This window comes from Lissotriton helveticus, chromosome 10, assembly GCF_964261635.1.
Source record: "Lissotriton helveticus chromosome 10, aLisHel1.1, whole genome shotgun sequence".
NCBI classification, from domain to species: Eukaryota; Metazoa; Chordata; class Amphibia; order Caudata; family Salamandridae; genus Lissotriton; species Lissotriton helveticus.
Window position 1 is genome coordinate 636,215,776 of NC_136071.1, and position 72,089 is coordinate 636,287,864.

General features: G+C 44.3%; 1 protein-coding gene across 1 annotated transcript; it reads right to left on the reverse strand.

Moving 5' to 3' along the window:
* Window positions 1-4,792: 4,792 nt before the first annotated feature.
* TNFRSF17 (TNF receptor superfamily member 17) lies at window positions 4,793-44,839 on the reverse strand. The gene is made up of 3 exons (XM_078664342.1): window positions 44,668-44,839; window positions 43,292-43,459; window positions 4,793-5,810 (listed from the first exon to the last, which is right to left on the reverse strand). Exons 1-3 carry the CDS (start codon window positions 44,783-44,785, stop codon window positions 5,557-5,559), a joined length of 540 nt encoding a protein of 179 aa, XP_078520468.1. The 5' UTR covers window positions 44,786-44,839; the 3' UTR covers window positions 4,793-5,556.
* Between the last annotated feature and the right edge of the window lie 27,250 nt (window positions 44,840-72,089).

Sequence of the window (72,089 nt, forward strand, 5' to 3'; positions counted from 1 at the left end):
CAGGGACACGCATCTATTCACCTGCACAAGCACACTCTTGCCCTAGCCTCACTATAAGACGAGACCTACCCCCCTTCCCCCACCGTCCCTTCATAGTCCATGAAGACCCTTTCTTGCTGCAAGGAAAATTAACAACTACTCCATCAATAGTAGGTTGTGTGTAGCATTGTACTTTAAAGGAACAAAAGGACCATGCACGAGTGGCAAGGTACAGGTTGTGCCAAATACTTTTGTGCTATTCCAGGTAACCTGTCTTATTTTTGTAGTGAAATGAATCAGCTGTTAATAATCTCGTTCCACTTCTCATCACTTCTCATCTTATTATCAAACCCAAGCTGGAAGTAAAAACTGAAAAGGTCATTTGAAGCCTTTAACAATTGCTCAGAAGTTACAGCAAGAGCAATGGACATCAGTGGCCTGACCTGCAAACCTCTAGCAGAGTTGACGCATAAACAACGCCATCCAATACCCAAAGTCTTTTCCCTCAGAACTTTGGTCCATGCAATGGGGAAGAGGGATAAAAATGAGGAGTGCTTGCTATATCAAGTTAGCTTAACATTTGACACAAATGTAGAAAGTATCTAACACTTCGTCCAATCACCATGGAAGGCCAGCAACTCAATGCCAAGAAGGCACTAAAGCCTGGCTCTTTTCTGGCAAAAAGAAAATCCAGGCTAAACTTTGAGTCACAATACAAAGGATTCAACGCCATCACTGAGTTAAGACAACTGTCAGTAGACAGTAGCCAGCTTCCCTTCTTGGATAAAAATATTACCACTGTTGCATGTTCCACCGTTTCTCCACCATCATAAACCCAGCAGTACCAACGAGTATGAATGAAGACGCTTCAGATGACAGTGGGCTGCATCAAAGCATATGAGGCGTTGTAGATATGCTAAGGGAGAACAGAACACTGAACACAGGGCTTGACTTACGAAGTAGTTTAGTAGCAGGACCTAATTTAGTAATGGCATTCCCTGCCTTAAGACATTATTAGATCGTTTTATATTTTTGTAATGTGAAATTACCAATAAAAATATTTAAAAAATAAATAAAAAAAAGACATTATTAAATCTTTCTTAAGTAAGAGAGAACCTTTTTAACAGTCTTATTTATGGGTGTTTAAGTCAGGAAAGATAGACAATAAACAGTCTTATGCAAGAGCAAAATCCATCGAAAAACAGGAACTCTTACTGGGCGTAAATTTTCGGACAGTCTTAAATCTGGATTTCGTATTTGTAATTCGGGTCAACGGATCATGCGTCAGTATAACAACATAAAAAGAGAAATAAGGAAGCATTTCACTTTATTTACTAACATATTTACACGGACACAGTGTGGATAAGCACGCTTCCTGTTATCGTTACAAAATACGGAAACAGGTTGAAAAGCAGTGATTAAATAAATAGACATCGAAGTACAGACACCAGCTAATCTGAAGAGGAAATGGGACAGTTAACACTTTAAAAAATATGTCTTCCCTGTTGTCTACAAACGTTTGCATAAAAGCGAAGGTATGTAATGCGTACTATCATTTCAATGTGCCATAGTTTTGGCTCAAACATTCAAAAAAATAATTCTGTTACGACTAATGTTATGTTTTCTCATGCGCCACTGCAAAATGTTTGTGCTATGGCAATAAGGATCCTTTCCATTCGGATTTCTGTGTAACCCATATGCAAATATTGATATACGTTTACAGGCTTGTTGGAAGCTTTTAGTGGGAGCAGGACACAAATGTGATGCGGGGCCCTTCTCTGACTTTAAGGCGCCATCTAGTGGCAGCTACGGTAATCTGCCTCATCAAGAATATATCACAAAAGAGGCTAAGCTTTTAGTGACATAAATAGATTTATCAGTGGCAGCGCGAGGCCTTGAAGAGAGCAGGGCCTCGAGCATAAGGCCCTCCCTGCTCCCTTCCCTCGTGATAGCCCTGGAGACGTAAAGTGTTGGTGACTGGAGCTTTAAGTGAAGCTGCATGTAGTCTACACTGTAAACGTCTTTGTGTTGTGTGTGGAAAAGGAAAGATGCCTCCTAAAAGAAGCAAAGGAAGCTAAGATGGCGTACAACCCTGCTCACTTGCTCTAAACATTAATTGTCTCACCTTTTATGCTAACTCCAGCATGATACACCGAAAATCACAAAGGCTTAAGTTGTCTAAGTTGAGGCACAAATTCAGGGAAAATTTGTATGACTGTACTTGGCATGTGAACTGGGGACTACAACTCATAAAATAAGCAAAACTTTGGACATAGGTTCATCTGCATAGGGAAATTGATTGTAAGAGTATCCCATACAGAAAGCTACAGAGTCAGAGGTAAGTCCAACCTTACTGATCGCATAGGCAATGTGAACAACCATGGAATCATGATCCTTCCAATGTGTACTATTATAGATTTACTTTTTTTCATGGAATGGGTGCCTGCTTACCTTGGACCCTTAAACATTAACTACCTCATCAGTAGGTATGTCTTGGTATTTACCCAGCAGGGAAGTAAAGGAGAACTGTGCATGGTAACATCATTGAATTACACATCTGGGAAACCGCAGATCATGGCGTGTGGGCCAGGCAAACTTAACATCCACAAGCTCATCACTAAGGGCCAGTCCCTCTGCAGTGTAAGTGATTTTAGCTATCTGGGAGTCATTTTTTAATTCTTCGGGTTCCTGGCTGTCCTAGCTGAACAGCTAATTTCTTAAACTCTAAAGAGCAGCAGGAGCAATTTTTAATCGTTTCAGAAAGCTTTATTCGGTTTGCATAGTACAACCATGAAAGTGACAAAAAAGTATACATGCATTTACACAGAATCATAAAATACAAATTTATTAATAATTTACAGATGGCATATTTATCCAATCATACATTTCAATTGTATCCCAGCAATAAATAGCACTAGAGGGGAACATTTTTGGCAAATAATAAAAGAGAATATAAATTACATATAAACTAAAACGATGTGATAACAATTTTTAATCAAATCCTGAGGGGAAAGGGACAATCTCCCCTCTTTTAAATGTAAGTAATGGCCAGTCTGTTTTGGTAGCCACGTTTGAGACGGGGATTTGGGCCCATCATCATAACATCTCTCTCCAAGCCGAGGAAAATCTCATATGCTAGAGGTTTTTTAACTTCCGCTGTCTAGCTCCTGCTATATCGTCCACAAGGAGCTAAACCAGCATTACATCGCAGATAGGGTGCATTTGGCTCTTTTGCTATTATGGATTAGCGGATGGGTTAACCCTCAGGAGAAACTTTGCAGAGACATCATTCTGGATTGTCTCAGTTTGGATAAGGGGTATACTGTCCCGCAGCTGAACTATATCTCAAAAACATCTCATTGATTGGGTCTGGCTTTCTTATTCACAATCTCTAGGAGTATCAAAAAGGATAAATTACAGGTCAAGCTCCTTTTTCTAGAATTTAGTGAAGAAGGAAGAGTGATAATTTGATTAACAAAAATCTCAGTGTTGAATTTCTAAAGGTCCTTTGCTGAGCCTGCTTTAGGTGGAGGGCATGATACTAGGTCGGTCTTAGGTGCCAATTTAGGGCAGGTTGCATGGTAGCGACGTTACGGTACATTGGAGGGGTGGTGAGTCACATACCGGCGGATCCACCCCTCGGGGAGGGAGAACGGTACACGGGTGACTGATAGTGGGGCGTGGAAGCAATGAAGGAGATTCAACAGAGGATGCTTGGAGGGCAAGTGAAGGTGAGAATGGGGAGAGGAAGGAGGTTACCGGGTGAATGGGGAAGAGTCAAACAGGTGAGATGGTTTTGAGAAGGATGAATGGAGAATGAGTCGGTATGGGGATGGGAAAGTATATTTATTGCATTTATGTACTGTTTAATAAAGTTTAAATGGTTGCAACCTTGTCCTAATAAAATTGCCTTTTAGGCTTCAAGTAACAGCGTGGAATGTAGTTGTTGCTTGAAAAGATATGGTAAGATCTAGAAAATCCATTGAGGGGTTATTCTTTTAGCTTGTTTGCTTTCACCAACAACTATTCTAACACTGTAAACTCCCCGCCTGCTAGAGCTTTAGCTTTGTTGCCCTTCTTCGTGTCAGTAATCTCACTGCTACACAACTATCTTAGTTATAGTTTTACACAAAGTGTCCCTGATTAATTTCCCCAATTTTTATCATGTATATTTCATGATTGCTGCTTTATGTTTGATAGTTGCCTTAGGCATATGTTCCCTAATACCACCTGTTCTTATTGTGCTGCTGTTCGGCTTGCCCCGGCTGGTAATGCCGTTTTAATAGGAAATGCCGATATTGCTTTTTTAGTTTAACTGTATCTTATGTTGCGCATATTTTTCTATTTTATCTGTTGCGTTATTTTATTTTACGTCAGATCGTATGTTTATCTGTGCTTGCTTTATCTTTTATGGCCATGTATGGCTGAATAAAGATTTCTTAAAGTAAAGAATAACACATTCTGTTTCACATATTTACAATTGCATTTGACGTCTTTGCATTTCAGTCAAAGGGAAATTAAATGATTTGCTCACCAATTAACTATTTTCAATTAAGTGTGAAGGCTGGATTTGAACCCAGGACCCAGGTTCAAAATCAGTTGCTTAGCTGATAGACAACTCCTTTTGGTCAAACATCTCTGTGCTCAGCATTTGCTATGAAATCTGATAGAAGTGTTCTCCATTTTTAAGACCGGTGTTAGCCAAGAGCTTTTGATTTTACTAAATCATATGTCAAATTTACCTATAGGGACTTTCGGTCAGCCCTCTTCACCCATTGCTCTGTTATTGTGTCATGCACATTTTTCTTCCACCCACAACAGCGTACAGCATGAGACAATGGGTCAGCCCACTTCATCCAATGGCTAACGTCTCTGTGAGTGATAGCTTACTGCTCTTTCACAAGAAGCACATACACGCACTAAGCAGTTCCCTTAAATGCCAAGGATTACTAATATAATGTCTGTTTTTTTAGACCAAATCATATTTTGAGGTTAAATGTTTTTATAGATTGAAAAGGGCATGGCAGCTTCCCCAGCAATAATATTTTGTAAAAAAACATAACAAAATAAGCAAAATGCCAGCGGCCAGTCACACACCTATTGGCTATGCCAATGCTTGTTTAAGTCAATGAAGTGACCACTAGCACAAGATGACCGGAAAAGGAAATTGGTATTGTGAGTGGGTAATCTCAAACACATTTGAGAGAAAAATAAGAGCTCAGAACCAGCACAAAATATTTGATCATGCCAAAGTACATTTCTTCCATTGTATCAAATGCCTACTTTAATGCGCCTACAGGCTTGTTCGTGCACTGAGATATTCTCTCATTGGGTGGGTTTCACACCTTCTGTTCAGGTTTTACATTTTAATGATCCTTCAAAAGCATTAGGTATGGCATCAATGGACATGGAGAATTTTTCATAAAGTAGGCCCTCTTGGAAACTGATCTTTACTTAACACGTAGCGGAGGTATACTTTGGTGAATGGCGCTATCCACCATTAGTCGCTTAAGTGTTGAAGCGTGATTTCCCCTTCCCCACAAATGTGTCACCCACTGCCTTTGCCATCTAATTTCCTTAGTCATATGTTTTTGTGGTGACCAGAAGAGTAGCCCCTTCTTCTGTGGCTGGTAAAGGGAAGAGAACATCAGAGGCTGTCTGGAGTTTCAACAAGCCACACACTTCACAAGTGCAGTCCTTCACTTCTGCTTCACTCGTTTCTGGTCGATTTTCCGTTTCATCTGTCTTCGTGAGAAGGTTTTCTACGGCCTCTCCTCTCGCACGATTCTCAGTGCCATTTTGAGATGCAACATTTGGGTCTGCCCCAGAATCTGCAAAAAAACACAAATTGGAATGTTTAGCTAACCACGCATTAATCGATCGAGTAATTGAAAATGGACTGAACAGGATTATATCAGATAGGTGTACATAACAACAACTACTCCTCAGATACCCCTCAAGATACCATGCAATCCAAACTCTGTTTAGGTTAAAGATTAAAATAGTCACATGTTCCTATTTTCCGTATTGTCACTCTCCTCACCTGTACAGATTTTACTTTAAGATAGGTTTTTATTACCACAAACAGGAATGTAATAGTTGTTTCAATATTCGCACCCTAAAGAGAACTACCTTCCCCTCAAAGGTATGGATGATGTTTATCACTAATGTGGGGCAATTTCCTTGAAATGTATTACTGGTATACTCTAAACGTGAAACAAGTAACTTGCTGTATAATATATGCCCTTAGCCGCTCAAGTATTTCTATTTAGTTATTTTGTATGCCTGTTTCCCCATACTTGTCATTAAGGTTCTTTTTTATAAATCTAAAAGATGAAATATGTGAATCCAATCATTGACAACACAAAATATTTGTGAGACTCGCTCATTCATTCCTTTTTTTCTGAATTCCATCAAATTGAGGCAGCCCATAATACCTTGGTACTTTAACAAAAAACATAAAAAGCCCTCAGTGAGGAAAAGAAAAACGAAGAATCAATAAGACAACTTTGTTAATCCATATACAATACTTATATCGAAGGCTCCCGGTTTTCTGTTTTTACGGATTTTTACACATAATTACAGACAGAAAACAAAGTGTTTCCTGTCTGTATATATTTTTAAAAGCGGAAAAATGCAGAAAAGTGTGCTTCTGGTGGGTGACTCTCCATGCTGTTTTTCGTGATTTCTAGGACAACAGCTGAGCAGATAGGCAGAATCGAAAGTTAAAAATAGGTTGAGCTTTCCCTAAATGCAGGTTTATGGAAATATATATTTGTATTTGTATTATAAGGCCCAAATTTACCTGAAGGTGTAGTGTTTTGCTATATTTGGCTGCTTAATTCGCTAAAAAAACGACAAGCAGTAAAGTGTGAGTGCATGTTTATCAGTTAAATAAATGTGGAAATATACCATTTTATGACCCATATATTCGCAAAACACAAAATAAATACGGATAAATATAAAATAATAAGACGAGTGAAATATAAATATGGATAAATACAGACAGAAATGTTAAAAAAATAGATACCATAAAACCGGGAGCCCTACGGTTATATCCAGATTCAACCACGTATGTCTCACTAGTTTAGTCCTAAAGTTGAATATTCTTAAGCCTTATTACCCTCTCTGGGGCTATTGACTGCTGTTAATTGCTTTCCAAGTAATTAAGATGGGGGCTCTAACCTCTTCAAATACAAGTAAATAAACACACCACCACTTCTTTTGTCTAATAAATGGCAATGCCACTGAATCTGAATTGCTGGTGGGTACTTCCTCAATTCGATGAATCGGAACTGGAGAAAATCAGGCTGGGGACTCGTAGCTGACGAATCCTTATTCCAGAGAAATGTTAAAACATTGAAAAGTCATTTCCGAGAAAACAAATGATTACAGGGGAAAATATATAACTCGAGCCCTGACTCTCTTTATATCTTTCTATATGTTCTCGCCATATGGGTAAGGTGTTTACAGTCAATGTAGTCTGTTTTCTATGTCTAGTGAGACACGGTTCACAGCAGCACCGAAAAGTTATTTAATAACAGAAAAGTAAACCGGGCTCAAATTGATATATAGGAACTTGATGGTGGCAAAACAAGCTGCAAATAAGTATTTTTTTCAACTAGAAGAGCTTTCACCAGGTTGAATTAATTAGGTGAAAGAATGTTCTTTATGGTGAAAATTGTGAGGAACCCGTACGTTGGACAGAAACAGGTGGTCTGTAGTGGTTTCACCACTTTTGTTTTCTTGTCCATGTACCTACAACAAATGCAAGTACAAAGTAAACAACAGTTTTTTCTGAGCTTTCTAAGTGCTCTGATTGGATGAAACAATTCAACATCGCAGTATTCTAATTTATACATGCCAGAAATAATTTGATTATTCTTAATGTGAAACAGATATTCCCTCAGTCAAACATGTACAGCTTCCTTTCGTGGCTTATGGAAACAACATTTTTGGTGTTTCTTCAGATAAAATGAGAGCGTTTCCCCCTACTTTCTATGTCTTAGCTAGTTACCACACCAACACTTGCACTTCTATCATTAATACTTTTTAATAGTGTGCATCAGCTTGCGCCTGCTCCTCCAGCAAAACTATGGCAGTTGCAACACGAAATACCCCCACAAAATCTTGTTTTGTTCCATTGTACATTGGAATGGGTAATCAATATTGCCCAAAGCCATCACTGGCCGCGTGAGTATGGAATTCTGATCACATTAATAAGCTCTGCATGATTTTTCGAATCTCCCAGTTTAAGGTTTGCCACGTTAAATTCAACTTTCCTTGAGTAGTTATAATCATCGCTTCTGTTTTCATAGATTCTTTAGATCAGCACTTTTAGTTAACATATATTATTATTATTAGGGAGTTTTGTAAAGCGCCTGGTTTACGCCCAAGGCGTGTCCCCGCGCTGTGGTGGGTAGGGTGACCGTGTAGCAGCCCAACAGTAGTTAGCGTTTGAAGAGATGAGTCTTAAGTTTTCGCCTAAACAGGGTTTCCGAAAACTCCATGCGAAGTTCCATTGGCAGATCATTCCACCGCTTAGCGGCCAGGTATCTGAATGATCTACCCCCCATGCGTGTTTTCTTTATTTTGGGGATTTTCAGAAGACCTGTGCAAGACGAGCGCAAGCGCATATAGTGACGCATCAAGTTAAAAACACAGTCCCTTCAACAAAGGTTGCAGTAAAAAACTTTAAATACACAAACGGTGGTGGGAGGACTGCTTGCAATTTGTCTAACCACTGCCAATCACTCAGGGTGGCATTCCAACACGTCCTTCTTTTGCTCACCATGCCACCACAGTTTGGACCAAGTTATGTGCAAATCAGTGTTGGCCCTGCTCCGATAGGAACAGTCCAGCCCCCCAAACTGTTTGGTATCCGCCCTACATAGGCATGGGTATTCTGGGAATTTGACCCCTTGCTCTCTAAGCCACAGAAACCAAGCTACAGCCGACTACAGAACCCCAATCAGGTGGAAACCAGTCTTGGGTTACTTGTGTTATGGTACAGATAAGACCTGGCTTGCCAGTTCTGGCTAGACTGTTCCCACTGGAGCAGGGCTAAGACTGATTTGCTCATGGCTGGATCGAATCTGAGGTGGCATGATGGGAAAAAGAATGATGGGTGGAATGCTACCCCGACATGTTGCCAGGGGCTAGACTTATTGCATCCCAGTCACCCTCCTGGATGTTCACTGAAAAACTTTAGACATTAGAGAGACTCAATGGAGCCAAAGTAGAATGTTATGAAATAAAAGTAGCCTTCGTGGGGTTCGCAAATATTACTATGAGGAGCAGTGGCAATGGCTTTGCTTTATTTAGACTTCTCCTGTCAAGGTGGTGACAGAAAGTTAAGAGGGAGAACGAAAGATATACAGAATCAGAAATGCTCTATGAGGAAACATGAATTTAAACAAGATGGCACCTGGCTTATAATACTATGAACATTGATTAATCCAGATCCTCTGGCTGTATCACAGTTTCTTTGATTCTTCTTTGGTCCAAGTTGTGTGTCATCAGTGTGTTGGTAAATGCTGATGCTGTTACCTGTGAGTATTGTCCCACTGGGCTCAATTAGAGGCTGAAAATGACTGATAAGGTAGAACCCTGGGGGACTCTGCAGGTGCTAGGGATCTTACGGTACCAGGACATGTCCATGTGACCAAACTGATTTCAGTTAGATATGTATTAGGAGGACCAGTGAAGACTGTTGCCAGTGAATCTCAATCGAAACTTCAGGATGTGGATGAGGTTGGGATGGTTGATGGACCTAAAGGCAGCTTAATGGTCTGGAATATCAGGAGGAAGGGCTCTTCTTTCTAATCAAGAGGACATCTTCTGGGATCTGTAAGGGAGCTGTTGCTGCACTGGTGTGTGATCTGAAGCCAGATTCATATGGGTATGGTCACCACACATTCTATCAAAGCTCCATTCATTCAACCATTCTTGCAGTCATGAAGCCCTGAAGAAGGACATTGGCTAAGCCTGAAACATGCAAAGTCGGTGGGATGCACAGTGATTTTTCTTTGTTGCTTGTCAAGACTATGATGTCTCTTATTCTAGAATTAACTGACATTAAAGATATGAACTTTTAAAACTGTGGGGAGGTAGAACTCTGGGGTTCTGTTAGACCCAAGAATCACTCCTCAGTGGTATGGTATCAGAATATCATGGCCTACATATTGTGTGACAGAAATATTTCGTCTTAAATATTGTTTACAAAATTGCTACCCCCAGGGGCGTTTGTTAAGTTCTACGCCTATTGGAGATATATTCATTCTAGTGATATTTAGGTAATGACATTTCTGTCATACAATATTTTTGGTATCAATATTGGGACATAAAGCCCTTTAAAGCACCTCACTCTGAATTGAAATGTGTTTTTTATAGTAACCCTTCGTTAGTGACTGGCATCCAAAGAAGTTGATGGACTGTTGCATGACCACAGAGTTGGTCTCAAGAACCACCCATCAAAGAGGGGTGGGTAAAACATTCTTCTTTACAGGCGCAAGACTTAAAGGAGTCAGTCCAAGTTGTAGTCCTCTCCAGGTTGAACTGTGGTAATCTGCGGTTCTCGCTGTCATTCAAAATGAAATGCACCTCATCCCCTCAAAAGTACACTTTACTCTTCTGCTTGATATGACCACTTTACTCTTGTTGTACTTGCAGGGTTAATAGACAAACGATAATTCTCCCATTAACCCACTTCCTGACTAAGAATCTCAGTCAGGAGGTTCTCCTCAGCTTTGAACTCCGACTTTCTCTTACTCAAGATTATTTTCTTCAACAAACTATTTACTCTGAATCACTCTTCCTCTCTCTGCGCTCCCCCAAAGCTTTTTACTCCATTCCCTCTTCTAGCTGCATCAATTTATTTATTTTGCTCTTCAAAAAAAGAGCTAAAGCAACTGCCTCTTATACATACGTTTCTTCCTTCCTGCCTTTTTGTGCATAACGAGCATGACGTATTTCACTGCGTTACTCTGTGGCTGCTGTAACACCTATCCTTGCCACTATTACAGTTTTATATGTTGTGCTGTTTACCTTTGCTTTTCAGTGTGCTATACCTGCCTCACTACTGCTCGTCTATGGTACACGTGCTCAATGTGCAATGTAAATACATGTAATTAGACCATTTACAGTAATATATATATATATATATATTCACTGAAAAAAACATAGGTTTCACACCAGTTATAGTTAGGAATTAGCATTTAAAAAAACCTATTAAATTCACTGAAAAAACCATAGGTTTGACATCAGTTATAGTTAGCTGGAAATTTTACTGACATAAAACCATTGAAATTCCCACGTTATAGTTAGTTGGACTCACTATAAATTGCGCGCGTGCAATGCTCTGCTGATGACGTCACATATTACATCACTCATGACATGGTCAGTGACATCACTCATGACCTCACTGATGACACCATCCTTGTGACAGAGTGACAGACCTCCTTTCAGTGTAATGTAACCCTTGAAACACATATTCAAAAATAGAAAATATAATTTACAAAAAAATGGAGATACCCATACCAGTTACAACAACCAATTCAATAATTCCACCATCTATATACACATTCACTCATTCACCAACAGTTCTATATAGTCACTCATACATATACTCAGTCATCATATGTAGTGATACACCTATACATCCTGTTACACACCGACAGTCATCCAAAAGTTACTCACACACATACTCACACATGCAAATAAACTATTGAACATCCATTTATTTGCATATACAGCTATACACACACTACCACCTTACTTCTAAGGAAACTTACACATACTTACTATCTAAAACAATCACTTATAGAAACACATATTTATTTAAACAGGAACTCTTACAATCTCTCACTCTCACATATACTCACTTATATACATCAATACTCACATATACTAGATTGAAACATATGTAGTTACTGATAAAGACACTAGTGAGACAGTCATTCACTCACTAACTTGTTTTTGCCACCTCTGTGTCTCGATCCTACAGAGACACAAGATGGCGGCCGCTCCGGACTGTTTGGAATGTTGACAGACACCCGAGAGCCAATCGGCTTTCCGCTCGCGTAGCGCGCTGGTACGCGCCCCAGTGCGCGTACCGGGGGGCGCTTATAGATATATATATTTTTTTAACCTAAATTACTCAGAATCCACTGGAGCAGATATCTTGAGACATAGCAAAGGCACATCGGGCTACCAGTCCCTACAATTTTGCCAAGTTTGGTGGAAATCCATTCAGCCGTTCGGGCTAAAAGTGAGTCCAACCGCCCTACGGAAATTAACATGGGGAAAACACGTTTTGGGACCCCCCTTTTATCTCGACCCCCGCTTGACAAATCCCCCCCAAACTTTCAGGGAAGGAGCAGACCGGAGCGGACCATCTTCTTTGAGAAATTCGCGAAGATTCGTCCACCGGTGCCAAAGTTATTCCCAATAGAATGTTGCGGATTTCCTATGGAAAACAATCCTAACTATAACTACCTACTGGCGACCGCCAGTAGGTAATATATATATATATATATATATATCACCGCATGGCTCTATTTTAAAGCCGGTCGGTGACTGGTCATGTTTCTTTAAGGGGGGCACGATTGTGAGGCTTTTCCCTTCTTACACTGTGCCAGTGATGGCATTGTGTACGAGGGAAAGGGACGTTTGTAGCGGATTTTTTTTGTCACAGGTGCAAATCCTGCAGCCAGTTTGTCTCCTGTTCAGGCTTGAACGTTCAGATCCAGCGTTGTAGTGTGGACATGAAGCGTATGTACTCTAAACTCTTTACAACAGGTAATGAAAGAAGTCATTTAGGGTAGAGGATGTGGCAAGCGACCAGAGCTGCTGACTTTGGAGCTGGAGATCCAGTTTTGAGGCCCCGCGTCTGCTCAATATCCTGTGATTCTGGGCAAATCACTTAATCTCCCCGTGCCTAGAAAAATGAATGTGTCCTTGTGTAATGTAATTGGTGCTCATTTAAGGCACCCCGAGTTTGCGCAACATAAAAAAAGAAAAACAGAAAGTATATGAGAAGTTTGAATTTGATTGAAGCATGTTCGAATGGTGGGCAGCTGCTGTTGCTCCTCGGTGAGGTTAAAAGGCTGCACCATATTTTAGGAGCAGCAGTGAAATGATTGTACCAAATTATGAAAGTGAATGTGAAAAGATGTTCTTGACGGTACTATGGGGCAGATTTACAATAACTGGCCCATCCCTGCATATCAGCAGGGATGCGCCAGTTATTGTGCGTCACGGCTCCGCCACCATGGTTGTGCCGCATTTACAATGTGGCGCACCATGGGGCAAAAACGGGCAGATGCGTGACACATCTGTGCCGTAAAGGCGGGGCATTGCTGGAGTTGTGTCGCAAGCACGATGCAGCGCCAGTAAGGCTCTGGGGTGCCCTATCTTTACAATGCTACGTCAATCCTTACGCCTGCTTCAAGAAGGCGCAGGGTTTTGACGCAGCATGGGCTCAAAAGTGACTGAGTGAAATCATGTAGATTTCACTCTGCCACTTTTAGGAGGTGTTCCTGTGCTGGGACCCCCCCCCCCCCGGCCTGGAACGCCTCCTTCTGGCGTAGGGCTTTACAGGGGAGAGGAGTTAGCCTAACGGCTAAGGCACTCGACCTCGGACCTGGGGAACTGGGTTTGAGTCTCAGTAACGACGCCAAACCTCCTGTGATTCTGGGCAAATCACTTAATCTCCCCGTGCCTAAAAATGAAAGTGTGTGTCTTCATGTAAAAAACATAACTTGTGCTATGTAAAGCGCTTTGATACCTGATTCGGTTCGGGTCTAGTTCGCGCTATATAAAACTCTAAAAATAAAAATAAAACATAAAAAATAAATAAAAACGTGACGCATCTCCCAGATGCGTCACGTTGTAAATACCCTGCATCATGGTGCTGGTTTTGCGCCGCCGCTGCGTCACAAAAGTGACGCAACGGTGGCGTAAAAGAGGCGCAAGGGGCTGGTAAATCTGCCCCTATGTTCTATAGCATCAGCGTGGGAGCAAAAGGCTGTCCCACATCGAATGGATGCTCCATGCACTGGGAAAGAGAGCGCAAGGTGATTTAGTTGGATAGAGGAGACAGTACACAGGGGTTCGAGTGTAAGGCTGCTCCCGCACCGAAGTGAGAGTGAAAGACAGTCCTACTGAGTGGGAGAGAGAGTATAAGGCTGAACTTTGAAGTGATCATGAAAAGCAGCCCATTGATGTCACTGATGACAGAAGATTCTTTTATAGTTTCCGAGTGTAATTGACTATGCTGTAGAGATGGAAGGAAAGTCTGCACCACGTGGTAGTAGTGAGAGAAAAGACATTTTCATAGAACTGGAGAGAAATATTGTTTGGTGGGGTTTGAATGGAAGTAAAATGTTGTTCTGTGGGGTGGGAGTTAAAAGTTTCTTCAAAGTGTGAGACGATGATCCATGGGGTGGGAGTGAGAGAAAGAAGTGTGTAATAGCGTGGGAGTGAGTGTGAAATGATTTTGCACAGCGACGAAGCGGAAGTGAAGGACTCTGCTATGGTTTCAAGGTAACAGTAAAAGTCGATTCCATACAGATGGTTGTGAATTGTAACTTATGTTGTTTCTTCTGGCAAACACAACACTGCTATTACAAGTTGCTAAAAGCGAGGTAGCATTTTGTACCTGAATGACCCCAGAGAAGTGAAGGTAAGGCAGGACGGGGAACTCAGATGAGCCCTGGACAAATGATCATGTTAGTCCCAAATTCAACAGTGCCAGAGCGAGCAAGTCTGATCATCTCCAGTGGGATCGAGGAGAGAACTCCAGGCAGTTCTTAGGGTGCAGCCCGCTCGGGAATGATCCTTTGTGTAGATGAAGATCTTATTGTTTTTTGAACAAATTCCTTCACAAAATTAGCTCCAAAGTGTCTACCTCTTTTTTTCACATCTGTTTCATTGGTAGAGAACTCCCCTGAAGCATCCTAATGTCCACTGGACTCGCTCACAAAGCTCGCCAAGTCAAACTCATCCCTATCTTTTATGCCATACCACTTTGAAAATTCACCAACCGCCGCTGGGCATGGAGTTGAGTGGCATTGTGTGCTGTGGAGTTGCATTGTAATGGGTGAAGTGGGATTGATTAGCATGAAGTGGAGTGGAATTGTTTGGCATTGAGTTTGAGTGGTCTTGTGTGGCATGGAGTGGCATTGTATGGAGTTGAGTGGTATTGTGAGGCGTGGATAGAGAAGAGTGATATAGTGTGGTGTGGAGTGGCACTGTGTGGAGTGGAGTGGGGTGTAGTGGAGTGGCATTGTGTGACGTGGAGTGCATAATGTGGTGTGGATTGGCATTGAGTGAAGTGTCATGGTGTTGCATGAAGTGGAGTTGTATTGTATGATATAGTTTTATTGTGTGGCATGGAGTGGAGTGACATTGTGTGGCATTGAGTAGCAGTGGATGGCCTGGAATGGAATTGTGTGGAGTGGAGTGGCACTGTATGGAGTGGGGTGGCATCGAGTGGTGTGTAGTGGAGTGGCATTTTGTGGCTTAGAGTTGCATTGTGTAGCATTGAGTGGAGTGACATTGTGTAGCATGGAATTGCATTGTATGACATTGAGTGGCACTGTATGGAGTGCAGTGGCACTGTGTGAAGTGTAGTGGTATGGAGTGGAGTGGCATTGTGTAGAATTGAGCAGAATTGTGTGGACTGGAGTGGAGTGGCAAAGTGTGGCATGTAGTACTTCGTGAGTATTAAAGTGGGGTGGAGTAGAGTGATATTGTGTGGCTTGGAGTGGATTGGCATTGTGTGGTGTAGTGTAGTGGGGTGGCATTATGTGGAGTGGCATTGAGTGGAGAAGCATTAAATGGAGTGAAGTGGCATTGTGTGGCATGGAGTGGTCTTCAAGTTGAGTGGAGTAGCATGCCACTAATTGCTTTAATTTCCAATGAGGTGTATTAAGGACTACATAAATATAATTACAATTGAGTGGAGTAGCATTGAGTGGAGTGGCACTGAGTGGAGTTGTATTGAGTTAAGTGGCATTGTGTGAAGTGGCATTACCTGTAGTGGAGTGGCCCTGAGTGGAGTGGCATGGAGTGGAGAGAAGAGGAATAGCAGGTCGAAAATGGCTTCAACACCTCGTCAGGGGTGGTAAGTGCTACATATATACAAATACAATTGATGAAGGGGTGTGGCATAGAGTGGAGTTGCATGGTAAGGCTTGTACTGGAATGGCATTGTGTAGCATGAAGTGGCATTATGTAACATGGAGTGGAGTGGCATTTTGTGGTGTGGTGTGGAGTGTCATTCTGTGGCATGGAGTGGAGTGATATTGAGTGGAGTCGTATTGAGTGGAATGGAGTGGCATTGATTGGCATGGAGTGGAGTGGAATGGCATTGTGTAGCATAGAGTGGCATGGCATGGAATGGAGTGGAGTGGCATTGTGTGGTGTGATGTGGAGTGGAATGGCATTGTGGCATTGAGTGAAGTGAGTTTGTACTGAGTGGAGTAGAAGAGTGGCATTGTGTGGCATGGAGCACAGTAGCGTCATTTGGCTTGGAGGGGCACTGTGTGGCCTGGAGTACATTGTGAGGATTGAAGTGGAGTACAGTAGAGTGATAATGTAGTGTGGAGAGGCTTAACAGTGTGTTGTGGAATGGAGTGGGTTGGCATTGTGTGGAGTGGCATTATGTGAATTGGCATTAAAGAGTGAAGTGACATCATGTGGGGTGGGGTGGTCTTTGAGCTGAGTGGAGTGGAGTGGCATGCTGTGAAGTGTTTTAATGTCTCGCTAGGAAGACTACGGGTTATATAATACACTTACAATTGAGTGCAGTGGAGAAGCATCCAGTGGAGTGGAGTTGAGTGGCACCGAGTGGCGTTGCATTGAGTGCAGTGACATTGTGTGGAGTGGCATTGTGTGGAATGGAGTGGCATTGAGCTAAGTGGAGTGTCATGGAATAGGGTGGAGTGGAGCAGCATGCCAAATATCACTTCAACTCCTCGTCAGAGGTAGTAATTGCTACATAAGTACAACTGCAATTGAGTAGAGAGAAGTGGCATAGAGTGGCATTGTATGGAATGGATTGGCATTGTGTGGTTTGGAGTGGAACGGCATTGCGTGGAATGGAGTAGCATTGTTTGGTGTGGAGCGGAGTGGCATGGAGTTGCGTGGAGTGATATGGAGTGGAGTGGCATTTTTTGGCATGGCGTGGAGTGGAATGGTATTGTATGGCACAGCGTGGCATTGCATGGAGTGGCTTTGTGTGTTGTGTAGTGGTTTTGAGTGGAGTGGAGTTGCATTGAATGGACTGGCATTGAGAGTAGTGGAGTGGCATTGTGTGGCATGGAGTAGAGTGGCATTGTGTGTAGTGGAGTGGAATTGAATTGTGTGGCATGGAGTACCATTGTGTGGCATATTATGGGGTGGAGTGGCGTGTAGTGTAGTTGTATGGCATTGTGTGGAGTGGAATCGTTTGGAATGGAGTGCAATTATGTCGCATTGTGTGGAATGGAATTGTGTAATATTGTGTTGAGTGAGGTGAAATCATGTGGCACTGCGTGGCATGGAGCAGTATTGTTTGTCATTATGTGGAATGCTTTGTCTGACATTTTGTGGCATGAACTGGAATTCTGTGGCACCTTGTGGACTGGAGTAAAGTGGAATCATGTGGCATTGTTTGGAGGGGAGTGGAATTGTGTGGCATTGTATAGAGTGGAACTGTGTAGCACAGTGTGGCGTGGAGTGAAAATGTGTGGCATTGAGTGGAATTGTGTGGTGTGGTGTAAACTTGTGTGGCATTGTGTGGCGTGTAGTGAAATTGTTTGGCATTATGTGGAGTGCAGTTGGATTATGCAGAGGGTAATTGAATAGAGTGCAGTAAATTGTGTGGCACTGTGAGGAGTGGAGTGGAATTCAGTTTGTGGCATTGTGTGGAGTTGAGTGGAATTGTATGACATGTTGTGCCATGGAATAGGGGGGAGTTGTGTGGCATTGTGTGGAGTGGAATGTAGTGGAATTGTGTGGAGTTGAGTGTAATTGTAAGAGTGGAGTGGAATTGTGTGACATTGTGTGACATGGAGTGAAGTGGAGTGTAACTGTGTGGAGTGGAATTATGTGGGATTCTGTGGCATGGATTGGGGTGGAATTGTGCAGCATTGTGCAGTGGAATTGTGTGGAGTGAACTGGAATGGTGTGCCATTGTGCGGAGTCGACTGGAATTTCTGGAGCATTGTGTGAAGTGGAATTGTGTAGCTTCATGTGGGTAGAGTATAATTGAATTGCATTGTGTGGAGTGGAATTGTTTGGCATTGCATGAAGTGTAGTGGAGTGCTTTTGTAAAGCATTTTGTGGAGTGGAGTGGAATTGTGTGGAATTCTATGGCATGGAATGGAATTGTGTGGCACTTTGTGGAGTGCAATTGTGTGGCATTTTGTGAAGTGGAATTGTGTGGCATTGAGTGGAGTGGCATTGTTTGGTGACAAGTGGAGTGGCACTGAGTGGCATGGAATGGAACTGTGTAGCATTGTGTGGAGTCGTATTGTGTGAGGTGTAGTGCCGTTGTGTAAACCTGGAGTTTAGTAAAATTGTGTGACATTGTGTGACCTGGAGTAAAGTAGAATTGTGTGGCTTTGTGTGGCATGGAATGGAATGTAATTGTGTGGCACAGTGTGTTGTAACGTGCAGTGTAATTGTGCGGCACTGTGTGGTGTAGGATGGAAATGTGTAACATTGTGAGGGGTGGATTGAAGTGGAATTGTGTGGAGGGGAATTATGTGCCATTGAGTGGAGTTAAATTGTTTGACATGGAGTGGAAATATGTGGTATTGTGTGGAGTAGAATTGTGTGGCCTTGTGTTATGTGGAGTGGAATTGTGTGGAGTGGAGTTGTGTGGCACTGTTTGGAGTGGAGTGGAATTATGTGTTATTGTGTGAGTGCAATTGTGTGGGAATGTGCGGTGTGGAGCATAACTGTGTGGCATTATGTGGAGTGGAGCAGCATTGTGTGACAAGCTGAATGAAGTGGCATTGTGTGGCATGGAGTGGAGTGGAACTGTGTGGCATTATGTGCCATGGAATGGAGTGGAGTTGAATTGTGTAGCGTTGTGTGGTGCAAAGGGAATTTGAGTGGTATTGTGTGGAACAGTGTGGTGTGGAGGGGAATTGTGGTATTGTGTGAAGTGAAATTGTGTGGCATTATGTGGAGTGGGATTGTGTGGCATTGTGTGCTGTGGAGTGCATTGGAATTGTGTGGCGTCATTTGGTATGGAGTTGAATTGTGTGGCTTTTCTGTGTAGCATGGAGGGGAGTGGAATTGTGTGGCATTGTGGTCAGTGGTGTGCAGTGGAATGGACTTCTCTTGCTTCGAATGACGGAGTAGATTTGAATTGTGTGGCATTGTGTGTTAAGGAGTGGAATTGTGTGGCATGGAGTGGAGTTGAATTGTGTGGCATGGAATGGAGTGGAATTGTGTGGCATGCACACTGTTGGAAAGTAGGTTAATAGTAGTGGTAAATCTACCATTGCAACAAGTCCACTTACACAGTCAAGGGCTCAGAATACGTCTCAGAAAATTATTCCTATGCTCAACCCTTCGTAGCTTGGCTGCGAGCAGGCATACTTAACTTCAGAGCCAGGTATGTAAAGCATTTAAAAAAACAATTCAGTAAATAATTAGGACACAACACACAATAAATATCCAACACCAATTTAAAACAATATTTTTATCTTTAAAATGATATCAAAACAAAAAACATCCAATGTAGGGAACCAAAGAAAGCAATGTTTAAAGAGTAAAGACTTTCTAGTGCTTGGAAACCAATAGTGCCATTTCTTGACATTTGTTCACCTCTGACCGGGACAAAGTCAAAGTTTGAGGCCGTGATGGAGCCCTGGTCGGATACACTAAGCTGGAGGCCCCGGTCAAGATTTCACCTTCACACTTAGAAACTTTTCTGGAGGATTTCTCACCAGACGTCGTGCAGCCTCCTCCGGCAGGCTGGATTCGGTGCGGATTTGATGGATTGCCTTTATGTTAGGGTCAGGTAACTGTCTGGAGCTATTTCACAAAAGTTCACCAAATGTTCCCAAACTTCCGGAACATCTTTCTGAAGTTCCTCTTGAGAGTCCAAAGTCTCCAGAACACAATCCAAGAGTCTGGAATTTTGAAGATGGTCATTGAAATCTTGGGAACACAATTTCCACAATGCAACCGGACAACACCCTTAAAAGTCCACCAGATTGTGAATTGTGTGGCAATGTGTGCTGTGGATTGGAATTGTGTGGCATTATGTGGAGTGGCATTGTGTGATGAGTGGATTGAAGTGGCATTGTGTGGCATGGAGTGGAGTGGAACTGTGTGGCATGGAGTGGCGTGGAATGGAGGTAATTTGAATTGTGTAGCATTGTGCGGAGCAGAGTGTTTTGGAGTTGTATTGTGTGGCATAGTGTGGGGTGGAGTGTAATTTTGCGGGAGTTTATAGCTTGGAATGGAGTGTAATTGTGTGGCATTGTGTGCAGTGGAATTATGTGGGGTGGAGTGGAATTGTGTGCCATTTAGTGGAGTGGAATTGTGTGGCATTGTGTGGAGAGGAGTGAAGTAGAAATGTATGGCATTGTGTTTGTGGAGTGGAATTGTGGTTTTGTGTGGAGTGGAATTGTGTGGCATTATGTGGAGTGGAGTGGAATTGTGTGGCATTGTGTTCAGTGGAGAGCAGTGGAATTGGGTGGCATAATTTGGCATGGAGTGAAATTGGGTGGCATTTTGTGGAGTGGAGTGGAAGTGTGTAGCGTGGAATGGAACTGTGTGGCATTGCGGCCAGTGGAGTGCAATGGAATGGAATTCTGTGGCATTGAATGACGTGGAGTAGAGTTGAATTCTGTGGCATTGCGTGATAAGGAGTGTAGCGTGGAGTGAAAATGTGTGGCATTGTGTGGCATACACACTGTTGGAAAGTGGGTTATTAATAGTGGTAAATATACATCTACCACTGGCAACTAGGCCACTATCACAGTCTATGGCTCCGAATAGGTCTCATAAAATTATTCCCATGCTCAACCCTTGGTAGCTTGGCTGTGAGCAGGCAGGCTTAACTTCAGAGACAGGAATGTAAAGCCTTTAAAAAAACAAATTCGGTAAATAATTAAGACACGGCACACATAAAAATTCAATACCAATTTATAAAAATAGGACATATTTTTTATCTTTAAAATGACAACAAAACAAAAAAAACATTGGAGGGAACCAGAGATATGAATTTTTAAAGAGTAAACACTTTCTAGTGCTTATAAATCAATAATGCCATTTCTGGATATTTGGTCGCCTCTGACTGGAACAAAGTCAAAGTGTGAGGCCAACCGTGATGGAGCCCTGGTTGGATACACTAAACGGGAGGCCCCGGTAAAGATTTTACTTTCACACTTGGAAACTTTTTTTGTCACCAGATGTCGTGCAGCCTCCTCCAGCAGGCTGGATTCAGTGATGGCTCGCCAGATAGCCTTTCTGTGAGGGCCCGGGCTCTTTCTGGAGCTTTTTCACAAACGTTCACCATATTTTCCCAAACTTCTGGAACTTCTTCCCGAAGTTCATCTTGAGAGTCCAAAGAATCCAAAACACAATCCAAGGGTCTGGAAGTTCTAAGATGGTCCTTGAAAGGTTGGGAACACAAATCCCGAAATGCACCTGGACAACAACCTTGAAAGTCCCCCTGATACACTCCAGGCAGGGGGCTCTTGGTGGAGTTGATGTAGGTGAGCTCCTTTAATCTGTAGCTTGCAGGGAGCCCACTCTTTAATCCTATTGAAGCAAGGTACATCCAAAGGGCTGTAGTTCCAGAAAATGCAGCAGGTGCAAACAGTCAGAATGCAGGGCCTGATGGTGCAATTTAAGTTTCCAGCTTGGCAAGCCTTCTTCTTAGTTTCAAGCAGCAGATCCGAGAGGCTCTTCCCTTCTCAGATACTTATTCTGTGTTCTCTTGGGTCATGCAGGAAGCCACTCCTGTCCAATGAGGTGCAGGGCAACCCCCCAGAGCATGACCATTTCCTCCAAAGTGTGGCACAATAGTCTCCCAGAAAGCACTATTCTTCCAAAATTGAATATGGCTGAAGTCTCAGCAGAGAAGCAAGAGCTTGCTAAACCAACCTCCAGGATGGCTCATTTCCATAGCACCCTTCCCTCCAACATCTGCACATTCCTTCCCTACGCTTACCATCTGGCTGGGTTCACAGTGTAAGGAGGTAGATGGACCTGGCTGTCCCCTTCTACCTTTGAACCTGATGCTTTACGAGCCCAACTCCCTGCTCCGGCATTCCTGTTACAAGAGATAGCATGTATCCCTTGGTACCACTTATCACTTCATCAAAGCAGCCTGGTTAATCCACTAAACTGACCAATCAGGACAGACCACTGGAAGGCTGAATTGTGGCTTACAGACAAGAAAGACTTATAACTTATTTTCTGTACATTTAAGGATAAATTCAACAACAAAATATTGTTGGATTTATCAATACCATTCTCATTATCCTTGAATTATATTTTTTGGTTGTCCCTTCTGGTAGTTATGAACTATGTAGCTGGGGATCTACAATGGGGAAAATGAAATGCTCAATTTCTCCAACACTGGGGCCTATAAAACTGCTTTCAGAAGGACCCTGCTTATGGCTACATAACACCCCCCCCCCCCACCGCTGGGACACCTAGGGGAAACTTTAGGGGCCCCGAATATACAAAAATAATGTAGATCCTCACTCCACAATGCTCTTAGCACAAAAGTCGATTTTGGGAAGCACTTTAGTATAGAGAGGAAAGTGAAATATGCAATTTCTCAATCCCCAGGGCATACATTTAACTTCTTTTATAAGGGTCTTCCTTATAAGTACCTGACCCCCCACCACTGGTACACCTAGTGGGGACCCTGAAGGTACTTAATATGCCAACGTATTGTAGTTTATCCATTTTTAAGTGCCCCAACACCAGTGGCTGCCCCTCCGCAATGGCAGAGGAGCGTCGCCCCACTGCCTGGCTCAGAGCCACCAAAAGTAAAATAAAACTATGCTCTTGCATTGTTTTTTTATATTTGCCAGCTCTTGGCCGGTGGTGTTGGAAGGGGCAGGACTTAGGCATAGGAGGGGGAAGAGTGCTACGTGCACTCCACTCCCTTAGTGCGCAAATGTGTTTTGGCCGGCCATTTCAGGCCGACCAAAACACACATGCGCACTTAGGTTTTTTCCAGCCCAGCTGCAGAAACCCCACAGACTGCCTGGTCTGAGCAGGGCATATTCCTGCTTGCTCAGACCAATGCCCACGCTGCTCTGCAGTACAGGGATTGGATGGGAGTCTGGTTCCCAGGGCCTGATCAGACCCAGAAAGTGGAGAGGTGGCAAACGCGACATTGAAGACGGACGGCCGCAGCAGCAAAAGGTATGTTTTTTTACACATGTTTAATATAGTAATACCCCCATGACCCCACCCGCCCCACCACCCTTTGTTTATGGCAGCCATTACTGCCTAACACCAAAGTCAAGTTTGGGCACAATTTACATTTAATACAGTTCTCCAAATCAGGGCTGCTTTTAAAATGACCTCAAGTTCTCAGCAATGCACACATGCAAGTGCAGAAAGGGCTGCTGGCCTCTCAACTGCCATGCCCTATTATATACTAGAGACTTAAAGGTAGTTTTAATCCCCCTGCCCTATTATGTACTATGGACTTATAGGGGAGGTCATGCCAATCCTATGGGTACCCTAACCCATAGTGTACCCTAGTGTGCGTAGGTGTTTTCACTGTAGTCTAAGTGTTTTCAGCATAGCACTGGCCCTGGGTCTGGTTAGGAAGAGCCCAGGGGCAGTCTGAGTCAGTTACCACCAGTACCAGCCAGCCAAAAATGGGGGTGGCCAGGGCACATGATGACTTTGCAGCACACAAAAATCTCTGTCATCTTTTCTCTCTCATCCAAACTGTACTACTGCTGCCAGATTTCATCTGCCTGACTAGCTTCATAAACTGCGGTAAGTGCATCATAATGCGTGGAAGAGTTTGCACAGGCTGAAAGCATGCCCAGGAGCCACCAGCAGTAGGGAGTAGAAGAACCAGGACAGAAACAAGTCAGTCAGAACATAACATAAATGGTATTACACCTGGGGTCCACACAAGTGCAGTAGTCAACTATCTTAGACCATAGGATAAATAATGTTAAAACATACATGCTAAGTGCATCCGGTTTGGAGAACATGCATACTTTTTCAGGAACAAAAATCACAATTTAACTGCAGTTTACTTTAAAGGATTAATGTAATGCCTTGTAATGCCTTGCAGTGAAATGTTTATGTTGGACCAACATTTCCTCTGAGTATTTACAAGGTTTGTTTCCAGCAGCAATGTAGAGTTCCTGAAGCAATGGAGAGTGAAAGGGGGCAACAGGAGTTGAGGGGCATACTGTTAGGGAGAAATTGCTGAAGCAACACAAGGTAGGATGTGGGAATGAAAGTGGAAGCAATGTTGGGGAGGATGTGGCCTAATGGCTACAACTACCGGGAAACCAGGGTTGATTCTCGTTGTTGGCTCAACACCCTGTGATTCTGGGCGAATCAGCTTTCCTCGAAATATGAAAGTGTCCTTGTGTAATATAACTGGTGCACACGGATAATAAAAATAATATCTCCGAATTAGAAATGTCAATAATATATAGATGACGAGGAGTGCTGAACTTATATGTAATTATAGGATCAACAGAGATATTATTTTTATTATCTGTGTGCACTATGGCCAATTGGTGATAAAGCTGTCTATGAATTCGTATGAGTTGCCAAACAAACTACGAGTCTGTTTTCTAATGCCTTGCAATTGTAGTTTCCACACATAACTAATCACATGCACGGTTTATAAATGGTGGATTGTTGACAAAACGCTGTTGGTGAACAAGCCTGCTGGATCAGGCGAAACGCGTCTGACACTGCCGCCTGATTAAAATCTGAAAAGAACTCTCAAGAAGTGGCGTCGTCATTTCCTTATGGTTTAAAGAGTGTGCCTCTGAGATATATATATATATATATATATATATATATATATATTACCTAGTTATAGTTAGGTCTGCTTTTTTTATAGACTGGGCCTTTTTTCGGTTTGCTAATAACTTTGCCCCGTTTGACGATTATACACAAAACTTTCCCCAAAAAGTATAGAGGCATATTACCAAGCAGGGCGATAGGCAATTATCGCCGCTTTAGCGGCTGTTTTCGGCCGCTAAGTGGCGATAATTCTATCGCTCTATTAGCAAGCTGTCGCTAACAGCAGTTAGCGACAGCTTTAGGCGATAGCGAGCGGTTTGGGTGCCGCTTTGCATATCAGCGATATTTATCGCTAATGACATGCAAAGTGGGCGTACCCAACCTGTTAGCGACTGAAAGCAGTTGCTATCCCCTATTAGCAAGACAGGCGTAGCGATGGAAATATTCCCGCTATCGCCAAAAACGAACGCCTGCTCTGACCAGTTCTTAGCCATGTTATCCAATGGGAGGTGGATAACATGGCTAAGAGCATTTTGTCGCTAATGCGTGAATATCGCTGTATTCTCTGCAATATTCATGCTATCGCCGGAAAATGTATTGCTTTGGAGATAAACGTTGCTAATAGCACGTTATCTCAGCGATAATTTCCGGCGATACTTAGCGATAAAAAATTTGTTGCTAAGCCTAGTTAGTGATAAATATCGCTAATCGTTGGTAATAGGCCCCATAATCCGCCTCTGCTCCTTCCTGGAAGTTTTGGGGTGATCTGTTGAGTGGGGGTTGGGGGTGCGAGAAAAAGGGGGGGGTCGCAAAACACAAAATCCCCATTCATTTTCCGTAGAATGTTTTAAGATGGGCTACAGCAAAAACTGCTGAACGGGATTGCATCAAATTCAACAGGAAGCTAGATCTTGGTCAGCATATTGCGCTTTTTGAAATTTGGTGTCGTTTTTGCGATATTAAGGGTAAAATAATAAAGATATTTGGACGGTTGGGCTTGCAAGAATCTCAGAGACTCTCGCTGGAGTGCCAATTTAACAATAGACTCTTGCAGGATCAACAAAAAAAAATGGATGATGGGCTGTATTGATTTATTTTAAGCCCAGGGGAGCCTACCCCCGGGGCTGTGTCCACAAAGGGGAGTGGGATTACGTAGCCCCCCTAGCCGAGCCTCTAGAAGCCTCAGGGAGCCCACCCCCAGGGCCAAAACCAATGTTTATGGGGAGAGAAGAAGTGCAGCCTCCCTCCCTGAGCTACTAGAGGCCCTGGAGCCTACTCACCGAGGCCATGTGACCCTCTCCCCTTCAAAATGCTGTTGGGTCCCAGGAGATGGGTTCCCAGGCGCTAAAATCTGCTTGGGGCGAAGCTGCATGCCCCCCTTCCCCTCAAAATGTTGGTGGACCCCGGGGGATGGGATCCTGAGGACAAAATCGGTCCAAGGAGGGGGCACACGTGCTCCTTCGCCTCATAATAACACTGGGCCTCAGGGAATGGTGTCCCCCCGACAATTTTGGCTCAGGGAGTGGACCATGTGTCCCACCCTCTAAATACCATCGGACTCCGGGGCAGAAATCAACACAGGGAGGTGGCCGCTCTCCCCCCTCCTCTCAAACTAATGCTGGGCCAGAGAGGTGGGGTTCCCAGGGCTGAAAGCAGCACCGGGAGGGGGGCCACGCATGTCCTCCTCCCCCTAAAAATAACACCAGGCCCCAGGAATTGGGGTCCATGGGCCAAAAGCGGCCCAGGGAGGGAGACCACGCATATCCCCTCAAAATAACATGGGTCCCCAGGGCCCAAATAGGCTTGGAAAGGGGACTCTCCCTCCCCTCTAAACAACCCGGGCCCCAGGAATGTGGTTCTTGGAGCTGAAATCAGTGAAGGGAGGGGACTGCACGGCTCACCCCCCCTCAAAATAACACTGGACTCTGGGGGAAGGGGTCTCCGAGGCCAAAAATATATGCTCAGGGAGGGAGCCCCTCCACCTGAAAATAATGCCAGGCCACATTGGGTGGGCTCTCAAAACAACAGTGGAAGTGGGCCACGCATGCCCTCCTCCCCCTAAAAATAACACCAATCCCTGGGAGATAAGGTCCTCGGGCCGAAATCGTCGCTAGGAGGGGGAACACGCAGGCCCCCTGCGCCTCAAAATAACACCAGGCCCTGGGGGATGGGGTTCCCACGGCCAATATAGGCCTGGGGAGAAGGGGCACACTCACCCCCCTCCACCTCAAAATAACACTGGGCCCCAGGGAATGGGGTCCACGGGGCTGAAATTGGCAAAGGGAGGGGGGGCCAAGTGGGTCCCCCTCCCTCTAAAAATAATACCGGGCCCCAGGAGATAGGGTCCTTGGGCTGAAATTGACCCGGAAGTGGGGCCATTCGTACCCCTTCCCCTTTAAAATAACTCTGTGCCTCTGGAGATCAGGTTCCCAGGTCATAAAGCGACTTGGGAGGGAGGCTGCAGGGCCACCCCTCACCTTTATTTTTAGAAATGATCCTGGGGATTGAGTCCCTAGGGCCTAACAAGACCCCCCCTTTAATTAAAAAACAAACAGTCCTGGGGGGTGGAGTCCCCTGGACCAGGCCATTTGGCCAACCTTCAGCCGTGCACAGCATGGGGTTGGCTGGCTAGGGGGTTGGCTGCAGGGCCACAACTCCCTTCCATGCATGGCCAAAGAACATGTGCAGCGCAGGATTGCATTTACGTATGGTAATTAAGTTTTACTTTACCTTAAAAAAGCCTAGAAATTCACTGGAAAAACAAAGGTTAAAGTAACAATGAAAAAAAAAGATTTGTTTTGGTTTTAAAAAAACATAGAAATTCACTGAAGAAACTAAAGAGGTAAAGTAATGTTATAGTTTGGTGAATTTGTCAATGACAACAATGTTTTGAACTTTAAAAAACATAGAAATAAACCAGTTATAGTTAGCAGCACTAGCTATAACTTGCACACCCACCATGCACTGCTTATGATATCACATATAACATCACTCATGACTGGTTCTTTGACATCATTTATGGCATTACTGATGACACCTCAAATAACATCAACATAACGTTTTCACACGTGGTAGTTATAGTTATCGCAAATAACTATAATGCATGCTCTAAGGTAACTATAACGTGCGACCTCACCATGCACTGCTAATTACCCTACATATTACATAACTCATAATACCGTTTATGACATAAGTAGGCTATCCTGTTTTAGCTTTAAACGTATAATAATTGATAAAACCCCACCGAAAAGGAAATAGCCCTAATCAGTTTGAACATATAAACACTGAGTAAACACCTGCAGAATCAGAACTAAATGCCATTCAAAGAAAGGAAAAGGAGAGTAAAAGAGTTATTTTTACTCCCTCCTGAAGGGGTCAATACAATGTAACTTTATTATACAAGGCAGCAGCAAGAAAGAATGGGCTAATATTATTCTGCTTGAGTTTTGTTGTTTGGGGATGTCACTAAAATATTGTTTCCTCTCCCTTTTGCTTTTTTCAGTTTTGTGGTCTTGGGTCTAAAGATGCAGGGTTTAGAAGCATGTTTTAGGTCTTATTTAATTATTTTATAATTTGTAGAGAATCAGGAAATATCAAAATCATATTTGATATTTTGGCTAGGTTTGATTCTTATATTGATAGGTAAAATTGCTGGTTTCATAAGAATCTTTCCCAATATGTGCCAACACATTTACCCACGGACAGAGGATTGGTGAAACCCTTTGATATATCAGCCACATTTTCTAGTGAATCAGTATTGATAGTAGGTGAATTGCCAAACACCTCAGATTTTAAACATTCACTGCAAGGTGTGGTGACAGGTATACGTGAAAATAGTGCTTTCATCAAGCGTCTGGGATAATGGTGAAAACATGACACTAGAATTTTGGAAAATATGGAATGGAGTGTCACTTGGAGTGCTGTTGCAAAAAGTTCATATCAAGTTCAACAAAGATTGGAGTGATATTGTTTGTATTTACAGTGATTCAGCTACGTATATGAAAACGCTGTGTGATGACCTATTACAATTGATACCTAAGCTGAAGTGCTTCAGAGTAAGAGATCCTTCCCACTTGCTAGATGGTATCCTGAAAGCATCTTTTCATTCTTCAGAGTTAAAGAAGAAAGCTATTGACTTTGTAGTCGATTCTGGGGCACTATTTCGTTATGAGGGGGAACTAAAACACAAATATTTCTAATTTTTTGCTTTGTGCGGCATAAAGTAAGAGTCATCCGACTGTGTAATTTAGCCGGTGGTTCTCAGACCTAGAGGCCATGAATGCTATATTATCCATGTGGCAATCATTTAAAGAATTTTTGCTTAGTGAGGGTGCCAAAGGCAAGAAATGTGAGGATCTCGGTCGCATATTGATAGTGATGTGAAAAAGGTAAACTACCAAGGAAGCAGCGTAATTGGTGTTGATGTGAAACATCTCAAGTGTAGACTGGGCAACTCTTTTTAGTGACGTTGGCACTGCAACATGTTCCATGTTAGAACGCTTGCCACTCGGTAAGCAAAGAAATGTTGAGGAGCAATTCAGGAAATTTTATTTTCACAATGCATGAAAAATGGCTTGCATTGACGCAGAGAAATGTCAGTTTACCAACCATGGCATTTGAAGTCAATGAGGCCTCACTGTGGTACTTTGCTCAAGTTCTAGATTCCTTCCGTGAAGGGGCGTTTTCTCCAGACTTTGAAAAGTACTGCTTCATTTTTGACTGCTTCAGTAACTCGGAGGGCATGTGCGCCCAGTTCAACGCAAGTCTTGAAGAACCTGTCCCTAGAATCGCAATCCTCAGGTGCACCAGTATTGGCATGGAAAGCTATATCAGATGCCAGAGTTAGCAAATTGCGTACTGGCTGTTGAGGTGTTGCCCGTCTCAAGGGCCAATATTGAGAGGGCATTTTCCCAGATAAAAGTTTTGTATGGGACGGAAAGAGCGAGCGTGCATGACCAAAGACTCACTGAAGAAGTACTGTATGGTGTACTACAATAAGTTTGATTTGTAAACATTTATTTGGACCTCATATACACTGTATGTGCACTGCCGATATACCCTGCACTCTTAGTGCAGAAAGCAAGCAATAATAAATGCAAAATGTCCCATAAACACCAGAAAACACTGTTCTGTTGTTTTTAACAGCATCGAAATGTGTAGCCACTGATAACCACTGTTTTTTAAGGTATTGAAATCAATGTAAAAACCCCACAAGAATTTACCAAAAAAAGAAACTGAAAACAGGAAAGCCTAGACATAATTGATGTCACTGGAACATTTGCAGTGAAATTATTGAAGTGAAAACTGTGCATGGCAGGGGACAAGTTATAGTCACCTTACAGCACGAGATATAGTTACTTGAGATAAGTATGATTGGTGAATTTCTGTGGTTTTTAGAGTTTAAAACGCTATGTTTTCACATAACTATAATGTTTCTTTAACCTTTGATTATTTTGGAGAATATATAGGGTTTAGGGTGGGAAAGGGTATTGGGTGCTCAGTGTGTTTGTGTGGTTTAGTGTTGGGTCGGGGTTTAGGGTGGGAAGGGTATTTTCATGGTTTAGAGATAGCGAAGGCTATTGGGTGATAAGAGTGTTTTTAGGTTTTTGGGGTAAGAGAATAGAGTGGTAAGGGTGTTTTAGGGTTTGGGGCAGGTAGGGGTATAACATGGTATGGATATTTTTCGGGTTTAGGGGTGGTAAGAGTATGTGTGGTAAGGGTATTTTTTACGTTTAAGGGTGGGTAAGGGTATGGGGTGATAAGGGTGTTTTCAGGGTTTGTCATGTATTCCTATAGGTTCTGAATCGATCCCCCTATTCCTGACCCTATTCTAGTTAAACAAACCAACAAGTTAACTAGCAGTCAGCCCATGAGGCAGAAAACCCCCATGATGCAGATACCGTTATCTGACGCAGTCACACTACGGCACAGGAACGTGTTATCTGATTAGGTCATAACACTTGCGATCTAATTAGACAAGCGATATTCCTCCAGCCCCTGATAAGGCATACGGAGTTCTCATAACAAATCAAACCTATGACAACCTGGGCAAAACCCTGCGGCCATTGTTTTGATTTCACCGAGAACTTTAGTAAAAGAATGTGCTAACGAGCAAGTCGTATGACATCTTTATTGACGTATCTATGTCCATCCTTACGTCAATCTCGGCACCTTAAAGGTATAAATATTACCGATCTTGCCATATGCAAACACACGCGTGGTGACGAGACGGAGCAGCCATACTTGCCGAAGCCCAGAGCAGACCCCGCTGGCGCAGCCCCGCCTTTCTGACGCGCTGAGAGACGCGCTGCTTTCTCCTGCCGAGAATCCAGCACCGGCGTTTCCGGGTAGCCCTCGCAGGCAGCCTGGAATATCGAGACCAGAGAGAGAGATACCATTCCTCATTCATCCTAAATTCCAGGTACAGAACTGAATAACCCCTCACAGAGAATTCTTTAGTTATTCACTTGGCAAAAACAAACGTAACTTAAACTGTAACTTTCTATTCCCGCCCACGTATTAGACTTAGGTCAGGTACACGGGGTAGGCGTATCTAGAAACACCAGTTGAGTACGTTTAGTCAAATGTATATGTGTATATAATATATTTTATTCATTTTAAAACATCTTATGGCTTAGAAACCATATCAATGTTTTTACAGTATTATTTTATACTATTGCTTTTAATGTATGCACTTTACTTAACTATAAGTATTGCAATAATATCGATCCATTTCTCTTGTATGAGAAAAGAGACTGATCAATAAATAACACCTTTTTATTGAACACGCCCGTCTCTTCCTTTTCTCTACATTCTGATGAGACTAAGAATGCACGTACTGACTGAGTAAAATAATTTGCCTTTTGTTCACACGACTCTCGAGATTGACTCTTGATTAGGGGAGAGCAAAGTTGTCATGTTCTATGGTTGTCAGAAACTAAATCCCTTCTTGTCTAATCAGGGAAGTTAATTCCTCCTTGAACATTCGAGAAAGTTTCTAGTGAACTCTGAGCTACGCTGGCAAACCCAAAACTTTAAGTCTAGTATCGACAGTAGTAGACCTAGTTAACGTCTGGCCTAGGCCTTTACTGCTGTAGGTATTATTCCAATGCGCAGAGCCTATTGGGAAGATAGGAACTACACTACATGGCGCCCAACGCGTTTGGAAAGGGCGATAAAACTAACGTAAGACATTTAGAGTAACTCAGTCGTGCTTTCTCACTCAGACCCCTTTTCCCAAATACTCCAAAGACGTCTGGAGTGGGTGAAAGGTTATATCCGCCATACCTCGCAGGAGGGAACTCCTATGTATGGTTCTTGGTATAGTCAACGTTGAAGGATAAACAGTTCCAAAATATTGTGCATCTAATCTTTGTTTCCATAAGAAACCTGATCTGCAAACAAACAAAATAACCTTCAGGACAGTAAAATGTCAGAAAGTGATGAAGAAAGAGAGGCAGTTAGATTAGCAGCTGACATAGCAGAAGCTGATACTGCACTACAAAATGCAGACCCGGATATAATACTCATCCCGGTCATTAAAAGAAAATCTATAACCTTGAAACTTATAGAAAATGGACTGACACCTAGAGGTGGCACAGTCATATTCGTAATTGAGGCACACGAATATCGGCAGACAGAGGTATATTATTCATGGATACATTTTCCAGCAGCAAATGCTGTAACAAAGTACTTCCACTATTACAAAATAGAGGAACCTCCTAATGAGTACACTCCTTTCGAGGAGGTGGAAGTACCACTCAAATTCCAAGAGCATTTGCTCTTATTTGATGGCGCCCTAAAACATAATAATCACATCACCAGGCTCGGTCCTTTAGGTAGACCAGGAGCAACGTGGCCGGTCCTAGCCGGATACACACCACATCCAGACATCAATGGGATGTCTGCAGCAGAGCTGTTAACACAGCTAAAACAATTAATAAAAATTCATAGACAATTAGTTCAGTATGTGATGCGGACTTCAACAATTCAGCCAGCGATTAAACTTCCACAGCTGACCCCTCACCAGGGGAACACAAATAAAATTACACCACAGAACATCCAATCCTGCCTAGGTAAAGTACCGGCTAAACGGGAACAAATACCATTCTGGTTGGCACAGAAAATTACCCAAATAGAGGCGGTGTTTCCTGACACCACCCCGCTAGAAAAACACAGGATTCTGACTATCTGTCTCCCAATGGGAATCGCACCACACATAGAGGACTGTGACACTTGGGGTACAGTCTTTGCTTCCATCTACACAAAAACGCACGGTGTTCCATCCATTTCGGTGATACCAGATGTGCAAAAACAAATTCAAGACGAATACGGTCCAGAACCCGCTTTAACTCTTGGTATGAAATTACTGAAAGACTTCAAGCAGGTCTCGGCTATATTATTAGCCAACATAAAAGGTGAAGCAGCCAACGTGGCGATCCGCCAGAGGTTAAAAGAGACAGATATAGCAGACCAACCAGCTGAAATTGCCAGCATCATAGAAAAATCCTATGAGGAACTAGGTAGAGATAGTTTAGGTGGAATACCAGTAAAACCGCAACTGACTGAAAGTCCAGAAAAAATATTTTTTAATAATAATTCACCAAAAAAGAACTGGGATGGAAACAAACAATCCAATCCTAAAGAAAAGAAATTCCAGTCCAGAGGAAGGTCTCCTAGGCGAAGAGAGAAATCTCCGAACCAAAGACACAGGTCACCCCAGAGTGACCCCTCTGGGAAAAGATATAACCTTAGAAATAGGGATAATATAAAAAAACCTGATAGATATCAAGACATTGATACGCGTCCCTCTCAATCTTTTCAGACTTCCTCGCAGAAATCGGAAAGAAGAGGACGATCAGAACAAAGAGAAGAGCACGCCAAGTCCAAAGACAAGGAACCTGCTCAACTAAAAAAGAAATTACAATTTCCAAAAAAGAAGGTAGCCAGTATCAAGGTAGTTAACAATACCGAGAATACTGAGGACACAACTGAAAAACGGAGAGTGGGCTCAGACAATGCTAGACAGCGCAGCAGAAGTGAGCATAGCTCGCAAAGTCCTTATGAATCATCTGGAGACAGTGGACACAAATGAATATCTTCAAGTGGAAACTGCAGACACCAGGGTTAGCAAACCTCACAAGATATACGAGATAACATTACGTATAGAGGGAGATAAGACTAGGAAAATAAGGGGACTATTTTGGGATAACCTCTCCAAGGGTTATGACATCCTTCTAGCTGAAAAAGACTGGCCACCAGAGTTTGTCAGGGAGTGCCCTCATGGCGAAGAAGTAATTATGCCTGCCTTCTCAAATCAAATTCCAATTCATAAAAAATACACACTTGCTAGAAAGTGGGCAGTGGCTCTAGCACCTGCTTTATATAAAGATCATGTAGGATGGGATGAGGATTCTCCTCCTCACAAAATCCAGTTAAAATCACAACCTACTGCAGAAAGGCAGTACCCAATTAAGCAAGAAGCTAAAAAACAGGTAAATGAAATACTAGATCAGCTAGAATACCAGGGGGTGATTGAAACTTGCACCTCACAAATGAACAACCCTTTATTTCCGGTCTCCAAACCAGACAATTCATATCGTCTAGTTTTGGATTACCGACACCTTAACACATGTTGCAAAACTTTTGCAGTGCAAAACTCACACAGTGCTGCACTAATGAATAACATAGTGCGCAAAAAATACAAAACAACCTTAGACATCTCTAATGGATTCTTTTGTCAAAACATAGCACCAGAGAGCAGATATTTAACTGCATTCTCAGTAAATGGCACTCAAAAACAATTCTGTCGGTTAGCCCAGGGGTACAAGAACAGTCCGGGGGTATTCTCAGCGAGAGTAACAGAATTACTACAACTATATGATGATGAAGCATTATCTTATGTCGATGACATTTACTTAACAGATGATGACTTGGAGACTCACTTGAAAAGAGTGAACACCATAATACTTGGGTTCGCTGCAGAGGGTTACAAATTCAACTTTAAAAAATCCAGAATTGCCCATCTGACAGTCCTGTTCTTAGGATATGAATTATCAAGCGAAGGCAAAAGCCTGGCTGACAATTTCCTAGAGAAATGTGCCGTACTCCAAGCACCTAGAACACTAAAAAACCTACAGTCGATTCTAGGCTTCCTAAATTTCGGAAGAACATACATTGCAAATTACGCAGAAAGGGTCAAACCCCTTTATGATCTAATTAAACCAGATTTTAAAAAATCCAATTGGACCTCAAATACACACAGAAATTCTGAGATCCTTAAAAACAGACATGCTAATTAAAACAAAATTAGAAACACATGATAACACACGCAATCTTGTGATTCGAGTCATCCCAGGGAGATGCGGATTCACATACCTGACCTCTAATGAGGGGGAAAAGGTACCAATTGCATTCAAATCACACTTGTACAAAGAAGCTGAACAGAAATTCAGCAACAAAGAAAAAATTGTTCATGCAGTTCAAACCGCAATAGCTAGAGAGAAAGATCAAGCGGACGGTAGACATATCACAGTCAGAACGGCAAAATCAGCCTTTGAGGCACTAACAACACCGTGGAATTTACCAACAACAGCATTGAATCCGGAATGGATACAATGGGTGAATTCTATCACAACGGACAAAGTATACTACTACTTTGATCCAGAAGTAGAAGAATTAAAAAATCTAGAATATGAAGAAACATATCCTCTGCCAATCGACATTCTGCCTTTACGACATTACGCCTGTGTAATCTATACAGACGGACATGCTCAACCCTCCGTTTGGGGAGAACAATCATACAACCCCACATGTGAGATTACAAAAGAAGTGTGGCGCGGAGGTAAACTAAAACCTCTATTAACAAAGACACACTCAGTAGAAAGTAATTCAGAACAACAAACTGAAATATTAGCTTTAAAAATGGCGCTAGATAATGCGGATCGCGAATTCCCGACACTTATAGTGTCAGATTCATATTACTGCGTCAAATCATATAACAGCGATTTGCAGACATGGATTCAAAAAGGTTACAAAGATGACACAGATGCACCAATAAAGCAGAAACTGCTCTGGGAACAAATAGCTCTTTTACAAAAAGAACTACCAAAGACTCACGTGACTCACTCACTGAGTCATCAGCGTGATGGCGTTCACGTTGTAGGGAATTCATTGGCTGAAACAGCCGCAGCGGCAGCCACTAAATCGGCTCCCGTAGTTCGAAAAAAGCGTACATTAAAATACATTGACGGTGAAACAGTGCTGGCGGTGAAAACATCATCAAAAGGCGACTGCTCAGCGTTACCGATCAACTATCCACTCAATTATACATACATAATCGATGCAAACTCCGTCCCTTTTGCTCGAATCCCTGGAGTGGGGGATAGGGTGATTCCAAACATGGACAGGAGAAACTTGTTAATCGCAGACGCACATATGGGCGAGGGTCTCAGACACCTTAAACTAAAAGATTCTCTGAAAGAATTACAATCAAGGTACTGGTGGCCAGGCATGAGCCTGCGTCATACCATGTTTGTAAAAAACTGCCCAAACTGCAACAGAGATCGCAGTGGGGAAAGAAACAGTTTAATACCTCGTCGTTCTACTCCAGAAAAAATCAGGAGTAAAAAGGAAGGGTTGCGATTAACATATACAGGCTAGTTCCACTTATAATGTAGATCACCAGCACTCGGCTGACGTCCGGACTGTTATACAAAGATTTGCGAGTCTAAATGGCATATACGCTAAGAGCATGCTACGTTTGACCATTGTTTTCACTCTAGCCCAAAAGCCTGAGGGGAAACATGACCAAATGAGCATAGCCCAGCGGGAATCTTCTCACTTCCTTCCTGAGGGTACGGGATGGTGTAAAGAAAAAACCAAGGCATAAAGCAATCTATAGCGGAAAGGATATTAGGTTCGGGAGCTGGGTGGGTCAAACATCTAATAAGTGTCCAACGTAGTCTCAATAACTTGCCAAGAAATTCTCTGAAGGGATTCAGTGCGTACGAATTATTATTTGGAACTAGGATGATGATCTCTGACATTGATAGTCAGACTTCAGTGGTGAAAGAAAAAACCTTTGATATCAAAGACCGTTTGGCTATTTTGCAGGACTTAAACAAAACAAGAAAAGACCTGAGCAACATAAAGTTGAAACAACAGCCAACAACCACTGAAGAACCACCACCTGTCCCAGCAAGACCTGTCTGGATTCCAAAAGTCGGGGATCTAGTCAGGGAAAAGATCGCGGTAAAGAAGGAATTTGGGCCTTCTTACAGAAAAGCAGTTCCTGTCTTGTCTGTCAACGGGACAAGATCAGTTGTACTACCGCCACTTGCTGGAAAAAAGGAGAACCGAGTTGTATCCATCGACCTGGTAAAACCACAACATGTGGCCGATAACAAACAGTAGGCCAAGTGGACTCCCAATAAGTAGCAGAACACCAAGGTTTGCTACCAGTACAGAGGTCCTAACGAAGAGGCTCATCACATTCGAAACGCCTACAGAAGAACAACAAGGACTATGCAACAATGCAATAGAACTAAGACCTCTGAATACCCAAATAAAAACATTTAGCAGAGACACACCAATCTATAATGAAGTACCAAGTGAAAATGCAAGAAACAGTAATCCTGAAGCAATTGGAACAATTGACAGAACTGCATCCGGCTACTTCATTAACTTCGATGATTCCTCTGAGGGCTTCAGCGAATCAAAGACACAGCCATCATCAAAAACCTTTAAAGACAAAGCTGAAGAATTTTTGAAACAACTGAAAGAAACATATCTGATTTCCCCATGGATTGAATTTTGGGTGGGTTTTGGTGCATTTATCCTCATACTTTGGCTCATCATGATACTAACTTTGGGACGCTTCATTGAGGGAAAATATGCAAAAATGGACACAGCAAGTCAGAAAATCAACTTGATCCTCAAACCACACACATCTTCACACATCGAGAAAAGAGAACTTTCTTCAGTCAACTTCACAGCCAATCCGATACCGGGTGGGGTAGCCTGGGACAACACTGACTATGAAATTTATGGTCCGGTCGAGATCCTGAAATATCCACACCAAATTAAGATCTCATTGAGTGACTTTGCAAAACCAAACTCAATTGCTGATGATTGGGACTTCGAAAGCATTAATAATATGATGTCTGACTTAGTAATGTCTGCTAAATTTACCAAACATGATTATTTGCAGGGTTCTACAAATTATGACAGTATGTATTGCTATAACCACTATGGTAACCACTTTTTACATAGATCTGCACAACCTAGAAATGTTTTAAATTATAATCAATGGGAACATTGTGCAACACCTCCAAAAGGGAGCTCAAGAACCGTTTACGACAAATATTCATATTTTTCAGGTTTTAACACAAGTAATGCTGAAACATTTTATTTTAAATTGTCGAACAAGACAGGAACCAAAACCATGATAACCAACACAAAATTGTTATATTCAGACTCATTTTTTGAACAAATGAATACTTTTGGATTTGATTATTGGGACAAAAATGTTGAATTGAAAAGTGTTTGGGGTACAAAAGAATGGCAAGTACAGGGTATAGAAGCTTTGTTTAGAGCCTGCATGATCCCAGAACAAATGATATTTTTAAATGACACTGTTCAACAGACCACCTGTCTTGGCTTAGCCAAAATCAAAGATTTAAATAAACCGTCTATTCCAAAGCCAATAATGTTTAGCAATAACTCTGATACAGGTGAAGAGATAGACGTAAAACATATATTAAACCAAAACAGAACACATCCTGATTGGAAACAGTGGTTGATCTGGCCCACAGATACTAATAACTGTCAAGACAGATTCCTGAACAAAACACAGGGGTTCAAAATGACCAGGCCAGACCCTAGATATCCTCAAAGACATCACCCAGGGATAATAACCACCTACAGTGTGGGCAAATTATGCCTTCAATGGCTACAAACTTCCACACTGGCAGAAATTAAGCAACACCTAACTTTACTTACTGATGGTGCTGACTTGCGTGATTTCACTTTGGGACCACGCAAACAGCGTCAAAAGCGTTTCATAGCAGCCTCTGTATATGCAGCATACAATGAGGCCTGGAAGGTTACTCAAATTGAAACAGCAGAGAGAATACGGGAAATTGACCGTATTAATTTGGAAAAATCACTTTCTGTAGTGGACAATGGGTTAATGACTCTGTCCTCCAGAATTTTTTCTTTGGACAGCATTGTGTCGTCAGCAATCGATATATTATCGCAAGACTTACTGCTATTACAACACGGTCAGTCACAATTGCGTTCTATTGTACAGCTTGGCTGGACGTTACAAAATCTGCGTTCAGGCTATGTGCCTTGGCGTTTAATCAACACAACGTCACTATTCCAAATCTTTAACCTTACTGATAGACAAATCAGTATGGCGCAAAAGGGTGCTGATTATACAATCTTGAGCATTGAAAAACTAGAAAGATTACCAATGACAATGTCAGAACGACCTGTCAATGAATGGATAATACATGGGATAATAAATATTCCAATCTCAACCTTCAGGTTTCAATACTGCCAAAAATATATACAGGCTGGCATGTACGAGAAATTGGGAAAGGGGTACCTTAAAACAACATGGAACCTGCCCTATTCACATGCATGTGTCAGTAATAAAGGACAGAAAGTGTTTCTTAGTGGCAACAATTGTGCGATGTCACTGAGTGGCACACTTCTGTGTAACGGAATTAGTTTGCATGGAGCCTGTGAAGGGAATTCATACAACCTTTCATGTCACCAGCAAGGCGCACCTGCAACAGAAATAGAACCATTCTTTCAAAGACTCTATAATGGGAGTTACATTCTTATTGTAGACCGCAGATGTTGTAGTCTTATGCCCGGGACTCCTTATCTAGTAACTACTACTGCGAAGGTCAAGTGCTGTGGACGCACATTGTTCCCCAGCTCCTTCCCAGACAGGGAGGCAAGGGCATGGCCCGATTTGAAAATTACTTCTATTCGAATAGATACTTTAAGCAGAATGAAAACAGTCCTTCTTCAGACGCCTACCAGGCTCTCGTCATCAAAAGAAACGTATGATCTACAAGTCGCAAGGACGACTGCAGAGATACATACATTATTATCAACTAATTCCCCCGTACATTTCGCGGAAATCCTGAATGAAATCTTAAATATTTCAGATACCAATGGGGTCTCAAAGGTATTTAAGACAGTATTTTCGATGGCATTAACACCATTCAAAGCCATACTGGGTATTTTTCCAGATTTCGTCCATTCGATTTTTGGCGGACTTCCCCTGATCCTGGGACTAATTGCAGGAATCCTATTCTTAGTCCTTATTTTTCGTTATGGCAACCCATGTCACAGACAAAACTCTTGCGACAAGGGAAGAAACAATCCTAGCCATTGGATACCGGGACCGGATATCAAAAATCCTGGGACTCTCCCGGCTTAGAGACCTGAACATGACTTGGTTTCTATCATTTCGACCAATGTGGCAAAGATGTGTTTTACCTGTATTGAGGTGTCTGCTATGCGGAGAAGAATGCGTGTTAGACACCTGTCTGACGCTACAATCGGATGCGCCGATGGATGCAGAAACATTGTTGAGCCCGATCAAGGTTCATGCTTTGTGCTGCCCTCAAAGGCTACCAATCCTGATGACGGCATTCGTGGAAGCTTCACCACTACGATTGATGGGTAGTGAAGTTCAAGATGAAAGCAGCATCGAACAGGTACGACCTTCTGTCAGTAATGCAAATCAGAATGTCAATGGAGACAATCATGCGCAAGAATGCATGATTACACCTATTTCCAAGTTAGTGGAACTTTCCCAGGAAGCTGTTGACAGTTTTTTCGAAAGCCTAAATGATATGATGTTCTCACCCGAACAGAAATAGAGACTTTTGAGCAAGCTCGCACACGGCGTTCCCTGAATTCGGCCTTCAACTTTAAAAATAAAGTCACATGAACATTTTCGCTCCAGTTCACGGACAGCAGTTTTTCCAGCAGCCCCAAATATTTTTGCATATTTTTCGGGACACTATCTTCTGCTTAAAGTAAGAACTATTCTTAGAGAACTGAGGTTTCTAAATTTTAGATAGCTTATAGACATTAGCTGCCCGCTGGCATGTTCATAAAGATATTTTATTCTGTGATGGAATGGTCTCGAAACTTTTTTCTGTAAGAAACCATTTCATGTGTAATTCTCATATACCAAATAAGCAATAATGTATACAAATGCGATTACTTTGGCATTTTTCTACAGCTTGAGTGCATACCATATATATATGTCTGCAATTTTTTTCAGTATATTTGAAAATTTCAAAATGCATTTATGTATTTTGGGGTGGTAAGGTATACACACTACTCTATAGTATGTTGTACTATGTTATACTATGCCTAGATTAGTAAATATGTCCATAGTTAGCGTGGAGTGGGTGTCATGTATTCCTATAGGTTCTGAATCGATCCCCCTATTCCTGACCCTATTCTAGTTAAACAAACCAACAAGTTAACTAGCAGTCAGCCCATGAGGCAGAAAACCCCCATGATGCAGATACCGTTATCTGACGCAGTCACACTACGGCACAGGAACGTGTTATCTGATTAGGTCATAACACTTGCGATCTAATTAGACAAGCGATATTCCTCCAGCCCCTGATAAGGCATACGGAGTTCTCATAACAAATCAAACCTATGACAACCTGGGCAAAACCCTGCGGCCATTGTTTTGATTTCACCGAGAACTTTAGTAAAAGAATGTGCTAACGAGCAAGTCGTATGACATCTTTATTGACGTATCTATGTCCATCCTTACGTCAATCTCGGCACCTTAAAGGTATAAATATTACCGATCTTGCCATATGCAAACACACGCGTGGTGACGAGACGGAGCAGCCATACTTGCCGAAGCCAAGAGCAGAGCAGACCCCGCTGGCGCAGCCCCGCCTTTCTGACGCGCTGAGAGACGCGCTGCTTTCTCCTGCCGAGAATCCAGCACCGGCGTTTCCGGGTAGCCCTCGCAGGCAGCCTGGAATATCGAGACCAGAGAGAGAGATACCATTCCTCATTCATCCTAAATTCCAGGTACAGAACTGAATAACCCCTCACAGAGAATTCTTTAGTTATTCACTTGGCAAAAACAAACGTAACTTAAACTGTAACTTTCTATTCCCGCCCACGTATTAGACTTAGGTCAGGTACACGGGGTAGGCGTATCTAGAAACACCAGTTGAGTACGTTTAGTCAAATGTATATGTGTATATAATATATTTTATTCATTTTAAAACATCTTATGGCTTAGAAACCATATCAATGTTTTTACAGTATTATTTTATACTATTGCTTTTAATGTATGCACTTTACTTAACTATAAGTATTGCAATAATATCGATCCATTTCTCTTGTATGAGAAAAGAGACTGATCAATAAATAACACCTTTTTATTGAACACGCCCGTCTCTTCCTTTTCTCTACATTCTGATGAGACTAAGAATGCACGTACTGACTGAGTAAAATAATTTGCCTTTTGTTCACACGACTCTCGAGATTGACTCTTGATTAGGGGAGAGCAAAGTTGTCATGTTCTATGGTTGTCAGAAACTAAATCCCTTCTTGTCTAATCAGGGAAGTTAATTCCTCCTTGAACATTCGAGAAAGTTTCTAGTGAACTCTGAGCTACGCTGGCAAACCCAAAACTTTAAGTCTAGTATCGACAGTAGTAGACCTAGTTAACGTCTGGCCTAGGCCTTTACTGCTGTAGGTATTATTCCAATGCGCAGAGCCTATTGGGAAGATAGGAACTACACTACAGGTTAATGGGTGGGTAGGGGTAAAAGGTGGTAAGGGTAGTTTTACAGAATAGGGGAGAAAGGGTATTGGGTGGTAAGGGGGTTTTAGGGTTTACGGTTGGGTCAGAGAATATGCTGGTAATGTGTTTTGGGGTTTAGGGGTGTTTAAGGATATGGGGTGGTAAGGGTATTGTTAGAGTTTGTGGTGGGTACATATGTTTTTAAGGCTTGGGGGTGGGTAGGGGTATATGGTGGTGAGAGTATGGTTGGGTCAAGGGGTGGGTAAGGGTATTGGGTGGTAAGGGCATATTTGGGGTTTAGAAATGGGTAAGGGTATTGGGTGTTTAGGGTGTTTTTAGGGCTTATCGGTGATCGGGGTATAAGGTGGTAAGGGAATTTTTACAGGTATGGGATGGGCAATGGTATAAGCATGTAGGGGTGTTTTTAGGGTTAGGGGTGGGTAAGGGGTCTTTTGCGCGACATAACATTCAGACAAATGTTTGAAGGAATAAAATAGGCCCAACTCGCCTTACCTGTCTGCTCAGCTTGACTCCTCAAGTACGTAGGGCGTAACTTCCTGAATATGAGAGACAGTGTGAGCAGTGTGAGCACTGTCGCTGTTAGAAACAATACTGTTCCAAGGCAAATCCACAGGTTCTCATGTGTATCTTTTGCCGTGGCTTTCATCGATCCTACGGCAGCTTTAAAAAGAGGAAAGGCATGAGCGTCACGGGTGCATTTCTCAACTACATGCGATGCAAACCTTATTTTATGCCACATTAGGCTACCTCAAATTAACACAGTAGCCATCCTTTTCAAGTGCCCCATGGAGCTGTCAGATGCTCTGCAGTAGATTGTTTCTGCTTTTTATCCTGTTGTTCTGGAAACGTCTTTTGCTACAATCTGCAACGTGTGCACTAGATATTGCAGTATGTGGCACGTGTGCTCAATTCATAATCATGCCGAAAACGATGTAGCCGCAGAATCACGTGATTGAAGCAGCCATGTTTATCAATACCTACTAAAATAACCAGGGTTGGATTGGGATCAAAAATAGGCCCGGGCACTCTAAAAAAGTGCCCCTGTGAAGACTGCGCCTTTTCGCAAAACTCTGCTCAAGTGTTTTAATTTAAGTATTATAAAAAGAAGGAGGGGGTTCTCTAAGAGAGCCATGTTTTCTTAACTTCACTGAGATTTAAAAAAAATGCAAATGTTGCCAGGGCTCTTTGTGCAGGGATTAGTTCACACTGGAGAACCACACTTGCAATTAAATGCGGCCACTTCTGCTCAGGCCCCCTGCCCCCGCTCAATCTGCATAAATTAATGGGTTGGCCCAGCGTGAGACTAGGAATGACACCTTCACGCTGTTAGTAAAAGGGAGGTAGTAGAGACCCATCTGTCTCTGGAACGGCAGCTCAGGCCCCCACTGGCCACGGAACAGCACAGACACAGCCCAAAGCGGCCACCACGCTGGCCCAAAAAAAGTGGCACACAGCTGGCACAAGGGTACCGGTCCATTGTCCGATTTACCAGTTCGACCCTGAAAAAATCCTTACTATAGTCCAATAAGCATTTTATAGAAACAATTTGAGAGGATAAAGGTTGTGATATTACAATAAAAACTTCTGAGGGACGGAAAAGGCACCGAGTGGCGTAGCAGGGGTGCCGTCGACCCAGGGGCAAGCAAGGCAAACGGACCCACTTACTGCTGGACTGCTAGGAAAACAGCAACAAACGGTTCAGCGTGCCCCGGTGTCACTGCGCCTGCTGCACTATTTGTTAGCTACGCTCCTGCGCCTACAGGTGGACCACAGAAAGTGTAATTACGAGCCAAGCGAGGCTGCTGGCTGTCATTCTTTCTCAGGACATTTCTGAAGAAAGGCTTGCAAAAAAACAGAGAACAACTTACAAGAGTGGCAGTACCGCTGACAGACGGACGGCGGCGACCTGGAGCACCGCAGCTGACACGAGCGACAAGCCTGCAGGAGCGAGTCAAAATACTGATCTGTAAGGCAAGGGCGAGCCATGGGCGATGACTTGTTCTAAAGTTAACCAGACGACAGGAGCACGGGCTACTTAAGGTTAGCTTCAACCGTGCATCAGCAATCAGATGGAACAGATAAGGGCGTCTAAACTGAGAGATGCGTCAGTGGGGCGCAGGGTGTCGACTGCAGGAGTTTCCCATCACCCTTCGCTCCCCAGGGGCTCGGGCTCATTTGCATACGCGGTGCTGATTCAAGTTTCTACAGTAACTATGTAGTTGCAGGGAATTTCGTATACATTGAAAGGGAACCGACACAGAGAAGGAGTGAGTGTGGTGGGGGAGGGGGCGTTTAGAAATAACCTGTCTGTTTAAAAGCTCCTGTTGCAGAGTTCCTTCTGTGTCCAGCAGTTTTCAGGCAATAATAAAAATGTCAAACTAACTCTGATGATTAATGTTCTAGCAGGAGAGAGATGGAGATTTGTCTAGTGGCAGTTTTGACTCGCTATAAAGTAGCACGGTGGGTTAATATGCCTGCTGCAAAGCACATGTACCATGCAGACCACATAACTGTGGCTAGCTCAGTAAATTACTGCTTTTGTCATAAAAATACTTTTGAACTTGCAGTTCATAAGTTTCACACCTAATATATCATATTGGCAAATGAACTGTCATCAAGGAAGCTGCATACACACTTCAGGGTATAGGTTTCCACATTCTTTCATTATTCTAATGCTGCTACAAAGGGTTGTGCGGGCTTCCCATAGAGGGGGACCCCTGAAGTGGCGGGCCTTATAAAGTGGATCCAGTCCCAGAAGGGCTTCCTTAAGGGGGGTGCGACCACCTCCCCAGGTGCACCCAGGGCCCCTGTCGCAAAGTACATGAAGGGGCCCCCCACACTCCAGAACCAACTTTGAGCTCTCAGGCCAGGGACCAGCCAGTGCTGCAGGGGGCTCCCAAAGCTCGGGGCCCCCACACCGCAGGGGCTTTCGTAATGCCACTGAAAGCATCAGATCCTGAGTGTGTGCTTCTCCAGATCAAACATTTCAAAAATATACTGCCTACTAGTATGAATGACATGTGAGTCATAAACCTTGTAATCCTCCTTATTTTATGTAACATTGCCTACAGACTGATTTACACATGTATGACTCAATGTCTCTGTATAATGTGTGTGTGATGTAATGTGCTCTGACACCATACACTGGCATGAGTGGCGATATATAACAAACGAAATGCATGTGAGAGAGGGGCTATGGAGAGATGAGGAGCACGGTTGCAGGGTGGTAGTGAGGAGCACGGTTGCAGGGTGGTAGTGAGGCAATCGGTGGAGAAAGGTCTCGGTGGGCGCCAAAAAAGATGGTCGCACCCGGCGCCAACAGCGCTAAAGTCGGCCCTGCAGGGGCGTAGCTTTCATTGCAAGTCAGGTGCAGCGGGGCCATGCCCGCTGTGCTACAACTGTTGTTGCCTATTACTACTGAATTTGGGATAGAGGGGTTCATTTTCCTTGCTTGCATTAGAGAACTTAGCAGCTTTGCTAATCCCGGGCATGCCAGAGAAGCACTGGCAGCAAGCTGGGGGCTGTTTAGTTTCCAAATATATTGAACAGGCTTCTGTGGTCTTCTGATTGTATTCCTGTTAAAGAAAATCAGTTTAATTGGCGGCAGCGGGTTGGTTGCCAGAGTGGCCACAAAGTAAATTACATAGAGTCACCCAAACTCCAGAGTTAGTAAAGAGTATACTTTACAACCGTTGACTTCCAATGATGTCACCTATTTGACCATTGTCACATCCTTTTCAAGTATTTTATTCTCAAAGCAAAAAGAATAAATGTTTAAGAAGATCCATCCGCAGAACACAGCTAGCCACACTACATAGCAATAACAAGCGTTGGCGATGCCAATACGTTTGATGTCCAGAATTCAGTGCTGAAAAAAAGAAATAACAAATACCTGTTGCAGTGCAAAACAATTAAAAATGATTGCTTTCACTATACTTGATGACTGTATTTTGTAGATGTAAAATAGTCCCTAATGCATTTCAATAGAGGCAGAAGCATACGTCTAAAGACCAATCAGGAAGACAGTGACTCTAAAATACTCCTCAGAGCTGATCTGATCAAGATGTGATTGGCAAACCTTCAGCCAATGGTTGTAGGTTCATGAGCTAAAAACAGCCATTGACTGAAGGAATTATATTGAGAACACAATGTGTTTTCCATGAATAACACGAACACCATTACGTCAGACCTAAAAAGAAGGAAGTCATCCTGGGAGTTTGAGTTTAAGTTGCCCTCATACATGTTTTCATCAGAGTCGTCATTGCAGTTAGGATCTGCACTTCAGTCGGTATAGTCAATCATCCATAAAAGATTGGGGGAGTGCGTAACCAGCAGCGCTTTGAGTGTTGGTTATGGAGCTGTCAAGAAGAAATGGCCGCCAAGGTGAGCTGAATAGCCAAGCGTCATAGAGGTGAGGACTAGTTGGATGGCTTGGCTTTAAGATTAAGGATTTTATATGAGCTTCTTGCTTTTGGTGCAGGTTGCAGGACATTTCCCATTGCTGGAATTCAATGACAGGGAAGTTTGGAGGGCACAGAGCGTTATTAGCGTTAAGTACAGTATCTGGGGGTATTTATGTGGGGTTTATTTCAGTGGCGGCTCCTGCACTAAGGCAGAGGAGTGTCGCCCCACTGCACATTGAGCAGTGAAAAATAAAAATAAAATGATAATAACAAGACGCTATTATAATTGTATTTTTGTTTGCGGGACTCCAGCCAGGTCGAGCAGGGCGGGGCTAGTCTCCCTCACGTCAGAGGGAGCAGAAGTAGTTTGCAATCCCTCCCTAAGTGCGCATGACGGCTTGATCAGCCCTCTTGGGCTGGCCACACAGTCATGCGCACTTGACATGTTCTCGACTGGGCTGGAGAACATGCCCAGGCTCACATGCAATGCCTGAGAGGCCAAACAGGCTGCCCAGACCAATCACAAAGCTACTTGTGCAGAGTTGTGATTGGCTGGAAAAGGCTGCTTCGTGATTGGCTGGAAGAGCCCGGGAGCCTGGGTGCTTCCAGTGGTGGCGAGGGCGAAGGAGAGACGTGCGTCAGTGGTTGCAGCGGCGAAGAAGAAGGTACGTTTATCTTTTTTTTTTTTCATCCTCCGCCCCCTCCCCCGCCTCACCACCCCTGTCTCGAGGCAGCTGCTACTGGTTTATTTGCTTTATGCAGTAGAATATGGTAGGGGAATGAGAGTGAAATGCTTTTGAGAAACTTGCTTTGCTGGGAACACTGGTAGGACAACAACTGGATTGATATATAATGGTTTCAGGATGTGAGGAAAGTGTTTGGGGTTTGCTGGCTCATGAAGAAGCTGGAAACACTTGCCGGCAACAGTTATTGTTAAATCCAGAGTCCTTTTTAGAAGGGGGATAGACAAAGGTGAGCGTTTGTAGAGGGAAACATCCTTTACCCCACAGTCTCAACAACGACCAACCTTTACGACACAGTCACTACCCCGACTGCGACATTACCACATATTGTTTTAACCTGTAAGCTGTTACAGTGACTTTCTGTAAGTGGCGCATTGTGGGACTGGTGTTGGACTTTTTAAGTCCAACACCTTCCCGTGTTTCGTAGGCTGATGGTGGAACAGTAATTTATACTTTTCCAAAGTCCAGCGCCCCCTAAAGCAAGTTGTAACGCCTTACGTGGTAAAGTAATGTGTGGTAACGTCGCAGTCAGGGTGGTGACTGCATTGTAAAGGGATGTGGGGTAAATGCATGCAGGGTTCCATCATATAACCTTCGTAGAGGACTGGTTGACAGTCCGTATCCTCAATTTAGAATGTTGCGAGCATTGGAATGCTGTTTAGGTGAATCATGGTGGCATGGTAGGAGGGAATGCTGTTTCATGTGAGCATGCTGATGGCAGTAGTGAAGTGAGATGGCCGTAGTGCAGCAGATTTGGGGCAATTTAGCAAAGGGTCAGGATTGGTTCTGAGGGCTGAGACTTGATGGAGTGGGCTGATAGGTTCATGATTGGTGGGGTCATGGACATCAATTAGATATCAACAATGGTCGCAGCTGCGAGTCCTGGCTTGCTTATTGCTACCCCTGGCACTGTCTTTGCGACCCCTGACTTCAGAGGTGGTAAAATGAGTGCCTGAAACACAGGAGCAGCTCACCCTAATGGACGTAGTTTGGAGCTCCATTACCATGATTTTCTGTCAATTTTTTGTTACACAAATACTGAACAATATCATTCACTACTAGTGTAATAAAAAATGGAGCATAATTAGTTGGAATATGACCGTATCTGACAGCTGAGGTAAGAAAAAATGCTTTTAACTGTATGTTGTATGCATGCCTGTAGGAGAGTGTTTTTATCTGAGAGTGTGTAAATGTTAGTATGTTTAAGCATTTGTGTGTGACTCTAAGTAAAGGCCAAATGGTGTGTGATGTTACTTCCGCTAACCCAGGCCTTTTGGTGAATTGACACCTATGGATGGGGTACACAGTTTTTAGCTTAAATTGACAGTTCAACAGTTCCTGTGAAATGACGTGTAAGGACTGTAGCACTGGGAGTGAAGAAGGAAGTATTGAATTTAGAAATATGCCACCAGAAGTGGAGTTATTGTCAGTGGGCAAAAAAATGCAGTTGTTTTAGCAGACAATATAGCAGGTACCCAAGGAGGCTAATGTGAGGTATGGCGCAGAAGCCAGGATGCCTGACTCCGGACCAGGGGGTTCATGGTTCGATCACCGGCGGCAGTTTAGCCCAGCACCATGTGACTCTGGGCATTAGCTCGCTTAATCTTCCCGACGGCCCCCAGCGCCGGGACACCTCTCCGGAGGTAGCTGTGCGCTTTACAAATGCTGGTATTTCATTATGCAGTTACTTAAAAATGGATGGGATGTATTGGGTTTAGTGGTGCTTTGGATTCCAAGAAAGCCGGCAGTGTTGGTGTCCTAGGTAATGGGTTTTTACAACCCATAGTAAAATACTTATGGGAAGGTTGGGCAGGGAAAGGCAGGTTGTGGTGTGTTGAGAAGTAGACAGACACTAGAAATCAGATAAAGTGTTTTATAGGTTTTTTGAAATATGGGTCTGACGAAGAAGAAATGGTATTAGGCGAGTGTCAGGAGGGATGTTTTGGGGATTTGTCACGTTTTTAGGGATTGTCAAGCAGCAATGGTGTGAAAAAGTTTTTGGCAGGGGAGTGTGACAGACTAGATGGGGTAGAATGAATATGAGGGGAGGTAGAACTGGGAGAGTGGAGTTAAACAGTCATACACCTTTGTAAAACATTTCAGTTTTGTAATACAAAACAGTCACTAGGGATGGGACTTATTTTTGTATGTTTTTGGGATGTGGATTGTCAGAGGTGTTTGAAATAGTGGGAAGTAAGGTAAAGATTTCTAACGGGTCATGGTGGGTGACACTGCACTCAGAAAGAAGCAAATCAGCTTAGCCGAAGAGGCAGGTCTTGAGGGTTTTTCTGAAGGTGTTCAGGGAGGGGGCGCGCCTGATGACTGCCAGTAGCTTGTTCCAAGTTTTGGCTGCAATGTGGGAGAAGCATCTTCCACCTGCTCTGGCTCTGTGGATATCCGGGGTTTCAGCCAGTGCGAGGTTGGCGGATAGGAGGTTTCTTTTGGATACGTGGAAGTTGATTCTGTCATTGAGGTATTTTGGTACCTTGTTGTGTAGGCGTTTGTAGGCATGGGTGAGGATCTTGAAGGTGACTCTTTTCTCCACGGGCGGCCAGTGGAGTCTACGTAGGTGTTAACTGGTGTGTTCATGCCTGGGGAAGCCTAGGACCAGTCTGGCGGTGGCGTTCTGTATTGTCTGCAGTCTGTGGAGTAGGGATTTGTTGATGCCGGCGTAGAGGGTGTTTCCATAGTCCAGTCTGCAGGTGATGAGTGCGTGGGTGATCGTCTTTATTGACTCAGGTGGGATTCATTTGAAGGTCTTGCGGAGGATGCGGAGTGTGTCGAAGTAGCTGGAGGGGATGGCAATGACCTGTCGGTTCATGGTGAGTGATGCGTCGAGTACAATGCCAAGGTTTTTGGCGTGGTGTGTTGGGGTAAGTGGGCTTCCAAGGGCGGTTGGCCACCAGGTGCTGTCAAATGCTGAGAGGTGGTTTCCAGAATGAGGACTTCAGTTTTCTCAGCGTTGAGTTTCAGGCAGCTTTGGTCATCCAGACTGCGACATCTTGCATTTCTTTCTGGAAGTTGAGTTGGTGAGGGAGAGGATGAGCTGCATGTCATCGGCGAAGGATACGATGTTGCGGCCATGTTGTCGGACGATGGCCGCGAGGGGGGCCCTGTAGATGTTGAAGAGGGTCCAGCTCAGAGATGAGCCCTGTGGGACTCTGCAGGAGATTTTCGTGGAATTGGAGAGGAAGGGTGGCAGGCTGACCCTTTGGCTTCTTCCGGTGAGGAATGATCGGATCCAGTCCAGGGCTGCTCCTTGTATGCCGGCGTCGTGTAGTCTTGCGACTAGTGTGCGGTCGGAGAGGGTGTCTACTTTATAATCAGCCACTGGGTACTTGCCAAGTTGCAGATTATGAAGAAATTAGAGACTTTTTTATTTTCCAGAATCCAATGCATTTTAGTAAGATAATTACATTCATATTTGGCTGCTTGAACTGCTTTAAGATTTACTTCTAGTGCCCAGAGGCCTTCCACTATCCAGGCAAGTTCAGATTATATGGCAGTGATTTGAGGCAATCCATGTGTTTACTTATGGATTGATCTGACTCTGTTCCTGTTTTGGAGGAAGAAGTTGTACTGTAGTCCCGTGATTTCGTGACACAGGCCCCTGAAGGTAAACACTTCAGTGAGTCTCAGTAATGGGAGCTGGCCCACTATTTCTACCAGTCCCATTAAAAGCATAATGTAGAACAATCGCAATGGACCGCACACCGCTAGCCCCTCCTCCGGATCGCCCCTCGGGACTCTGGTACATGGAGTTCTTGAGTGGTTCACCCATGTGGGTGCAAGTAGGTACTTGTTGGACTGATGATCTCTAGACCCGATACATGTCCCGGGTTTTTGGATATCGCCCGAGACATGGCTCGGGTTTCGGGATAACTTCCCTCATCAGTAGAGAAAATAGTTAGGGGTGGAAGAGAAGGCTGCCAAACAACCGTCAGAGGCCTCGATGCCCGAACCGGCACGCAGGTGCGTCGTCCAGGAGCCCGTCGGCTCAAAGCTCAAGGGAGCCAATTTGTAGAACAATCGCAATGGACCACACACCGCTAGCCCCTCCTCCGGATCGCCCCTCGGGACTCTGGTACATGGAGTTCTTGAGTGGTTCACCCATGTGGGTGCAAGTAGGTACTTGTTGGACTGATGATCTCTAGACCCGATACATGTCCCGGGTTTTTGGATATCGCCCGAGACATGGCTCCACCCCTAACTATTTTCTTTACTGATGAGGGAAGTTATCCCGAAACCCGAGCCATGTCTCGGGCGATATCCAAAAACCCGGGACATGTATCGGGTCTAGAGATCATCAGTCCAACTAGTACCTACTTGCACCCACATGGGTGAACCACTCAAGAACTCTGTAGTAAATGTCCTCTCCATTGTTCTCCTCTGGATAGACTGTACTATGATATCTGTGATATCATATGTGATATCATATGTGATATCTGTGTTCATGATTTACCAACAACTGACTGTTGTGGGTACACTGACAGACACCCCTAGTGAGCCGTCTGGAGTGTACAGAGGTAAACGGACAATTACGCTATTTGGTTGTAAATGCAGCGCAGTGTGTTGATCTTCTTTTCTTACCTCGTTTGACGCTGTTTACAGTTAGCCGACGGTTGGTCCGCAGCGATCTTCTGTGTTCCTCTGCTACTATCCAAGTGATGACGTCTCTGGAATGTTCGTGGGAGTTAGCGATGTCCTGATTCTTTCTTCTGGTGACGTTTTCCTACGAAGACACGTCAAGCACATCATCACGCTGTCTCTGTGCAGTATACACTTTGTTCTAGACGCCCTTGCTGTGAACCATCCGGCGGAGGCGTACCAACGTGCTGCCATCTTGGATTACTTCAATACTATTCCAGTTATGTCTACGACCGTGTTTGGAACTGCGGATTACGACTACCTGACAGAAGCATTCTTGTGGGGTTCCGCCTTTTGTGTAATGATGCTTTCTGTTTTGTGTATAAGCCTTTGTGCACCGGGCTGAACAAGGGTGGAACCTGAGTAAAGAATTTCCAAGACAAACAATTTTTGCGGAAGTCACCTCTGTTCCAGTGATTCATGCGGGACGCGGTTCCCGAAGTCAAGTTCTCATTGCACTTAAGACCTCGGGTGAGAGATCGCTCAACGGAGCTGATTTTATCTATTATTTTCACTTGTATCTCTTAACTCGCTGCATACTTTGTTTTTGCCATATGTTTGGAGTGTGCTGATGTCTTGGTTCGTGTTAGACCACGTCGTGAAGTCTTGTGTGAATTTGGTGTGAAAGGTTAACATGAGTCTTACCGGTCATCTTTGTCTGCAATACCTTCTTTCTTTTGTTTTGTGTGTAGAGAGTAGGTGCATCCATTGAAAGAAAGTTTGAGAATACTGTTTCATTATTTTCACAATGCCTTTTTGACCTAGTTTGTCAGTTAGGTGTGGGGGCACTCAGTGTTTGTTGTTGATTCTTGTGTGGGCTGTTAGTATTCTTAGGTCACTGTTGTCCTGGTTTACCCTATTATTGGTGGGCTGACTGCATGTGAGTAGTCAATGCCCATGGTTGTGTCCTAGGGTCATGCAGAACCTTATGGTGTACCCTATCTAGGGGATGTTGTTATTTTGAGTTCCAAGGGTGTGTATCCTTAGTTGTGCTCTTATTGGGTGTGGTTGTGTATTTGTGGGTAGTCAACGCCCCATTTCAGTTCCCAGGTTTACTAGCCTGCGGAGTAACCTACTTAGGGGAGGTGGTGTATTTGTGTATAGTCAGTGCCCATTTCTGTTCCCAGGTTCATTATCCTGAAGTGTACCCTCCATAGGTGAGGTGGTATAATTGTGGGTAGCCAATGCACATTTCAGTTCCCAGGTTTACTATCCTGCGGTGTACCCTACTTAGGGGAAGTTGTGTATTAAGCAGGTGGTGTATTTGTGGGTAGTCAATGCCCCATTCCAGTTCCCAGGTTTACTATCCTGCAGTGTACCCTACTTAGGGAAAGTTGTATTTTTGTGGGTAGTCAATGCCCCGTTTCAGTTCCCAGGTTTACTATCCTGCGGTGTACCCTACGTAGGGGAAGTTCTGTATTAGGTAGGTGGTGTATTTGTGGGTAGTCAATGCTCCATTCCAGTTCCCAGGTTTACTATCCTGTGGTATACCCTACTTAGGGGAAGTTGTATTTTTGTGGGTAGTCAATTCCCCATTTCCATTCCCAAGTTAACTATCCTGTGGTGTACCCTACTTAGGGGAGGTTGTGATTTTAAAGGATTAGTACCCTGTGTTGTTCCTTAATTTTGGTGGAGATTGTTAAACATCATTTCTTTTTGACGCTCTGCTTCTGTCAAAGTCTACCTGCCTGAGATTCGTGGCCAAGGGTTTCATGTCGGTGGGACTTTGTGAGAAGTTATCATATTTTTATCTGTCAACTTGTTTTTGACAAACTGAGCTTGTAAAGTGTCTGTGTCTACGCTCGCCTTTGTTTATCAGGGTGTTCACCCTCTGGTGTACCCATTTGTGAGCATGACCACCTTTCTTTGCTACTTTGGTCCTCTTTCATCTAAACCATGCTTTTACCCTAAGGGAAGGGGATGTGACATATAGTAGCATTTAGTTGTTTTTGTTCATTTAAAGTCTAGCATGTCATTATATTTCTGTTCATGCTAATTATATCTCATGCAGTACTCGTTGCCTGTAAAGTACGTTACCTATTGTTTCTTTATTCTGTTCTTACTCCATAAGGGAAGAGGATGTGTAGTAAATGTCCTCTCCACTGTTCTCCTCTGGATAGACTGTACTATGATATCTGTGACATCATAAAATGCCTGAGTGTCTCTCTGGCTCACAGTGCCTCTCTATAACTTAAGAGGCAGTTGGTCATCTGAGGCTGAGCTGCTAACAGCTGGCTCCTGGTGGGGTCTACTCTTGTACTTGTTATCTTGGAAGGAACTTACAACAAAGAATCTTAACTTATACAGTGGACTGTGCAACATTCATTTACCACAAACTCCATGTACCAGAGTCCCGAGGGGCGATCCGGAGGAGGGGCTAGCGGTGTGCGGTCCATTGCGATTGTTCTACAAATTGGCTCCCTTGAGCTTTGAGCCGACGGGCTCCTGGACGACGCACCTGCGTGCCGGTTTGGGCATCGAGGCCTTTGACGGTTGTTTGGCAGCCTTCTCTTCCACCCCTATTTTCTCTACTGATGAGGGAAGTTATCCCGAAACCCGAGCCATGTCTCGGGCAATATCCAAAAACCCGGGACATGTATCGGGTCTAGAGATCATCAGTCCAACAAGTACCTACTTGCACCGACATGGGTGAACCACTCAAGAACTCCATGTACCAGAGTCCCGAGGGGCAATCCGGAGGAGGGGCTAGCGGTGTGCGGTACATTGCGATTGTTCTACAAATTGGCTCCCTTGAGCTTTGAGCCGACGGGCTCCTGGACGACGCACCTGCGTGCCGGTTCGGGCATCGAGGCCTTTGACGGTTGCTTGGCGGCCTTCTCTTCCACCCCTAACTATTTTCTCTACTGATGAGGGAAGATATCCCGAAACCCAAGCCATGTCTCGGGTGATATCCAAAAACCCGGGACATGTGTCGGGTCTAGAGATCATCAGTTCAACAAGTACCTACTTGCACCCACTGGGGTGAACCACTCAAGAACTCCATGTACCAGAGTCCCGAGGGGCAATCCGGAGGAGGGGCTAGCGGTGTGCGGTACATTGCGATTGTTCTACAAATTGGCTCCCTTGAGCTTTGAGCCGACGGGCTCCTGGACGACGCACCTGCGTGCCGGTTCGGGCATCGAGGCCTTTGACGGTTGCTTGGCGGCCTTCTCTTCCACCCCTAACTATTTTCTCTACTGATGAGGGAAGATATCCCGAAACCCAAGCCATGTCTCGGGTGATATCCAAAAACCCGGGACATGTGTCGGGTCTAGAGATCATCAGTTCAACAAGTACCTACTTGCACCCACTGGGGTGAACCACTCAAGAACTCCATGTACCAGAGTCCCTGGGGGCGATCCGGAGGAGGGGCTAGCGGTGTGCGGTCCATTGCGATTGTGTCTACAAATTGGCTCCCTTGAGCTTTGAGCCGACGGGCTCCTGGACGACGCACCTGCGTGCCGGTTCAGGCATCGAGGCCTTTGACGGTTGCTTGGCGGCCTTCTCTTCCACCCCTAACTATTTTCTCTACTGATGAGGGAAGTTATCCCGAAACCCGAGCCATGTCTCGGGCGATATCCAAAAACCCGGGACATGTATCGGGTCTAGAGATCATCAGTTCAACAAGTACCTACTTGCACCCACTGGGGTGAACCACTCAAGAACTCCATGTTCCAGAGTCCCTGGGGGCGATCCGGAGGAGGGGCTAGCGGTGTGCGGTCCATTGCGATTGTGTCTACAAATTGGCTCCCTTGAGCTTTGAGCCGACGGGCTCCTGGACGACGCACCTGCGTGCCGGTTCAGGCATCGAGGCCTTTGACGGTTGCTTGGCGGCCTTCTCTTCCACCCCTAACTATTTTCTCTACTGATGAGGGAAGTTATCCCGAAACCCGAGCCATGTCTCGGGCGATATCCAAAAACCCGGGACATGTATCGGGTCTAGAGATCATCAGTTCAACAAGTACCTACTTGCACCCACTGGGGTGAACCACTCAAGAACTCCATGTACCAGAGTCCCTGGGGGCGATCCGGAGGAGGGGCTAGCGGTGTGCGGTCCATTGCGATTGTGTCTACAAATTGGCTCCCTTGAGCTTTGAGCCGACGGGCTCCTGGACGACGCACCTGCGTGCCGGTTCAGGCATCGAGGCCTTTGACGGTTGCTTGGCGGCCTTCTCTTCCACCCCTAACTATTTTCTCTACTGATGAGGGAAGTTATCCCGAAACCCGAGCCATGTCTCGGGCGATATCCAAAAACCCGGGACATGTATCGGGTCTAGAGATCATCAGTTCAACAAGTACCTACTTGCACCCACTGGGGTGAACCACTCAAGAACTCCATGTTCCAGAGTCCCTGGGGGCGATCCGGAGGAGGGGCTAGCGGTGTGCGGTCCATTGTGATTGTGTCTACAAATTGGCTCCCTTGAGCTTTGAGCCGACGGGCTCCTGGACGACGCACCTGCGTGCCGGTTCAGGCATCGAGGCCTTTGACGGTTGCTTGGCGGCCTTCTCTTCCACCCCTAACTATTTTCTCTACTGATGAGGGAAGTTATCCCGAAACCCGAGCCATGTCTCGGGCGATATCCAAAAACCCCGGGACATGTATCGGGTCTAGAGATCATCAGTTCAACAAGTACCTACTTGCACCCACTGGGGTGAATTACTCAAGAACTCCATGTACCAGAGTCCCTGGGGGCGATCCGGAGGAGGGGCTAGCGGTGTACGGTCCATTGCGATTGTGTCTACAAATTGGCTCCCTTGAGCTTTGAGCCGACGGGCTCCTGGACGACGCACCTGCGTGCCGGTTCAGGCATCGAGGCCTTTGACGGTTGCTTGGCGGCCTTCTCTTCCACCCCTAACTATTTTCTCTACTGATGAGGGAAGTTATCCCGAAACCCGAGCCATGTCTCGGGCGATATCCAAAAACCCGGGACATGTATCGGGTCTAGAGATCATCAGTTCAACAAGTACCTACTTGCACCCACTGGGGTGAACCACTCAAGAACTCCATGTACCAGAGTCCCTGGGGGCGATCCGGAGGAGGGGCTAGCGGTGTGCGGTCCATTGTGATTGTGTCTACAAATTGGCTCCCTTGAGCTTTGAGCCGACGGGCTCCTGGACGACGCACCCGCGTGCCGGTTCAGGCATCGAGGCCTTTGACGGTTGCTTGGCGGCCTTCTCTTCCACCCCTAACTATTTTCTCTACTGATGAGGGAAGTTATCCCGAAACCCGAGCCATGTCTCGGGCGATATCCAAAAACCCGGGACATGTATCGGGTCTAGAGATCATCAGTTCAACAAGTACCTACTTGCACCCACTGGGGTGAACCACTCAAGAACTCCATGTACCAGAGTCCCTGGGGGCGATCCGGAGGAGGGGCTAGCGGTGTGCGGTCCATTGCGATTGTGCCATTAAAAGCATAATGCCATTTGGGTTCTTAACTGGTCAGGGCACTTCCCACATCCACACAAGTCAGCCTTCATACAAACCCCAGAAAACCAAGATAAAAGACTCTAGTTACAGGGACTGAACAAACATTTGTGGAGAGCCGGTTGACCGGTGCCAGTCACTGCATTGCCTGGTATGGGCACTCTCACTCACAAACGGGGGTCACTTTGGAGGTTCCCTGTCATCAAAGCCCAGTTCCGATGGAGTGCCACTATTGTACGTACAGCTCACAAGAGGAAAAACTCTGCTATCCTGATCAAAATGTGAGCACAAGATGTCACAGCTCTCCACAGCAGTGCCAACAGCTGTTGTCTTTGTTTTGGGACAACGCAGCGTGAAGTGTCTGCCCTTCATTTCCAATGCAACACAATAGCAGTGAGAGGGCAGTGTTTGCACCACAGGTGGATAGAGAGGTTGACAGTTGTGCTGTACTCACCCTGGGTACATTAGTTTGAGGGACTCATTTGCACGGCCTATGTACCACATTCTGTCATGCAAAGGGACAGTTTTCTTGGATGGAAGTAGTAACAAATTCGTATTATGGTTTGAGACACATTTAATATGGTGTTTAAACAGTTAGGGTGAGATTTACAAAAACTTCATTCAGCGCAGCCCCAGCAAGGCTGCACTGCATTGCTCGACAGGCAGGGAGCAGGAGAGCGCAATTTCTTCAAAGATATGGCTCCCTCCTCCCCTTTCCCTAGTGCCGGCGCTGCACACACCTTAGTGCCATAGCGCTAGGGTGTGTGTGAGTCTATCATAGTTTTTGTACAGGAAGGGTACCCTTCCTGTGCAAAATACCATGCCTAGACAAGATGCAAACCTTTTCCCACTTTGTATGTGTGCTGCAAAGTCGAAAAAGGAAGGGAAAATGAAAGCGTTTCTCCTTCTTTGTGCCTACTTTAAAAGGGCGCAGTTTTCTCATGCTAAACCCAATCTACTTTATTTAGTAAATTGGGTTTGGCATGGGAAACCTTGGGTGGTTGCATGAGAACGCCCATGCTCCACCCTTGGCACGTTCCCATGGCGCTAAGTAATGTAAACAAGTTTAGCGCCGGAAAGTACATTGAATAAAAAAGAGGTAGCGCTGATTTGTGTCACTTTTCTGATGCAAACACGGCGCAAAATCTTCGGAAATCTCCCTTTTGGTGTCTCTGATATGCAACCGTGGCTGGAGACAGTTGGGCTATATTCTGTTGTGCCTGTTGATTTCATGCAGCATCGAGGTTAGTAAAACTTGCATTTAATATATGTTCCCCATGCAAGAGCTAGAAAGAGATACTTGCCACAGATTAAGATTTTTTTTTTTAAACAACGGTTTTTCTCAAAGGTTGACAATTTACAAATTACATATGCAGCAAGATGGTAATTGTACAAGTTGATGCGTACAATGACAAACAGACGTTCAACTAAAGCATGAACTTTGTCTTGTTCCAACACTTCATTCACCTTAGATTCTCTTTTAGTTTTCCCTCCACTGTCAATCCAGTCTTATCCCACCCATTCGCTGAACCAACCAATTCTCTGCCCTCTGGGCTCTCCAGGTAGTTTTACAGCCACCAACAAGAGCGAGTGGGATATTTAACCCTGGTTCCAGAAGCTTGAATCTTCTGGTATGTAAGAAAGGGTGTCCAAGTCTGCGAGTTTGAACTTTTTAGCTAGTGAGCACGACAACACTCTTTCCACCAAAGTTAATGTTAGGAGAAAATTATAAGTAAAATAATCCCTGTCCCCGATTCAAAAAGTACAGTACAAAAACTATATCGAAAGACGTGTTACCCCCTTTAATAAACAGATTTTGGAATTATAGTCAGGTACTGTATGTTAATGCACCAAGAACTTTAATTGATAGGTTCTTGGATTTAAAGAACAATTGCTTCCAGGTTGGAATTTTTATGGATAAAATAGAACCCCCACATGCACTTGCACTTTATTTACATTTCAGGTTTGGGATTTTGCCTTTCAATGTTATCAAAAGTATATGGAAGAATGCTATGGTAACCCCGCTGTGTCCCCTGTTAACGTTACCACCGAAATCTAAGAACACTTTGGGGTATAATCACAAGAAGGTGTGATAACTACCGCTAGAGTAGCGTAACTCAACTTTCAACATCGCAGCCCATCGCAGGAAATGTCAACTTGGAATTCACAAGGCGGAAGCATTCGATAGTCACTAGATAATGCGCAAATGTCCGCGTGAAAATCAACACCACGCTGCAAAAATGCAAAACGCGAATGCAAAAAAAATGCGATGAGACCAATTGCCGTACTAAAATCAGAGAAAATGAGCTACAGGCCTGCAAACCCCACGCGTCTGGGGGAATATTGCACTATCAAAGAAAGAAAGAAAAAAAAAACAATTCAAACTGAGCAGCAACATGGATGCACCCGGACTGAGTGTAGAGGACAAGCCGAACTCCACAAGCCCCACAGATGTACTGCCAGGAACCCCGTGTTCGGGGAAGGGCAAGGCCAAGAGGAAGATGGGGTTCAGTCCGCAGGAAGACCGGATCATCGTCACGGAGGTGATAGAACACCATCAACAACTGTTCGGCACCTCTACTGCGGCACTGGCAACCCAAACGGAAATATGGCAGACCATCGCCAACAACGTCAATGCAGTCGGAGTGTCGAGGAGGTCACTGGAGGAGGTCAAGAGGCGCTGGCATGAAGTGCATAGCCAAACCAAGGAGAAGCTCCCCGCTAACAGGAAGGCAGTAAGGGCGACTGGAGGTGGGAGTCCTGCGACACAGGAGGAGATTGATGAGCTGGTGGAAATGGTGGCCACAGTCAGCAGTGTGGAGACGGTGGCAGGAATTGGGGGCCTGGACACAGCACGATACGACCGGACTCAACAGCAACAGGGTGAGTAATGACCAGGGACGGGGTAGACGGGGGGAGATTGGCACAATGGCACACATGCACAATAATGTGTAGCACACTGCACACCCACAATGATCATGGAACATGTCCCTGATAGCCTTGGCACACTGCAGCACACATAGAAACGCCAAGTAGGCCCCCGTCCACAATGTGCACAATAGGGCCCCCTCCATATCACCAATATCACAACTGACCCATGCACATGTGCTGAATCCAGCAAAGAAGCGGCTCTGTGACCCACACTGACTATGCAAGTAACACTGCATGCCCGATAGCATGGCAGCAGCCCAAAAACATGAGATGGCCCACGAATAGACATTGAGGTATCCCAGTGCAGATCACATCCGTAAAGGAGCAGGACACACTCTGACATGTCCACGTGCACACACAACCCATGCCGTACAATACATGCACTAGACAAACAATGCACCAGGCCACAAAATCTGTCCGAGAGCACACATGACCCAAGTCAAAAACAAATCAGGCCCCAAAAAGCACACAATACAAAGGCACCCTGCCTCAAAGGGAGAAGGCTACACGAAATCAGAGCTGCATGGGCAACTCACCCACAATGCAGAACACACACATAGCAATCACAGAACATCAGTAATGACGGCAATGAGGTACAAAGTGCAACACCAACACCATAGGACACGCCTCACAACAGGTCCTGCACGTGCGTAGTAACTGTCCACTCACATCTGGCATTGCCTGACACTGTGTGATGATAATGCACGGGTACTACCACACATCCGTCATGTAGTCGAAAAACACACTGATTGTCACCAAATAGCCAGCTCCACCAAAACAGTGACAATGTACATTGCCATGCAGTCTAAATGTAAACATCTGCAAATCCTCAACATACATGTGTAACTCTATTAACCTGCATCTCCCCTTTCACATTGCAGAGGGACAAACAACACCTCCTGCAGAACACACCATTCTTCTCATCCTTGATGATGAAGAGGACAACCTGCACATATGTTAAGACACCCTACAACGGATAATGGACAGCCTACACATCCCACCCCCAGGAGCAAGGCAGGCCAGCTGCCCCGAGGTGAGCCCACCACCTACACAGACCACACAGCAGGAAACACACTCCACCACGGCTGTCTCCCAGCACCCTCCGACCAATACATGGAGTTCCATCAACGTGTATGGAGTTGTCAGGTGGAGTTGAATGAACAGCTGTGGGTAGGTTTCGAACTCATGGCAGCCAAACCCCGATGCCATACGTGGGTGTCTGAGTCTCATCAGGGACCACATACAGTCCCTATCGGACACCCCCTGTACGCACCATGCTCCACCACAAACCTTGGCTGACCTCGCTGGGGCCATGTATCGAATATAAGAACTGTCTGGTCAGACAGCAACAGCGATTACAGCACAAAGTTGGCACAGATGCGGAGGTCCATGGAGACCATGGAGCAGATACAGGCTGGAAGTATGTCTGCCATGGCTGGACACCAGCGAGTAGTATCTGGGAACTTCAGTACCCTGCAGTACTTTATCTTGCCATTGCTGCCACTGAGCCATTCCCAGAAGACTGCAGCGGGAACATCAACATGCACAGCTCCGACCCCTGATGTGTCCGTGGCACACAGTGATGTTGCCCTATCACCTTCACAGTCTGTTGTGTCAGTGGCACACAATGATGCAACCATCACCTCGCCACACACACTGGACACCCCGGACACAGAACCCGTATCAGGGAAGTAAGAAGGGGATGGGAATTACTGTGTGAGGAAGGAGGCAGTAGCATACATCACCGCCATATGCCCTGTCCCTGCCTGGTTATGACTTATGCATCATGCCCTGGGAAATACCTCCAACTGACCCTCGGATCACTCTGCAACATTCACCCGGACCTCGACACGGACTCCCATTTCATCACTGCTGGCCAATTACACAGCAATCCTGCTACGGACTGCACTCTCCCACTTCCTAATCACTTCTCAATCCCCAAAGGTCTCTGGTTGGCCCACCACTGGGATTCCATGTGATGTGGGCTTGGATGGCCATGTACAGCTCCAGCTCCGTTAATCATCTGAATGTGAATAAAACATTCTAAATCACACAGATGTGTCATTACTATGTTCACTCACGTATTGTAGTATGGCTGGATGTTGGGACAATGATTGCACATGAAGGTACACCATGGTAACTGACATCTATGCGCATGTGTATCCCTGAGACACATGCCAAATTGGATGACTGTGAAGGTGAGTACTAGCTGTGTTCCCATTGCACATCAATAACAATCTCACGGCCCTCCAATGTAGGCCCATGTCCATGTGTTGAATAGGGCTCTGTGTAGGAGTGACCAAATCGGTAGCAGGCCAGGAGTGGTGTCCTACATCACATCTAACAGAACTTCATGACGCATACCTACTTAAACACATCGGTGTAGACACATTCTGTTATGATATATGACATTGCTCCACATGGTCAAAGGTTGGACACCATACTCACATTGCTGAATTCACATAAGTTCACATGCGGCCAGCACCTATCCCAAAACTATGTCTGGCTCACAGAGGTTGAGCTTGCAAAAGGGACACACCCCCAATGCACATGCGTCAGACGGTTCCTCCCTGTGTAGGGACGAGGCTCATTGTGGCACACAAGTGGACAATATAAACAGCACACCTCACAGTTAGACACCAGTGGGGTGGTATAGACTTTATTGGCATGTGCTTGTCAGTACGGACGAGGCAGCGGCCAAAACAGGCAGGGACATGCTTAAGACACTTACACGCAGCATGGGAACATGTCGAGGTTCAGAATATGTTGGTGCAAAAATGGACAACAATCATCACGGATGGCAACGCCCCACCCCACCTTACCTTCCTGGATGAGTCATGTGTTGTTTGGCGTCTGCCCATTGCCCCGTTTAAGGAGGCAGGACTCACTGCCCATGGTATCTGCGTAGTGCTCTCCACTGAAGTGTGCCAATTGTCTGCTCTGCTGACAGTGATCAGGTGAAAGGGTCAGACAAGTTCACATGTTGTTCTAGATTGCCATGTGTGTGCTCTCCCCCAGCAGTGTGTCTGAATTGGCAACATTGCAAAACAATGCTGTGTTGCTCTGACCATGGACCTGCATCACCTTGCACAGGTGTGTGTACACACGCATTGTTCCAGGCACATGCATCCAGAGTCCTGATGATGTCAGACGTGTCCACTGTTGTGGTGGGATATGTGAGCAATCCCCACGATGCAACAAGTTGTTGGGACCTGTGATGTGGGTATGTGGCTGCAGGAACGTAGTTACTCGTCTATGAATGCCCGCGCAGCTTCATGTGCAATGTGTTCCAATAGAACGTTGCTGTTGTTTTCAAGGAACACCAGGGTGAGCCAATCGATTAACTGGTCCGGGCAGGTGTGCTCAGCCCATGCCATTTCACCAATCTGCAGCACAGCCCAATAGGGGAGCGCCTCAATGTGGTCACTGCACACGAGGAATTGTGCAATCTACCATGCACAACTGCCAATACATAAGCAGTATGTCAAGGCATCCCATGCATGGCTGTCTCGGTAACACTCCTGTTCGTGATCCAACAGGGGGCGCAGACACAAATCATAGTCCAATTCATCTACGGTTGTGTTGGATAGGCAGACTTCCATGGGACACTCGAATGTGCATGTTCGGCGGTGGAACCAGGGCTGGACGCAGGTGATGTAGGCAATGCGGAAGCTGAGCTGATAACTGATCTGCAGCACTGCCAGTGGCACCGCACCCAGTAAATGCAGCATACGTGCACGGCAGTGTTCCACATGACAGGGGTTGTGCATGTGCCCGGTATGGCCTGCCATTGCCTTGGTGCATCTTGTTGAACCGGCACTCTTCTGAACTGCAGCAGTTGTGTGGAGGATATGCCACAGTTCTGGCCAATGATTCGAATGTGTGGACAACGTTGGGCTTAATGGGTTACTGTTTCCGTGAGTGTCAAGGGCATCCCATGCGGGGGTCCCTCAGGCAGGGGCTTCTGTGTGTGTGTGGGGTATGGATAAGTCAGATAGCTCATTTGCGCAATGCGTGGTGTGGGAGTCGTCCACATTCGCCATGGCATCTCTCTCAGGGTGTTATAGGTGCGTTTTGGACCAAGGTCAGAGGTGCAGGTGTCCTGCCGCCTTCTGGTTTGGGACAATGGAGCTTTAATCCCTAATGTTTGTCTGCCTACTACTTGCGTTTTCGGAATGTGATGTGGCTTTGGCGCTGAGATTGGGACATGGCCTTGGGCTCATGGTGTACGGATGACGACACACACACACATGTTGGCATGTGGAGCCAGGTGCACAGCTAGGCATTGCACTGCTTGTGCAGTCTCACTCCTTCTCTCTCCCTCGCTCTCTCCCTCTCTTTCCTTTGTTGGGTGCATGACACACCTTCTCTTGGATTTAGTCTTCCGAGCTGTGTCCTACGGATTGTCCAGTGAGGACCCGCTAGGTCTCATCTGAATGGTTGTTTTGGCTTTTGTTTGTATGGTGTTTTGTGTCGATGATTACATTGCTGTATGACTGATTCTCCATATTCTGGCCATGCATGTATGTTGATTTTCCTGCTTGTGTGACATCAGTCAAAATATTTGTTTTGGGATTCGTTGTGTTGGTGTGCAGTTTCTTGGTCCGGGGTGGGGGGGGGGGTGGCGACCTGGGTGTGGTGTCGGTGGGTGTTGTGGCCCTCTTGGGTGTCCATGCTGCATGTTCAGTTGCTCGGGGGCATTTGTTGTTCTTCGTGTGTGGCTCTGGGCTGTGCTCCCTTTTGTGGTGCAGACTGGTCGGAGCAGGTGTTAATTTCCTGCTGCTAACGCACATTATCTCCTGTTTTGTGTTCTTATTGTGGTTCTGTCTGGTCGCTGTGGTAGTCGTGGTGTGGTGTTGTCGTGGCTTTTGACATAGGAACACATACTCTGCATCTCATTAGCGACAGTTGCAGGGGTCCTCTGTGGCGATGTTTTTTGTGACTGCTATCATGGGTAAACTGGTGCTGTGGGCTGTTAGCACCAGCTTGTGAATGGGGGCTACATTTATCACAACTTTGGCTGCGCTTAAGTGGTGTTAATTCGGTGATAACACCATGTGAATATGTCCCTTTATGGTATCTGCCCATTACGCAAAAATCAGAAAAAGGTGGATAATCCTGTTGTGTTGACTTTTTTTATTTACACGATCAGTGGAACTCTACATGTGTTTAGATATGACACCATCAAATGGTTAGTGTTTACACTAACAAGACATTTGCTTTATGCTTGGCGGGTCAGGATTAAAATCTTATCCCCCAAATAAGTGGTATGGTTGTGATATGAGGGTGCCTTGGAGTGGTTCCTCTTCTTTCTCTCTCTCAAAATCAAGAATGACATTAGAGATTGATCCTAATATAACTGGAGGACTTAGCTTAATGGCCTACAAGCCAATCTGCCTAGTGATTAAAAGAGGTTATTTTACATACTTAAGTATGATATGTTTTATTTCTTCTGTAATCACAGTGTTTTTATCATGTTATTTATTTATTATTGTATTATTCTTATGGAATTGGTGTTTTATGTGAATGTGAATGATCATTAATTGATCTAATAAAGTTGCACTACTACAGTATATGAATTTTAAGCAAAAGCAGCACAAAGTGCACAGACCGGTCATGGGAAAAGTGTGAAGGTTAAAGAGAACAGCAAAGGAGCCACATCAGCGTATCCCTAGGACATCTTTGACTGGGAGCTTCCTGTGATGAATCCTGGCAGGTTTGTTGGATTGAGTGGCATGCAGTCCTTTCAGCCCAAGCTCTAGCACATCATTGTAATGCATACTTTTGACTTGTGATCATCACTGTCGATTCGCTGCCTTTGACATACATCGCTGCAGCTTCCTCCAGTCACTGTGCAGAAGGAGGGGTGACTGTCGAGGTCCTAGAGGAAAGCTAGATTCAACAGAGGAAAGATTCCCATTGAAAAAGTAGATGAGACTTTGGACATTAGTAGAGTGTCACCAGAATCAGGTGTCTGACATCCACGGATGTAACAGACACTGGTTGCCATGGGGTTTGAAAGAGTCAGTTAACAATTATTAGCCATACGAAGGTAATCATTGAAAAATAGATTTACAGTGTAAGCTGATCAAGATTTCCAACAAAAATGGGTGCCACCACACCCGAACAGAGGCTAAGCCACAGGCACATGTTAAGTGCAGAGCTTGACAGGAAAGATGGCTTTGACCATGGCTAACATGACTAGCACCAGTGCAGCTGGCTTTAAAGAACTGATGGTTCCTGTGAAACACAAGCATCAAACGTTACAGACAACAGTGCTGATGCAAAAGCAGATGAAGAATATTTACTCCAAAAGGAGTTTCTAGAAACAATGAAAGAATCCTTGAATGATGGCAATCCATGAGGTCGTGACAGCACGACCTTAACATAATCTCCTACGCTGATGACACACAACTGATCCTCTCCCTCTCCAAGGACCCCCTCACCATCAAATCCAACCTCCACCAGGGAATGAAGGCCGTCGCCGAATGGATGGAGCATAGCCGCCTCAAACTGAACGCAGACAAGACAGAGATCCTCATCCTCGGGCCGCACCCCTCTGTATGGGATGACTCCTGGTGGCCCGCATCACTGGGGACACCCCCCCCGCACCCACCACCCACGCACGCAATCTGGGAGTCATCCTCGACTCGAAACTCACCATGACCAAACAAGTCAACGCTGTCTCCTCCACTTGTTTCAACACCCTCCTTATACTCCGCAAGATCTACAGATGGATCCCGACAGACACAAGGAAAACAGTCACCCAGGCCCTAGTCAGCAGCAGACTCAATTACGGAAACGCTCTCTACGCCGGAGCCGCGACCAAGCTCATCAACAGACTGCAAAGAATCCAGAATGCCTCGGCACGCCTGATCCTCGATGTCCCGCGCCGCGACCACATAACCCCCACCTGAGGAACCTGCACTGGCTCCCTGTCAACAAAAGAATCTCCTTCAAGCTCCTGATCCACGCACACAAGGCACTCCACAGGACCGGCCCAGCCTATCACAACAGCCGACTCTCCTCCTACGTACCCAACAGGAAACTCCGCTCCGCAGACCTCTCCCTGGCTACCGTCCCACGAATCCATAAAACCACAGCCAGAGGCAAATCCTTCTCCCACTGCACCGCCAAGTCCTGGAACACCCTCCCCCTCATCCTATGACAAACTGAAGACCTTCTATCCTTCAGGAAACTACTCGAGACCTGGCTGTTCGACCAGTACCTACAGCACCCCCTTCCTCCCCTCCCTTCTGTGCCTTGAAACCCTCATGGGTATGTAGTGCACTTTACAAATTATCTGATTGATTGATTGATTGATTGATTGGGTTGAACTGATTCCTAGTGCTGCTCCCCAAGCTACTGCATCTAGTGGTACAGCCTGCTCTGTGGTCCGTTAGCTGGCAGTGGGCCCATTTTAACAGTGTATCATGTAACCGAGGGCTGCGTGAAAAATTGTAGTGCTGCCCTGAGCACAGAGCAGAAAATAGCACCTAACAAAATGTAGTAAAAATCACCTTTAATCTCCATCATCAGTGGTGCTCACGGTAAATCTGACTGCTGTGTGACACTAACCTTCACACTGTGGCATAAAGGCTGGCCAGCAGAGTTAAGTTTAGGATTTTTACAGGGTATACCCCTTCCACAAAAAGTCTTAGTTGTAGACAACAGCACAGGGATCAGATATGTAAGATGTGTGCTTTAGGTTAAAGCACACATATAACATCTAGGATTTTCAGTTGATAAACTAGTTTGCGCCTACTTGTACTTGGCATTAGTATTTGGTACAAAGCCAAATTTCATTAATTTAGTAGATACTGCATGGCATCAACACAGAAGGCTTTTGCACCGGCCCACCATAGTCATGCCACCCCTTGCATAAATTAACAGGGACATGGTGCAGAGCTGATCTGCCTCTGGTGTTTGCACCAAGCTCTAGTGCAAACCTTTCATAAATCCAGGTTGTTTTTTCTAGAGTTGCTGCACAGTATAGCAGACCTAAAGCAGCAGGTTTTCTGTTCCAACCACCATGCGGTAAAATGTTTTTTTTAATCTTTAATGTATAACTGCTTTCTTTGTGATGTTTATATTTGTTAAAATAGATGTAAGTACAATTTGCAACATAGGTGCCCCAGAGTCTACCTGCACCCAGCTCTGTCCGGACAGCAGCACATTTGATTACTCCAAGATGAGAGGTTCAAGTGAAAAGTGTGGAGAGTGCAATACTAGGGTTAGCCACAAGCTGCAAAGAGAGAAGTATGTAGCACCAATTAATATTAATAAAAGTAAGCTATCTGGGGAGCAATGTCACATTAAAAAAGAACCCCTTAACCAAATAAATAAAGAAATATTGAGGATTAAGACATAACTTCAATCATTATTACCAACAATAGCAGTCAATATTGAGGTCTTCCGTGTTTAACTTACCCAAAGCATTAAGCAAACATATATATGCATTATGACATACAATTAGTATTTACAAATATTTATGCAATCACAGAGGTTTTTTAATTAAGGAACTATTTACAGAACTATGTAATATTTGCCATCTACTGCTTATCTTGAACCATGTTAGAATCAACTGCAGAGTTTAACAAATTATTTAAATAAACTCACCATTTCTAATGTCTCCCATTTCTAAAATATTACCTCCGTAGTTTCAAGGTAACTTACTTTTATTATGAAAATACAGGGTGATAGTACAACCATAAGTAGTTTGTTTAACGTTATATATTTTATTACACCCATAAAGTAATTCAGAGAACCTAGATTCATGAGTAAATTGAGATATTATTAACCAAAGTGTTTAGTTTAATGCAGGAAAACAAGTTAATACCTTATTAGTAATCCTTGTTTATGCCTGGAAATGTCTGAAATAAAAGTATGTAACAATCAGTTATCTATTTTGATTGGTAATAAGTGGTAACTATCAAAGTAATGTGATCCATGTTAACATACTTCATAAGTGTTACAGGGCATAGTGTTCCGCCTCAAATCATGTTATGATCAAAAGGAACCATCGCTAAAATGGCTATCTTATTTGTATCCACTATTCTAAAATGGTGTCTGCAACAAGGCTTCAGCATCCCGCACCTGATGCTGTGGTCAAAAATAATTGTGTAGTTCAAAGATGGAGTTTCTCCTTCATAACAACACCCATCCTGAAACTCTATGATCCTTAAGCAATTCTAAGGTTCAAGATAGTATAGTGAAAAATAAACAGCTCAAGTAAACAGTACAATGGAAAAATAGACTATCAGCAGAAAAAAAATAAAAAAATTAAAACAGTCAAGATGATCTATGACTGAAAGCACATAGCTGAGAATAGGATTTCCTGAACTTCATTCTTAAGCTTCTGTAATTGTTTGGGCTACCCTGGTTGACATGCCAGCAGCATTTGCTTGTCTCAAAAATGAATAATTACATATCTAAGTACACACAGATAAGACAGTGAAGTTGCAACTGACTCACTAAATCAGTTACGGTTCCTTTGATAGGCAGTAAGAATGCATACCCAATAACATACATTGACAGAAAAGGGTAAGAGCACTTGCAGACTAAACCAAAATAAAAAAGAGAGTAAAAACCAGGTGGGACACATCAGAGCAATAACTTAAATATTGAATAGTGAGAATACTTAGAAGCTATAGAGTATCTAATGAAATGTGCCACTGTCAAAAGTCCATATAAATCACCAAAATGCAGGAGGCGCTACACAGCAGAGTTACTGCAGCGCTGACATTTCAGGCCTGATGCCGAAGTGACTGTTTCAAATGAACTTTGTGAGCTATGTATGGGGTAATCAGTGGCGTGAAGCCGACAATAACCTTTATTATATGTGTGGCCCGGCACCAGAGAATAACAAAAAAAGACGAGCATTTCTTCATTTGAAAAAGATCAATGTCACTTCTTCATGAATTTGGCAACTATTTTTGTCTGTCTTGCTTTCAGAAGGCTGGTCAAAGTCCTTACTTTGGTCTGGTGGAAGTTCTTCATTGTCCAGTGGGTTTGAAGTTTGCTCAACTACCTGCCTAGACAGGTTTAGGATCGCTGCCATATTTTTTTTTAAAACTTTTATTCATGCAAAAGTGAAAGGCACAGTTAGTATTCCTTTACATGCATCAATATAACAGATGCAGTCCAGACAGTATACATTCTTTGTCACTTTCTATGTATATTACAAAAGTATTTATACCTGATCATTTGCATATATAGCGTTACAATATTCAGTGTCATTTGCATATGATTACTCCAATTCCTGAGTTACAAGATGCATTGCGCAGATATCTCCTCTATATGTATTGTATTGTAATTGCATTTATATAGCGCTTACTACCCCTGACGAGACGTCGAAGCGCTTTTTCGGCGGGTAGCACGCTACTCCGGGACCCACAGAGGATTAGTGTTGAATTAGTATAGTGAAACATGCAAGTACATTTTAAGTGGTAGATAGGTTAGTCAGTTATTTGGATTTGGAATTATAGCATACGGATAGAGTAGGATAAAGGTTTGTATTTATTTATCGCTCGCTTGTTGACGCATGCTATTCAGGGAGCCTATGAAGGATTAGTGGTGAATTAATATGGTGAAATATGAGGTAATTTCAGTGGTGGATATTAGTCTGTTACTTGGAGTGAGAAGGATAGCAGATGGATAAAAGGGTAAGAAAGATTAGCATTCATATAGCACTTGTTACCCCTGATGGGTGTTGAAGCGCTTTTCTGGCGAGTAGCACGCCACTCCGGAACCCATAAAGGATTTCTGTTGAAAATTAGTATAGTATAAATACGAAGTAATTTGAGTAGTAGATATATTATTCAGTTATTAGTATAGTTGAATATGCCTTCCCATTTTTTTATCCATTTTTTGGGACATCCCCTCTGTATGTATACATTCTTTTCCATGTACTGCCATATTGATCAAAGGGGTGGTTATTTTATTGTTCTGTTTACTACCTCGCTTAAGAATTAAAACATCTTAAAGCAAAAAAAAATAATTTGATTAAACTGTGCAACACATGGATTGTGATAGTCATTTATTAACGGTTCTTTGCTAGAGCTAATTGTACCTTGTATATGGGAGCCTCAATAGTTTGTATGTGTCCACACCAAGAGGAACCACATTCTAATAAGGCA

Excerpts from the sequence above, each read along its gene's own strand:
- TNFRSF17 (XM_078664342.1), bottom strand. The coding sequence starts at position 44,785 with ATGGCTCGCCCTTGCCTTACAGATCAGTATTTTGACTCGCTCCTGCAG. Across the intron at positions 43,460-44,667 it reads TCAGCGGTACTGCCACTCTT|CTGCCGTAGGATCGATGAAA; the intron begins GTAAGTTGTTCT and ends CTCTTTTTAAAG. Across the intron at positions 5,811-43,291 it reads GAGTCAAGCTGAGCAGACAG|ATTCTGGGGCAGACCCAAAT; the intron begins GTAAGGCGAGTT and ends GTTTTTTTGCAG.